Consider the following 72,089-nt stretch of genomic DNA (forward strand, 5'->3'; position numbering starts at 1 on the left):
TAACCATTACTTGGGAGTTAAAGTTCAAAGGCATTCCCTCTCCTCATTTGTCAACCGAGAAAAGAGAAGTTACTTCATTTACTTCTTGATTAAGAATGCCTATAATCACGGATATTGTTAATTTAGTCAATTTTTTTTTTTAATTTTTTATTAATTCTTTTGAACTGCTTTTGTTTTGCTGGTGCACTTTTTCTTGGTTGCCGTCGTGCATATTGGAGAATTATTTTCTATATCCGTAGGTGTTTCATAGTTTAAGCCATATATGTGTGTAAAATTCACATATTGTGAGATATCCACAATATAAAAATGATGCATAAGATATTTTCATTACATGTATATAAATTGAGATCAGTCTAATTCAATAATTTTCTCATAAATTTGATATATACATCTTGTCGTTAAGAAAGTGGGAAATCAAATTATATAGGATCATATATTCTGAGATGAGTGCATGATATCTATATCCAATGAATGAGATATATTTTTAATTAATACAATGTAATAAATATCTAAAAAAATTATGTTAAGACCTATAATTTTAAGTCATGGCTAGGTCATTTCTATCCTTGATCGCATAAAGCATCACAGCCATTTTGTGTGTTGTTTCTATTGGTTAACTCACCAGAAGTCAACTGAGCAGAATATTGACCTTTACAGCAATAAAAGCATAGTTAACATAGGCACATGGCCTCTTTACTATCGTGTGGTGTATGATATGGTAAACATCTTAATCAACCCCATTTTTAATATCCATTTCTTTCTTTCATTTTTTTTTTTTTTTAAGAAAATAAATTCCCAAGTTTTTCCCTGGTTAATTAGACAAATTTATTTCTCAAATATTCATCCAAAAATAAATAAATTCTTCTTGTACCATGCAATACAAGATAGGTTTGCGTATAATTTCAAATATTGGTATCTATGAAAGAAAAGGTTTGGGATCTATTTTTGTGAGTATAAAGAGAGACAAATGGTCGGTCCATTAAAGAAAGCAAAAAGAATTAATCCTTTTGTGTAAACGATTAGAGTTAAGACTAGTATTAACTAATGAGTCTAAATCCTAGGAAACACGACAACATATGGTAGTTGCCTATGTAATTGCGACGAAAGAGCACGACAATTGACTAAAGAATGTAACATGATATATAGTAATATGAACTTTATTCTTTTTTTTTTTGAGAAACAATATGAACTTTATTCTAGTCATGCATGTTTAGTAATCCAAATGGCAGTTTATCATTCAACGAAAAATGGCAGTTTTGATGATTTCATATTGTGATATCGATGGGACGTATAGAAAGTTCTCTTAGAATATTATTCGAATAACAAAGTATTGAAAGTGTACAAGCAACCTTAAGAAAAGATTCTCAATTATGTTGTACCACATTTCAAAGTTTTACAAAAATTAATTCCACTTTATTTTTGGCCAGACTCTATTCAGAAGGTAACAACAAAAAAATCAACATTAGTCTAATGTAAGGAATCTAATTAATTGAAAGGAAGTAAATTTGAACCATCACTATTTCTAACAATAAACAAATCAAACTCATAAAATAAAAGATTTGGCCTGTGTTCAGTGTTCTGATACATTAGATGCCACACGATATACATACATCTTTAAAATTGGTTATGTGTTTGCATCTTGTCTTAACCAATACACTCAAACATTGGACATTAATTTTTCCCTAAAATAAAACTTAAAAAAAAAAAAAACAAATAAACAAAGCTCATGAATAGAAGGAAGTTTGATCAAAGAAATTGAGCAAAATTTTATTTTCTGAAATTAACAATCTTAGCATGTTCATAAGGTATCAAGCCATGATAGTTATATTGTTACTATTTATAAAATATAGATTATTGTTAAAAACCTAAGGGTAAAAAGTTTAATTTGATAATTCAATAGTTACAACGAAAAGATATATTTGAACCATGAATGTTTCTGTTAGAAATATTAGGAGATGTCAATTAGTTAGGTTACAAGGCTCTCGACAATATTTTTCACAATTGTTGAGATAACACATTATGATCAGTGTACATTTTCAACAATAAGTGAAAAAATTGTATCACTAACATTGCTCTACCTAATTTTCCCACTAATCTATTCATTTAAAAAGTGTTTACATGAGAATCTTCACCTCCACCACAAGTCAACTCCAAAAACGCATCACATATTTCATCCCATCACCAACAATAACGTCCCAAACTACGCAATTAAGTTGTCCACCATTGGATTTGGATAGCCCATGTGCATGCACTATCTTAACTCTTAAGCGTTTTCATCGTTAATTAACAAATTGCAAAGTTTGTAACACATTTTATCTTTCAATTTTGTGGACGGTGGTGATAGCAAAAAGTCAATAAATTTTAGTTTTGTGTTTGTTGTATTCACTATTCAGTGCTAATTTGCTTTAACTGAAGCAGCGTTTTGAGCCACCCTAATACTTTTCTAACGGGAAGACTGGGATTTAGTAGTTGTGTGACACATAATAATGGTCAACAACAACGAGTAAATAAATAGTGATGCTATTTCTAAGAGGAAAAGAACAAGAATAGATAAGGTCAAGGGTTTTGCTACTTTTCCAAGTCCAATTTTGTTGCTTAGCACATTCTCAAAAAATTTTTTGTTGCTTAGCAGATAGCACCGTCCAATTCTCAGATGACTGCCACATGTCGATTTTTCACCCGATGATCTTATTATTTGTTTCATCCGAATATTCACAGTATATCTAACAAGGATTGTCTAATATTTACAATGATTTTCCCATTATCTTTATGTTTTGGTCTTATGTAAGTGATTCTCCCAGTGTCTAAAATTGCCAGCAAAGTTCAATAGAGATTGGATAATTTTGATGGGCTTTGGCTGGGGTCTAAACAAAGATATTGAGATGCCTCAACCTAGGGCCCAACCAGAATTTTCACATTGTGAACACAAGCATCTCTGCTACCTTATGTACTTAAATTATTTTGAGGGGAGGCAATGCTACTCATCAATTTCGTGGATTAAGAAAATACCCATGTAAAATTTGTGCCAGGTGAAGCAATGGTACTCATCAATTTCATGCATTGTTCATACAAGTTCTGAGTTTGTTTGAATTGCATTTAACATTATCACCATACCATCTATGAGGATCTACATATTAGGAAGTGCAATTTGTATGGGGTTAGATAACGATTGCATGAAACTACAGTATGGTGCGATGATACACTGATCATTTTCTACGTTTCCACTGATAATTCTTCACATCCAATTACCAAAATTTATAGAAAAAAGGCCTAAAGCTAATACAAATTTTATGATAAAAAGTTCACAAATGTACATGTCAATAAATATGATTAGTGTCACGACGACAACATAATAGATAAATTTCTTTCATTTTTGTAATGTGTTTAAAAATGGATGAATTAGTTTGTAAAACTGTTATAAAATTTATAGTATACTAAGCACCACTCAAATTCATATTTCATTATCTTAATTTTGGGTGAGCAGCTTTGTTCCCAGAATGATAAAATAATATTTTTGGGAAATCATAACTTGCTTCTATATATTAATGTCAGTAGGCACTAAGGAGCTTCATATGATTAAAGTGACCTGTAATGTGACACAAATAACTTTGGTTATGACTTATGAGAAAGCTGTTTGAGAGCTCCTTGTACAGGTTTTTCTGCGTTGTCCATTCAAGAAAAAAATAGAATCACTATAGCAAGCTTAAAGCAGAGATCAAAAGGAAAAATAAACAGTATTAAGCAATATGATGAACTCATTTTTATTGCACCAGCATAATTCATGATACAATGAATCACCAACAAAGAGCTAACTGCTTTAAATATAAAGGAATATACACCTCAAATGCTTTCCTATAATATAACTATTTCTGTTAATCACATCTATGAAATCACAACTTGACAAATTTCTCACGGTTTTGTATACATCCCTTGCATTAATGATGACAAATCATATTCTTTTCCTGATTGTGTTGGAGTGACTGAAGGTACTGGTGATGCTGCAGGAGTCCCATTCACTCTCATGCTTGTCAAACCATAGGTTGGAGCTACTGGCCCTACCATATACATGCTGCAACATAAATGACAAAGACTATGTTAGGTACACCCTGAGATTCTTAGACTCCTGTAACAATAATGGTAGTTGTTATTTTGAGTTTAGATGAACTAGATAAACAAGCAACCCATAGGTAACCCAAGACATTAATTTCTGCATTGATTTTTCTCACGTAAAACAACTCATGGCTGTTTATGTCTGTGTGTGTTTATGAAACCCAGTCATTTTCTAAATGATCGCGCTGAACAAATTAGCCATACCTCCTTGAAAAGGGAACTGAATTCCCTGTCTGATACATGTGTTGGAGGTTTCCTATCTGGTACAAGAAAGCCACACGTTAAATGTTGTAGTTATAATCTAAAAGTAATGGGATGTAAGCTTTATTTATATGAACCAAGCATCTAAACCTGCGTATATTTTTGTGGCTCAGCTACAGGCATCATCATTCTGGGAACTTGATGGCCCATACTTCCCCAATTCTGATTGGGTATGAGAACAGCATTGGAGTGAGGTTGATGTACAATGGCAGGAAGTGTTTGGGAGCCATTCGCTGAAGCAGCCATAAGGAATGATTGTTGTTGGCCTAGCATTGTCAGTTGTTGTTGATGGATAGAGAATGGTGATGCCATAGTGGACTGCATGAAATCCAGATCTGAAAAGGTTAGAGGGACATGACCATCTTTAAGTATAGAAACAACAAAAAAGTATAAACAAATAATAATCAGAACATCATAAAAAAATAATAATAATAATTCAGTCAAATTCTCCTTGGTTTACGCCAAATATTACCATATTAATTTTAGATGCCAAAATTTCACATTCAAGCGACCCAGAACAGAATGTAAACTCGATATTTAACCCTTAACCCACTTATTTCACTATAAACAATTATACAAAAAGAGAATATATATGCTCCAAAATAAAACTTCAAAGGAGTGTTTTGATCTTCTGCCAAGTCAGTTTCATGCTAAGACTGAATTTTTTACAGTCATCAGTCTTCAGAAGCAGCATGTTCTGCCCTAATTGCCCCATAATATCTACGGCAGCTTCTGAAGAACTTGTAAACAAATACCTTCTCGAAGAGGTTCATAACATCATTCTTCACATCTTTCCGGGGTTCCGCTGATAAGGAATTTGTAACCAGGGGTGAATCTTTAAAAAGATCTTCAATTCCGTTCTTGGATTGTATCTTGCTTTCAACTGACTGTGATGGATCATTTTTCTCTGCTGTCAACTTTGCTTTGGGAGCTGCCAAGTTGAGGGGGTTCAAGGTCAAGGATTACTATGGAAGAAAATTACCATAATCTAACAATTATAAGGAAGAAATTATTAAAGTGGAAACTGCAAGCTGGAAAAAACAATATTAGTGGCAAAAATTACTCCAACAATAACATAATTTCAAGAAACTTACAATGGAAACTGACCCATGCATTATCATCAACAGCAGATGTCTCAGAGCCCTTTTGTCCAGAATCGCCCATGGAGAGTAAATTGAAAAGTTCAGTTGCATAATCCACTTTGGGTGGTGGGACAGCAGGGGTAGCAGTAACTGCCTGTTTTGCCAATTCAGCCTTTGTGACTACTGGTTCTGATTTCTGCAATCTTTCTTGTGGTTTTGGATCAGAAATGACCTGTACATTAGCATCAAAACTTTACTGGTGTTTCAAATATATATTAATTACAGTGAATGAGTTCTAGCTTAAATGACACTTCCTTCTCCCATAAGACTGGGTGGAGAGAAAAGTTGTAGATTCAAAACCCACTAGGTGCGCGTGTAATATATCAATCTAAAAGAATTAGATACTAATTGTGATACAAAATTCCATTTTCCATTATATTTTTATCTTCAAATTTAATAGCTCATTGAGATGTTAAGATGTGACCCCATATTACAGGTCATATACCTGATGGAGAGGAACCATATAAAAATTTCAAATCTTTGGAATAATTTTTTGAATGTGTGCATCCTTCAATGTTTTGAGTTAGTTTTGCCAAGAAAGGGAAAACCATTAGCTGGAGTAGGTCCCATAAAATTATGGTCCTTGGAGGGGAGATAAGGATACAATTCTATCCTTCAACATTATAGCATCATTTTTCACCAAAGCAAGTTCCAGTTCAGAAATAAGCCAAAGAATCCCCACTAATTTGTTCTAATGTGATAGGCCTTTAAACAATCCATTCACCATAAACCTTGTCCTTGCATATTAATCTTTTACATTAATGTTTCCAAGAGTGTGAATGTGTTCTGAAATTTTCACACTTTTGTGTGTGTGTGTGTGTGTGTGTGTGTGTGTGTGTGTTTGTATTTCCTGAATAGCTCCCAACTGTCCATGCTTCCCGGCTAGCTGAAACAATATACTCTACCATGACAAAATTTAATGCCACTCATATAAGATAACATTAATACAATTCTACGCTTTAGGATAAAGAAATCATAATATTACAGTCTAGCACCAAAAAAATATAACAAAGTAAAACTAAATGCAATAACTTTCCCCTTGATGTAATATGATTTTCTTCTATTCAAATGGAGAAAATAAAATGAACAATGACCTACCTGTTGGGATACTTCAACAGCCACAGGAATGCTAATTTTTGAAGTAGTTACCCTATTACTTGTTATGGGTGAACTAACAGCTTTCCTCTCAGAAGAATGTTCAATATTTTCTGTAAAAGCATGCCAACCGTCACTTCCAGGTCCTGGTCTATTAATTGAACCCTTCTCTTCACTCACCCTTGACGAAGATATTGCTTTTGCATCCCTTCGAACCCATCTTTTTTCTTGATACCTAGCATATATCAGTGCCCTAAATCGTAAGCCCAGAACAAACAAGAGCGTAACAATAGGACTGTTCTGTACCAATCGAAACAATAATACTCAACAGCTTGTCAAGTCATACTTTGTACGGATGAAATTTTCAATTGCAACTCTGTCATAATTAGGGGGCAATTCTGCTTCCCAATAGCTATTTGATTTCTCATTCCCCATAGCTGTTAGCAATGAAAAAGAAAACAAAAACAAAATGACTTTCAGCACCTTGTATCTTGACTTAGAAGTGACTTGACTTCAATTAAAAAAGACTCCTCAGCCAAAAAATAGGTGGTGCTTACATTGGATAAATGCAATCTGCTCGGGAAGCCATGTGTCTAGAGTTGCAGATCTCACCTGCATCAAAATAATTCAGAATAATTATAATCAGGTCACAGAGATGTACCTATCACTGCAAATGATTAAAGCTTAATTTTAAAATGAGAAATAGAATGGGGTATTGATAATTAAAGAAAAAAGTTGTACTACCTTTGATATATGTACTCCAAGAGATCTGTGGATCCCTGAACATTGCATGCATATGAAAATTCCAAGATTCACACTAGCCCATCGTGGAGCTCTGTACTAGCAAGCAAGATATGGTTACAAACTAAAACTGCACAAACCATACAAGTAATAAATTACAAATAGCTAATTCTACATGAGTTCCATGTTCTTTTTTTTTTCACCCTTCTCTTTGATAGGTTGGAATTCAAGTGAATAGTAAAAAGTATCAACATTGTCAACTCCTCTACTTTTCTCATACAACACGTGTTGTTTCGAACTCATAAAACAACAACTTAGGAAGGTAATATATCATTAACTCTCCTGGATACCTACTTGCTTTTGCAGTCAGCACATTCTCTGTTTTCTGGTAATTTAAGAAGACCCTCCAATATCTGTAAACAAGGACACCAGATATGATGAAGTTCATTATAGATCATAAAGGTAAAGGAAAAGAGTGGTCACAGAAAGAAATTGGCCATATACAGAATTCAATATGTCGATAAGAAATCAAAACATAACATGCGGGGGCATGATGCAAGGAGAAGAATGATCACAGCAGGCCAAACTGGATTGAAAATCTCACATATATGTGCCCAAAAACAGAAATTTGAAGACTAAATGCAACCTGTACATGTTTCAAGCCATGCTTAAAGACTGCCACAAAATAGACAGCCTTCTATTATCCTTGCAACAACTACGTAGTAGTGCCGTAAATTGAGGCTATAGTTTATTTGAGTGGGCTTGATTATGTATTATAGGGAGAGATGGTGCATCACATAAATTCATCAAATACTTATTTATAGTCAAAAGGGGCCTATATGTTTTCACGTCTCTCACCATTTTGCTTGCAAAGCATTTTGTTACTATCAGGATACTAGTTTGAAATGTAAACCAATTGTAAGTGGCCATTACCACCAAATCTGAAAATTATAATATAAAAATGAAAACCCAGAGAATTCTTTGCAGATACAAAAAGAAAATATGACCTTTACTTTGTCAAACTACTAAGAAGGATGTATAGAGGCTAACAGACTCAAAGCAATATTCTCTAGAAATGGAAATGCCTAATAGCAAGATTGTGGATAAATGGGCAGATGTAAACTTCAATCATCCATCATTGGCCCTCTATTAAATTTGATTAGAATCTTTAATAATGAGATAAGCTTTAGACATAGCTTTTGAAATCAGCATATCACAGGCTAACCTTAAATAACATCCATGGCTGAACTAATGATCACCAACTAACCTTAGTAACCACATCCACATGTATAGTGTCCTACACGGCTGAAGTAACATGGGTTGTGAATCAACACAACAGACTGCTCTGTGTTATATATTGGTACTTGATTTTTGCTTTTCACTCACATGGTAACTTGTAAATTTTTCAATTAGAGACCACATCAGCAATTTTTTTTAATATATATTTTTTATTTCATTAAAATTTCATTTTCAACAAGAACTTAAAGCTGAAGAAAAAGGGTGCAAACAAGCTACTTCACCAGTCAGACCATACATTCAGTGCACTGCATCCTCTGCATGGGAACATAATTTTAGCATAATGCTGGGAAACTTGAATTATACATTGTGATCAGTCTTAAAATCCATCAAGTGCTTTTCTTGCTAATATAACTCCCTCAAACACAGAGGAACAATTATTTCATGTATACACCAAAGGTAAACTAAATGAAAAAAATTTGAACCACAAGTATAGAGTGAGGGCGCATGCATGACATAGAGAGGAACAATTATTTCATGTAAGACACCTATGGTATACCTAAATGAGAAAATTTTTGAACCACAATAATAGAGTGGGGGCAGAAAAAGAACTGAAAATACAAGAAAAAAGGGCATATGGCCTGTTCAACTTGCGCTCACAAATGATTTAATGCCACCAACCAAAAAACTCTGATAAAATATGTCTAAACAAATACATGAACCACTTATATTATCTACTACTCTCCTTCAAATTACTTAGCCAAAAACAAATGAAAGAAAGCTTTCAGGCTCCATGGGAAAAATATCACATTGCTAAGGAAAGTGTAAGTATGATGGATTATTAAGTACCTAAGCAAGGCTTGAGATTATGCTTAATGACCATAGTCCACTCCTCTCATTCTTCACAGGACTCAGCAAAGAAAAGAAAAATCTAACATGAGGCAATTTATTTGCTAACATAATTGAATTTATTGAAATCTATACATGTGGTCCACCACACAAAACCACAACTGAAATAGTGGGCCTTCATTCCAAACACCCTGACATCACCAAGACACCAATAACTTTCTCAGCTACAAATGAAGTAATGAACTAAATACAGACTTGTTTTATGTTTTTTGGGGTATATAAATGACCAGACATAAGACAGAACAATACTAGTATCATATAACCAATTCTGTTTTGAATAAAGATGGTCCAACCCGTTATGTTATCTTATCATTTTAAACGCCCATGAATTATAGGCCAGTTGATTTAAAGAACCTCTTAACTGTAAGAACAAGTTGAAAAAAACCCATAATTCTTGTTGCAGACCCAATTAGGATCTTGGCCAAAACCAGATGCAAATTAATCATGAAAGCATTTATATTTGCCATATTATTGAGTTTGAAGCCAAACCCATCATCAGAAAGATAGTTTTGAATCATGTTTAGCTTAAAATCCATTAGTCTTCAACCAACCAAAAAACAAAAATAACCATGTGAAACCAAACCCATCAGCACAAGAGACACTCAACTAAGCTTAAAATCCATACTTGTTCAAGTAACCCCATAAACAAATTCAACATAAAAATTCAAACTTTGTAAGAGATGAAGAGAAAGAGAGACCTTTCTGTGCTTGGCATTAAGCTCTTTAGAAACGCTAGCCTTCTGGTTCATGATGAGAGAGACTTAAAATTCTCTCTGTGTTTCTCTTCTTCAAAGTTGAAAAGGCACCCTCTTTTGTTTTTGCTTTTACAACATTAGAATCAGAGAAAGCGTAAAGAGAAGGTTTAAGAAGAAGAGGAGAGAAATGAATGACTAAGAGAGAGAGAGAGAGAAGAGTGGGTTTTCCTTTTCTTGCTTTGCTTGAATGCTTCACCTTCTAAATTGTCTTTACCTTGTTGCTCTGTTATGTTTTGTCATTTTTAACACATTTTTGATGGCCGTGTTGTGTTAATAATGTCAAGTGTTTGTTTAGACTTTTGGTGTACAGTAGACACGTAAGTGTTTGATGGGATTTTTCTTCCCTTTTTGGTGGGCAGACTCTAATGAGTAATGAGTAATGACAATGAGCTTTTTGTTCTTTGGTCATCAGTTCACGCGTGGCTGGCTGGCCTTGCTGTCTCAGGATTGCGAGTTTGCGACGGCGCCCTTCTGTTTGTTTATGTTTGCAACAAGGGAAAAACTAAACCAATGATATATTTTAAGAAATATTGTATGGTAAAAGAAAAAAAAAAACCAATTATTTTGACAATTTTTTTTTTATTTACAAAAGTGGTATAAAAATTTTCATAAAATAATTAATTAACAGACGTTCTAAAAGTACCATTTAACATGACTCTTGAAACAAAAATCCAAATAAGGCATTGATGACTAGGATATTAATGGGATGGGTTGGATCATGGGTGTTAGGATGAAAGCAGGGCATGTTAGAGATATTTTGTTAATCCTAATGAGAGTGATAAGATAAATAAGATATAAAAAGAAATGGCATTAGTTCAGTATTAAGAGAGAAAGAGAGACATGTATTTTGGAAATAGTTTTTTTTTTTTTTTGGCTAATACTTCAATAGTTGGGAAATGAGGAATTTGAATTTTGGATGTATCCATTGAAGATATGTAAAAATGCCAACCAATTGAGCTATGTTGCTCTTGGCTAAAATGGTAATGAATATGTATAAAATTAATAAGTTATAACTAGGATATGTATAGAAATAATATTTATATATACATTAGGTGGGGTGCGGCAAGTAAAACCCAACCCCATCTTGCATCTCTTTGGAACGGGAAAAATTTGTGTAAGGCAAAGCAGAGTAGGATGAGTCAAGCACAACAGGATGTTTTTGCCATCCCTAAATTGGCTCAATTGGTAATTTTTTTAGAATAATTTATTATGGAATCCATGTTTAAAATCTTATCTGCCCCATTTTTTTAGAATTTTTATTATGGGATTGATTTGATAAATTCAAATCTTATCCTATATATATTTTAAAATATATACATGTTTCGAGACTAATATAGTTAATAGAGGATGATTCTAAAAAAAAAGTTAATAAAGGATTATAGATACTTTCTTTTAGACACGATAGAATTTAAATATATAGCGTCTGCTATATGATGATTGTTCTTTATTATTAGGTCAAGACATCAATTGGTTTTTAGTGTAGGCAGAGTTTGAATTTGAAATTTCTTATATGATGTCAAAAGAGTTAATTAGAACCCACATAAATAAATACTTTGTTAAGAAAAGAAAAAAAAAAGCGTTGACATATTTTCAAGAAATGTATCAATTAACATGCATGATTTCTCATAGTTCATTGAGAGCCAAATCAGTTAATGAGTGGCGCAATAAAGGGCGATGCTGCACTAAATTCCCATGGAAAAATTTGCTAAATAGCACCTAATCAAACTTATTTAGTTATGTAGTACTTTTTTGGAACTCTAGTTTGACAAAATGGAGTTCTAAGTGAAACTTGAATCCTAAGCATTATGTTAGATTAGATTGCCATAATGCTCGGAACTCGAGTCTGACAAACTTGAGTTCCAAAAAATAAATGCTACATAATGAAATAAGTTTGACTCGGTACTTTTTTCCTAAATATTTTCAAAAATTATGCTATTTGGCTAAATATGCCAAATCCCCATCCAACCAAACATATCAGTCATGCCAAAATGTGACTCACTCAACCCAAGGGATTTGGTCATAGATGATATGATATGAGGTCTTGTATTCAATTCTTCCCGCCAATATCTTAGGTTACACTCTAGATATTATTTCTTGTAATTACCTAATGCTTGTGGAACTCGAGGATTATGATAAAATTTGGTTACAAATTTGATTATAGTCAATAACAGAAAGATGACATATGTTCCTACCACATGACTTAGTAAACTATACTTAAGTGATGATTGTATACAATTATGTTAAGTGATTCAAGTGTAAGGGACACTTGTCATATTTTTATTGTTGGTTGTAACCAAGTTTGTTACCAAACTGAGGGAGAGAGGGATTCAAATATTGGATGTCTCATTTGGAAATACTAAGAGGTACCAACCAAATGAGTTAGAAGGCTCTTGCTGACTCCCAAATTTTGGCAGCAACTATTGGGCCAATGTATAATAAAATGTTGTGTTTTCTTTACAAAAATATATCTGAAACTGAACATTATGATGTTTAAGTAAATTCAATATTCATCAACCGGAATCTCTCGACCTAATCGACTGCGCAACCCAATCAATCATACTAGGAAAGCTGTATATACATAGGGATATTGTCTGTGGAATTATTTTATATAAACAACAGATAAAAGAAACCTTTATTTGGTTTGGTTGGACATGTTATAATAGACTTTTCATATTAGTCAGCTCAGCATGACTCTGATGGAATAACAGCCATATTCATCTTTACAACTTGCAAACGACCATTGGTGCGAATGAATGATTAGTGTTAATCGTGCTAACTTTTGGTAATTGAGAAAGTGTTACGAGCAAAATATTAAAGCTTTGGACCACGATTATATAATTAGTTGATTAGTTAATCAGGAAAATATGAAAAGCTAGGAATGATTGAAGAGAAATGCATACCCCCAAAGTCAAATGTTACAGCTCAGGTACTCCATAATTCTATATCTATGTTGTCGGTATATTGGTGTCTATCAATGTGCAATATTTGGACTTATTTTGGCTCCAATTAACTCCTTCAATTGCAATGGAAAATGAATGAAATCATTCTATTTTCAAGGAACATCCACACAATGCTTATTGTGGTTTCATATTCAAACCATATTGGGATGGTCTAAAGAATATAGAAAAGAAAGATTTCCATTCCTCTTTTATAGTTTATTGCTAGAACATAAGGTTTTAAAAAATATATATATATATATATATATTTTAATTTAGAGAATTTCAATCTATGGCATCTGCTTATCATCAAATCAAGACACCAATCGGTGAAATTGGACCATTGCTACTACTAATCATAACTTCAGCTAAGATGTAATCTAACATTAAGCAATCTTTATACCAATTAACTAGAACAAGTTAAGAGGGCACATGGCAAAGCTGGAAGAAGCTTGGTTATATAATTGACCTAATAACTATATATAAAAGCTTATCACTGATGCTTGTTCAACCAAACCATTAAACCAAATTCATTACAAAAATCCCTTTGCATTAATTTATAGAGTTGGATAGGAAACAGTGAGTTTCTTCATGACAACACTGTTGTTGTGTAGTGTATACGCCATGCACAGGTTGTATATTGTGGGAATGTATGTATTACCGACCTAAACATTTGAGCAACCAAATCAATGGCATCATATGTGGAGGCTTTTAGCCAGCAACTCAGGTTGTATTTGAATTTTGCTGCTAGCCTTTTCCATTAAAAGTCAAAGGCTAAATTTTCAACCTTGAGGGTAGGGGTCTTTTTGTTTGGTGTTGACACGTGTCAAGAGGATGACACATGATTTTGACTTTTGGGCCCTGGTTCTTGATAGGGAACCTCAAGAACCAGATTCGAAACTTTTGCCGGGCCATAAACTGCCAACAAAGCGGATCCGTGGGCGTGCATAGTGCATACTGTTTTACTCACAAGATGAGAGGTTGGGGATATGATTACTTTCGGTGAGTCTTGGATGAACTTTTCCAAGAGCTCATGGAGATAGAATTGTTGGTATATACATGTGAGTAAGAAATACTATCTATAAAATAATATCTAAAAGTTAAAGGGTAATATTTATTGTTTTTATACTTATATTGAATCATATCAGTCCAATATTCGATTCATTTCAATTATAAGATGTATTAGCAAATAACTAAATGAGTTAATTTAATTATTTTGTCCAAATCTATTAGTACATGACTTCATTTAGGCATTTTTAAAATATTAATATTAATTAAAAAAAAGATATTTTAAATAATGCATCTTATGAATGTTTTCATTTAAAATTTTAATATAAAAAGAACATTTAAACTATATCATTTACTAATTACAAAGTGATATTATTTTTTAGTTTCACATCAACAACATAATAAACAAATTCTTAATTATTTTTTAATTTAGAATTAGTCAGCCGATTATGATATATATTTTAAAAAAATTAATAACATCTTCTCCATTTATATAAAACAATATTATAATTATGCAAAATTTATTATATGTTCAATTACGTAAAACTTATAAAAATATAAAATACTTTTAAATGAGATGCATTATTTAACATACAAATTTGACATTATATTCTTATAAAATAATTATATTTTCTTACTATCATGCGAGTTTGCAACTAGTATGAAATAATAACGAGAAGACTAAATGATTATATGAAGTTGGACCCAAACTCATTGACCCAAACTCATTGGCATAAGCATAAGTTGCAACCTAGTAATAATAAAACTACAGTAATGACCCAAACTCATTCTTTGTGTTAGAACCCCTTTCCCTCTCCCTTGTGTGTGTATGTGTTTGTTTCTCCAAAAAACGAGTAATTGTCCCACATTGTTTAAAAGAGTGTATTGTGTATAGTAGAGCTTACCCCATCCTCTCTTGAAAGTTACCATAACTTTTGAGTGGAATAGTGGTGTGCCTTGTATTAAAACTTCTTTCCCTCTAAAAATAAACCAGAGAAAATTCATAATCAATGGGTGATTAAGAGATGGGGAAAACTTAACTTTTTTACGCTTTGAGGGAAGTAAAACTTTTAGCTAAAATTATTAGCATTAAGAAGGGGTTTACTTGTGTTAGGTTATTTTTCAAGATAGAATCTTGATTATGAGTAATCATATTGTTTTGAAGAGTCGAGTGCTATTGAAACTAGTAAATGACCTTTTGATCAAAACTGTTAGTTTTAGCTTCTTCCCACCATTTGACATGAAAATTGTATTCCCAAAGAGGGACGATAGAGTGAAACATATATATAAAATCATCTACGAAAGAAAGTAACAAAAATAGCATGCATTATATTAAAACAAATCAAATCAATGAAAAAGATAATCAACAGAACAAATAAATATAACACCCTTTTCCAAATGTTGCAAAACCGACACTATTTGAAGCCACTATTAGTGCAGGTAAAATGAGGTGAGAGTGGAAAGGAATTAATAATAATTAAATTGCCTGGCTATAACCGAACCGCTAGACTAATTTTTTTTGGTTCTAGACAGGTTTTATCTGATTTAGGTTTAGAGTAACTAAATTTGGAAGAAAAAAAATTAATTAAAAAATATCAGGTGACCAAACACTCTTTCATGAATGTCCAATAATTGGTGTAAAGTGTCAACTCCTCATATTCTTTCTTACACACTCCCCACAAACCAGTTCAAGCGACGCACCTAAGCAGAGCAAGTGAGATTTGAAGTTTGTTGGGCTGATTGTTTTAAGTGAAATTTGAAGTAACTCTCGATGCGTGGAGTCTGGCTCTACCCAAGTCCCATTTGTGGGTCAGACCGGTAGTGGCTCAATTTAAACAGGCCCATGGGCCGGGCCCTTACCGCAGCAAGGACACAAACATCAAAAACAAACCGTACAACAAAATGAGCTGCATAAAAGTGATGTATAGAGAACACACTACTTACATGTGGGTGATTCTTACATGCATCACCAGCAATAATTTGCCCAAAACTCACACCTCACTCCTCAACGACCTCCTCTCTTCGATCAAGGCCCGCGACTATCTCCGCGCCTTATCCTCCGACGCTGCCAGACTCGTCCTTCAACAAACATTCAAACAGTTTTAAAGGAATCTTGTCCAACCTATTGAGTTATGTGGTCAATAAGATGACCATCTTTGGTGGTCAATTAAGTTATTCCAAAAAAAAAAAAGAAGTTATATGACTAGTGGAAAATAATTTTCTATTTTCTTTCCTCTAGATCAATTTGGAGGAAAATTCTGCCTTAGATTGTAGGGGATGTCTAAATTTCCATTTTGTCGTGGAAATATTTACTCTTTGTTACACCAATACTACCAAGCTACTGTGCTTTTTAACTTGAATTTCATACAACTGTTCGTAATTTTATGAATAACATCAAATTAATATATGGAAGGTGAAATTTGTTGATTGGATAATGGTAGCTTCTTTTTATTGGTAAATTGCACATGAAGATAGTGAGTCTTGAACCTATGATCTCATTCTCTACTTACAATTGTTAAAGGAGGAGGTATCATCTCAACTAGGACTCATTGGAAACTGGGTAGTAGTATTGCCATTAGCCTTGTAGCTTGATTGACATCTCCTAGTGTGTTTCTAATAGAGACTGTCTAGGATTCAAATCCACCCCCCTAGCTATTGAATTCTCAAACAAAGAAAATGAAAAAAAAGGTAGTAATATTTCATAAATCATAACTATTATTATTATTTTTGTTATTTTGAAATCTTAGACAAGTCTGTTTTTTTTTGTTGTAATATAGTATTTAGTTTTTGCTAAGATGTTGCTTATGAGGACAAGAGACTTGTTATTTGAAGGAAGTGTCTTCCGCGTATGGAATTTAGTAGCATCTCATGGTGGCTTGCTAGGTTCATATTTCTTCAACAGAGAATTTTGGATGACCGGTCGTCTTCCTTGTTTGATTTATTGCACGTCTATGCGGGCGAGACTCTACATCACTTTGACACTTAAGAAAAGTAACGCGCTATTTTGGTTCAAGTTTACACAATGAAGATGCTTTATCAATCATCTTGATGGATCATTTAGAAGCTGGAGTAATGGAATACACCTATGGAAGAATTGATTCTTGCAGGTAAATTTCAATAGGGGAAGCTATTTTCTTTGATGAACTAATTTGTGGTTTATTAAAAAGGCCCAAAAAAGTAAATGGAGTCATGTTTATTTTAACTTGAAATAATGTTTGCACGATAAGATATAATGTATTGGTAGATATTTAACTTGTGGGAACTTATTTCAATATTTATATTCTAAGATAATACAGAGGACTTTTTTAATCTTCTTGTTAAGGAACCCTTGTCTTTAAATTTAAACACTCTACTTATCTTGTGACTTGTATTATTAGCTGACAAATGGGAAATTTATTTGTATGCCACATAAGTTTGTATTGGAGACTGCATGCAATCCCCAATTTCCCTCTGCTTCCAGTTGTTAGAACATCATTATGAGTTTAATGTGGAGGGATTATTACCCTAGGTATACTTGGCTGTCTTGAGATGGGATTTGGGTTTTTGATTACTTCTGGCTTCTCTTTATTTACTGAGGTACCTATGTCATATCAGGCAACATTTTGAGTCAACTAAAGTGGCAGTTGGGCTTCAGCTTTCTGTTACTGGGATTCTTGGTTGACATGATGATTGCAAAATAAACTATACTTTTACTGTATTTTCAAAATGCATGCTATATCATTTCAAATTATTCCTTAACTGATTTGAAAGATAGTATTAATAAACCAGACAGACTTAGATTTTTAGAAAGGTCAAAAAAATGATTTTTGTCTTTGAACAGTTTGGGGAATGGAGACTGAACTGCCTTTGGGTTCTCCTAAAAATGGCTTTCAATTTTTGAACACATTTAAAAAAAAAAGTTTTCTAGTTAATAGGAGTTTTAGAATTAAAAGAAAGAAGAAGACATTGTTAGCACCTCCAACCGGAAATATGTCATCTTATTTTACCATTTCAAAAAACTACTTTACCAATTATACCATATCATTTTACAACACATCCAACAACCCAAAATTCTTTTTTTTTTTCCCATTTTATTTAAATATTCTATTTTATTTTTTTATTTTTATTTTTTACTATTTCTCTTTTTCTATTTCTTTTCCTTTCTTTCTCCCTCAACCTTTAGCACCGGTTTCAACGCACAGAGCCACACACACAGAGACCCATGATACATCGATCTACCTATCCAAACCCATCACCACACAAACTGAGCCACACACACAAACTATCAAAACAATTGGAGCCAGCAATAGCCACCACTTGGAGTAGAACTGGACGATCTTGGAATCGTCATGGATGAGAGCGACCGGACCATCGAATGGGGCGCAGGCGAGTTTGTTGCAGTTGAGATCGATGTGCCTCCACTGCATCGGGTGGTAGAGTTCCGGTTTCCGGAAATAACGGTCGCCGAGAAGTTGCCACTCGGAGAGGTTTGGTTCATGAGAGTTTTGTTTTGATCGGAGAGGGTTGGTTCATGAGATTGGGCGTTTGATTGGAGAGGTTTGGTTCATGAGAATTTCGTTTTGTTGGTACTATTTTGTTCTTTTGATTTGTTGCTTTGGATCTAATAAAAGAAGAAGGCAATAGTGAGCTGATATTTTCTATTAAAATATTATTATAATTTTTACAATCTTGCTCTTGGATGGTACTGTAGCAACATTGTAAAATTTTTTACAAGTTGGCTACGGATGCTTAGTAGTTCACTTGTCCATTAGTATCTTATAATTCAGTTGTTAAATACTGTTCCTTTTTCGTTTCCCCCCAACTATGAAAAGCATCCATCCATCCATTGACATATATAAGCATCCATATATATGTTAGGACGTTGTGGTACGGGGCACACAATTACAACTGAAGTAGAAATGAGAAAAATGAAAAATAATGAACACCAAAATTTTACGTGGAAAACTCCCAAACAAATTAGGAGAAAAACCACGGGCAAATTGTAGAAGGATTAATTTCACTATTGCAAAAGGATTACAACAATTTCTCTCTAAAAAAGGAGAGCACAAATGACAATACTCTCTCTTATAATAGGAGAAAATACACTCTCTCTAATAAAGGAAAAACAATATTTAGGAGAAACCTCACTTTTGTTCTCTCTAAAGTCTCTCTCTCTTTTTCACCCAAAATAGGATTTTACCTTCAAAAATTGGGATTGATATTATGAAGACAAAAGACATGTATATATAGAAGAGAGAGGCGGTGAAGATGGCGGTGAAGTTAATGTGAATACAAGCTGTTTTACAGCTTGATATACAACACAATTCTCCACCGTCTTTGACTATTCAAAGACTTAATATAGAAGCTTAATTGCTTCTTGTCCTTTTGGTCAACAAAAGTGGCTTTACCGCCACAATATATATATATAGAGAGAGAGAGAGAGAGAATTTTAAGTTGAAAATGAACAATGAAAGCCTGCAGCAAATAAATAGATCTGAAATTACATTGAAACATGATCCATCACGCCTTTCCTGCTTAGAGATCTACTTCAAAGCTGTTCACCACTGGGTTCAAGCAGTTAAGGTTCTATCTGCCACTATAATGTTCAAACCAATCAGCAAAACAGTTTCTACTTCTACCATGGTCCTGACATACTTGTTTATTATCTTAAATTTTTTTTTTTTAAGCATTTTTGTTTCTTATCTATAAGGCAAATTTTCAAGGATCTCCTTTAATCTATGTTGCACGGACACATAGACACGGACAAGAATACAGGGATATAGAAATTTTTGAAAAATAAGAATATGGTACGGCGGGGACACATCGGTTAAATAATTAATTATATTTTATATTTAGACATATTTTTTAATATTTTTAGACATAAAACACGTTTATGGCTAAAATTTAAATTATGTAAGAATTACAAATAAGTAAACTAATACAAAAAAATAGTACAATAATACACAATATTTAACTTTAACTATAGCAGGACGCACAAAAACTAATGGCTTGTTTGGAAGTTTAGAGAGGGAGGAGAGTAGAGGGGAGTAGAGGGGAGGGGAGTAGTGGGGAGGAGAGTAGAGGAAAATGATTTTCCTCCACCTTGTTTGGATGTTTTTAAAATTAGTAAGGGGAAAGGGAGTAATTAGCTCTTCCCCTTGTGTAATTTTGTTAATATAATAAGGGTAAATTAGGTAATTTACTTGGTCAATAGTTTATGTACTATACTCTCCCTCTAAATCTCTCCAATTTGGGGGAATTAAAAATGGGGGGCTAGAGGGAGTTGAAACCCCTCCAAACCCCTCCAAACCCCTCCCCCTCCTTCCTTAAAAAACTTCCAAATAAGGTAATTAGATTACTCTCCCTCCCTCTACTCTACTCCCCCTCATTTTTTAAACATCTAAACAGGCCATAAAATCACTAAACTCATAATAAAGATAAACTAAACTCCATGCCACTAGAAGTTGACACTTGCCCATCTAAGCAATTGACTAAATAAAAAATAAAAAGTAATTGAAAGAGCAAAATAAGCCAGAGATAAGAACCAAGGAGAGTCACGTGGCTTTGGGAAAGCAAATAAAATAAGAGATTTTATGCTTTTGGCGGAGAAACCAAGAGAAATAGGTACAGCAGTACAGCTTATAGTCTTATACTAGTCCAACATTAATGTAAAATTTAAAACATTCAAGCAGATAAAGCTTCTCAAAAAAGTAGAGAAAGAATTTCAACAAACAGAGCAAACGAAGCAGGGGAGAGCAGACGAAGAAGGGAACGATTACAATGGCTAAAAAGAAGATCTAAGTGGCTAAAACGAAGAAGAAGATGATGTTGTTGATGATCTAGCAAGTTGATGCTTCAATGATGGTCAGTAGTTGCTGTAAGTATTAAGTTTTTTCAAAAAACCCCAGTTATATTTGTGCCGGTCCGAAACGAAAATACCGCCGAAAAGCTCCGAAATTCGCCGAAATAGCCGAAACAAGCCGGTACACCCCGGTATTTTGGACGGTACAATTCACCTCTTTTTCTGTACCGGTTCAGGCGCTGAAACAAAATATTCTGGCAGTACCGGCCGGTACGGTACGAAATCATCTTCCTTGATTTGTTCTCACCCAGCATCTAAGATTTGTTTTGAAAAAAAAAAAAAAATTATTGTTTTCATTTAGTTGTCTTTTCATCTGCCAAACAACTACAACAACAACAACAAGTCTTTTTTTTTTTTTTTTAGATAATCAACAACAAGAAGTCAACAACAACAAAAGAAATAACCAAATAAAAAAAAAAAAAAAAAAAAAAAGAAAAGAAAAGAAAAGAAAAGAAAAAGTATTCTTTCAAAACAAATGGAGTCTCATCTTTTTAAATGTCTCTTGGATTATATTACTCATTTCATTTTTAACGTTTCACTTTCTCATGTTAACCAAAATCAATATTAAGGAAACTATTATAATATATTGGATTAAATAAATTATCTTCTTGAATAAATCAACCGGACTAAGATTCATACAAACTTTTCAATACCGAGGTGCTGAGTTACTGAATCACCACGGAGAGGAGAAGATGGAATAACTCTAAAATTGATATTTAAGACGTAGCTTATGCAGTGTAGATCACCGCTTCTGTTACATATAAATGGAATCAAACACATCGAAATGACGTTATAGAAAGCTTTAACAAATAGTATATGCATGAATTCGCAAATCTCAATATATAGTTTGCATAATAATAGAGATTGCCCAAAATGAAAATCTTTAGGCTGGCATTCAGGTGTTAGGATCCTTGAACCAAGAGTGGCAGTAAGAGCGTTGATAGGCTGGGTGCACATTTAAATTTCTTAGCAAACAATTTTAGTTATTTTATTTTTATTCTTGTATATTCCCTGCCAATTTGCCAAATACATCAATGTCAGTGCATTGATTGCTTCTGCACGCCTGATTAAATTTTACAAGAAAATGAGGGTGTTAAAATACTTACTATTTAAAAAAAAATTGAGTTAATTTTATATTAAAAAATAAGTGTGAGTTATAGAAATTTAAAGTTTATGTTGTTTATTTAAGAATTCATTTTCAATTTCTCTGAAACCTTCTTTCCTCTCCCATTGTGTGTGTGTGTCAAAATACTTAATATTCTTTAAAAAGAAATTGCAAGAAAAAATATAGAATATAGTATTTTACTAACATGAGCCCTTAGGGCATATATTAGAAATTTTTTTATAGAAAAATGAAAAAGTGATTAATTGTTTTGATAGTTTTTTCAATTCTTTATAAATTTTTTTTCAAAATAAATGGTTAATGGATGTCCTATATTGTATTGCCCAAATCTTAGGTTAGTTGCAAACGTGGACCGTCAATTACTAAACATTACTTATTCCAAATTCAACAATGTGATACAGAAGAAATTCCATTTATTGGTTGCCTTCATGGTTGATGTTATTGGAAAGTAGCATTTTCAAAGAAGGGCCGGCCTTTTTCTTTCACTTTTGGTCTAATATAGATAGATTAACAAAAAAGTAGTCATATTTCCTCTTATTAATTAATTAATTCATGTAGGTCAAGGTTCACTTGTGCGGCAATGATATCATGTCGTTTGTCAATATCCATTGTTTTTTATATACCATGTTCTGTCTTAGTTATTTATGATATCAATGCATTAAGAAAAATACATACTGTAGAATAATGTAGCTCACACCAAAATTGACTGAAAAATTGTGAAAATAATACAATTATTGTGGTCAAGGAAATGCGTTATTACGGATTGTATTTGTATATGTAGTCAAGAGTACACAATACTATTTTTCCTATATAAACTCCCATATTGCATTTGCAAAAGCGTGCCTCTAAAAGCTATTGCCTAAGCACAAACTAGCTTCATCAACTATGGAGCTTTTCTTCCTTAGTGGTGTCATCCTCTTTGCTTTCATTGCTTCTCTTTCTGTTGTATTCCTTCTCTACCACAAGTCCTATGCTTCACATCCTAACCTTCCAAGGGGGAAGATGGGCTTACCTTTCATTGGTGAGAGCCTTGAGTATCTCTCCACTGGAAGAAAGGGTCACCCAGAAAAGTTCTTCTATGATAGAATGGCTAAATTCTCTCCGAAGTCTTCAAGACTTCGATCTTTGGAGAGCCAGTGGTTGTTATGTGTAATACGGCCGGAAACAAGTTCTTATATTCCAATGAAAACAAACTTGTCACAGTTTGGTGGCCAAGTTCTGTGAACAAAATCTTTCCCTCCTCTCTACAAACATCTTCCAATAAGAATCCAAGAAGATGAGAAAGATGTTGCCAAATTCATGAAGCCAGGGCCTTGCAAAGATATATAGGCATCATGGACACTATTGCACGAAGACACTTTGAGGCTGGTTGGGAAGGGAAGCAAGAAGTACTGTGTTTCCACTTGCCAAGAATTACACCTTTTGGTTGGCCTGTAGGTTGTTCTTGAGCATTGAAGACCCAAAGCATGTTGCCAAGTTTGCTGATCCTTTCGCTGTTTTGGCTTCTGGGATCCTTTCTATTCCCATAGATTTGTCAGGGACGCCCTTTAACCGTGCCATTAAGGCTTCAAAGGTGATAAAGAAGGAGTTGAAGGCTATCATTAAGCAGAGGAAGATTGATTTGGCTGAGAAGAAAGCATCTCCCACACAGGATATATTGTCACATATGTTGCTCGCCTCCGATGAGAATGGACAGTTCATGACTGAGATGGACATAGCTGACAAGATTCTTGGTTTGCTAATTGGCGGCCATGACACAGCAAGTGCTGCTGTTACTTTTGTTGTCAAGTATCTTGCCGAGCTTCCCGAAATCTACAATGAGGTCCTAAAAGGTGAACTTTCAATCACTTACTTTCTTAATTCTATGATCTTTATTTATTATTTATTTTTAAGCTCGGTAATGATATTTTTTTTTAAAAAATGAGTAATTTTCTAAAAACACTTTTTAAAAATTATATCATTTTTTTTTTTTTTTTTTATGTTTGGTAGAAACTTTAAATAAATTGAAAGATAATTTCCTAACTTTCCTTATTTAAGTTAGAGATAGAGTTGTTTTCCAAAAAAAAAAAAAAGTAGAAAACAATCTCTAAAAATAAGTCATATTTTTTTTATGTTAACTAGAGTTTGTTTAGGATTCGCTTATTTTAGTGAAACTAAAAACTTTTTACTGAAAGTCCTGTAAATAAAGATAAAAATTAGCTGAAATAATACAGTGAGATCCATAAATAATACCAAAAAATGCAGTAGGGCCCATGGATAGTAACAAAAATAAGCTAAAAAGTAAAATAAGCTAGATTTTTAATTTATTTAGAGCTGAACGCATACTAAAGATAACTTTCATTTGACTCATTTTTTCAGATGCTACTAAATACAGGAAAATACGGAAAATAATCTTTACACAAGGTTTTTTTATTGAAACAAACGGAGAAAATTGAGATGATTATTTTCACATAATATTAGAATTTTAAACAATATTTACACAAGGTTTTCCATCTAATTTCATAAAATTTTTAACAAATTTTAGAAATCTATAACAATGCTATAAACAAAGAAAAATTCATTAATTTTTTTTTTCTTTACAATTCATTGAGATGATTATTTTCATGTAAAGTCACTATAAATATTACTTTTATTGCACCCAAATCATAACTTTTTTTTTTTGTTTTTTTATGGTACAAATCATAACTTTTTACCTTATTACCTTAACTATTGTGAAATTTGTTCTGTCATTAATCTTAATATTCTAAAAAGTAAGTAATATAATATTATTGATAGGAAAAAAAAAAAAAAAAAAGAAAGGGGCAGAGACTATGGCCCCATTTGATACGCAAGTTCAAACATATGTTTTTAGTTTTTAAACAATATTACATGTATTTCTACACACCTTTTCACCCACATATATTTTCAAAAAAATTGAAAACAGTTGTTTAAACACACATACTAAACAGGCCCTATAAATTGTTTTGTTTGTAAAAAGGTTTACAGTTTAACAGTGTACGTGCCTTATAGTTTTGTTGCTGAAGTGGGTTCTTCGTTGGATCCCATATTTGAAAATAAATTTAATAGATGTTGTGTGTTAGATCATATACCAGGAATATAAATTTTCTGTCATACTTTTTACATTATACGTTATACTTCATCAATCATAATATATCATATGCTATAGTTCATTGATGAAAATTTCTTGTGGATTCCATACATCATCACTAACGCAATTAACCACCAAAATTTCTAGCGGACTTTGTTAGTAGTACAACCACTGAGGCTCCCATTCAATTTTAACAATTTCTCACGAGTGAACTATAATTCAAAGAAAATGATATTTTTCCTACCTTTATGGCTGGTTTTCTAATAAATTAAAAATAAAAAAGTAATTAAATGTTTAAATTGTTAATCATTGTTAACAATATATATTTACGTTTTTTATATTAAATAGAGCAAATGGAGATTGCGAAGTCAAAAAAACCAGGGGAGTTACTTAACTGGGATGACATTCAGAAGATGAGGTATTCGTGGAATGTTGCATGTGAAGTGATGAGACTTGCCCCACCTCTTCAGGGTGCCTTTAGGGAGGCCATTAATGACTTTGTCTTCGCTGGTTTCTCTATTCCAAAGGGTTGGAAGGTTAGTATGTATATGCAATTTTTTTTACAGCATGCATATGCACGTGTTTATGTAACTTGGCATATATGTCCTTAACAAATTAAATAATAAGCCTGTGAACATATCATTTTTCAAAACGGTAATAGCATGATGTGATTAGTGCATAAAAAAATGGTTTAATAATGAACCTAAGTGAAAGTGACTTTGCTTAAATAATAACATGTCATGTTCCTGGTTGTGGAAAATGTCGGTATCCCTAACATTACTCTTTCAAGTCTTAACAAAATTTGGATATCTATATTTATAATAGCTTAACGTGTGAAATTTTTCTTAAATTTGCAGTTGTATTGGAGTGCAAATTCAACACATAGGAACCCAGAATACTTCCCAGAACCTGAAAAGTTTGACCCCTCAAGATTTGAAGGGAGTGGACCACTACCTTATAGTTACGTACCATTTGGAGGAGGGCCTAGGATGTGTCCTGGAAAAGAGTATGCACGGTTGGAAATTCTAGTTTTCATGCATAATGTTGTGAAGAGGTTCAACTGGGAGAAGTTGCTTCCTGATGAGAAGATCATTGTGAATCCAATGCCCATACCAGCCCAAGGGCTTCCTGTCCGCCTTTTTCCTCACATTGCTTAGGCCGTTGTTGCCTGAACCCTAATTCCACCATCTTACTGAATGTATGCAGATAACGGAGGGTAAAATAGATACTCAAATGCTACAGTAAAGAAGGGGGGTAGGGGATTATCAGTAATAATAAGGCATGCTACTGCTGCTGCTATAAAACATTCTCAAAAACACAACCACAAAAATTTGCATTGATTTACTTGCAGCTTCTCCTTCTTTCTTTCTTTATTATTATTATAGATTTGTAGTATGTATGCAATGAGAATTGCTAGGTTTCCACCTGCCTATTGTGAAAGTTGTGTGTGTGATGACTACTGAATGATGTGTGGATCATGAAAGAGAGAACACACATAAAAGAAAGAGAGAACACACATAAAAGTTTATGTGGTTCCGTATAATGGCCTACATCCGTAGTGAGTAAGCACTTCACAGCTACATATTATACTAATCGCTAACCCGTGCGATATATAGGATAGTTAAATAAAAAAATATAAATATCTATTTTGCTTAAAGATACTATAGCTTAGCTTTAAAAAAAATGCTATGGTGATGACTTCACACAATGCTCAACTCCAATAAAATGTAGTATTCACCACCAATATAATCTATATTATCTTGCACATTTTTTGGGATAACAAACGGGTTGATAAAACAATCTATGGTAGAGGAAAGAGATAAACTCTTCCATTGACGGATGCATGATTAATGTCAACTTTCCGAACTTGTTTAGTGTAGAATGATATTTTCTTTCCTCTTCTTTTGCACTGCACTACATTTGGGCGGTGTCCATCACAAAGGATTGCGCAGAACATCTCCAAATCATAGCTGTTTTGGTAGTCAGCCTATTCACATATCAAAATGAGTAAATCCTACTTTGGATAGATATATTATACAATTATTCAAATGGTTAAATTAAGAAGGAAATAAAGAAGAAAAGTTGCACCAGCCACAAACTCAGTTAGATTTCTCTTGAATAGAAATGGCATAATAAAGTGTTATTAAAATTAGTAGTACAACCACTGAGGCTCCCATTCAATTTTAACAATTTCTCACGAGTGAACTATAATTCAAAGAAAATGATATTTTTCCTACCTTTATGGCTGGTTTTCTAATAAATTAAAAATAAAAAAGTAATTAAATGTTTAAATTGTTAATCATTGTTAACAATATATATTTACGTTTTTTATATTAAATAGAGCAAATGGAGATTGCGAAGTCAAAAAAACCAGGGGAGTTACTTAACTGGGATGACATTCAGAAGATGAGGTATTCGTGGAATGTTGCATGTGAAGTGATGAGACTTGCCCCACCTCTTCAGGGTGCCTTTAGGGAGGCCATTAATGACTTTGTCTTCGCTGGTTTCTCTATTCCAAAGGGTTGGAAGGTTAGTATGTATATGCAATTTTTTTACAGCATGCATATGCACGTGTTTATGTAACTTGGCATATATGTCCTTAACAAATTAAATAATAAGCCTGTGAACATATCATTTTTCAACACAGTAATAGCATGATGTGATTAGTGCATAAAAAAATGGTTTAATAATGAACCTAAGTGAAAGTGACTTTGCTTAAATAATAACATGTCATGTTCCTGGTTGTGGAAAATGTCGGAATCCCTAACATTACTCTTTCAAGTCTTAACAAAATTTGGATATCTATATTTATAATTAGCTTAACGTGTTAAATTTTTTTTAAATTTGCAGTTGTATTGGAGTGCAAATTCAACACATAGGAACCCAGAATACTTCCCAGAACCTGAAAAGTTTGACCCCTCAAGATTTGAAGGGAGTGGACCACTACCTTATAGTTACGTACCATTTGGAGGAGGGCCTAGGATGTGTCCTGGAAAAGAGTATGCACGGTTGGAAATTCTAGTTTTCATGCATAATGTTGTGAAGAGGTTCAACTGGGAGAAGTTGCTTCCTGATGAGAAGATCATTGTGAATCCAATGCCCATACCAGCCAAGGGGCTTCCTGTCCGCCTTTTTCCTCACATTGCTTAGGCCGTTGTTGCCTGAACCCTAATTCCACCATCTTACTGAATGTATGCAGATAACGGAGGGTAAAATAGATACTCAAATGCTACAGTAAAGAAGGGGGGGAGGGGATTATCTGTAATAATAAGGCATGCTGCTGCTGCTGCTGCTGCTATGTAACATTCTCAAAAACACAACCACAAAAATTTGCATTGATTTACTTGCAGCTTCTCTTTCTTTCTTTCTTTATTATTATTATAGATTTGTAGTATGTATGCAATGAGAATTGCAGGTTTTCACCTCCTATTGTGAAAGTTGTTGCGTGTGATGACTACTGAATGATGTGTGGATCATGAAAGAGAGAACACACATAGAAGTTTATGTGGTTCCGCATAATGGCCTACGTCCATAGTGAGTAAGCATTTCACAGCTACATATTATACTAATCGCTAACCCATGCGATATATAGGATAGTTAAATAAAAAATATAAATATCTATTTTGCTTAAAGATACTATAGCTTAGCTTAAAAAAAAAATGCTATGGTGATGACTTCACACAATGCTCAACTCCAATAAAACGTAGTATTCACCACCAATATAATCTATATTATCTTGCACATTTTTTTGGATAACAAACGGGTTGATAAAACAATCTATGGTAGAGGAAAGAGATAAACTCTTCCATTGACGGATGCATGATTAATGCCAACTTTCCCAACTTGTTTAGTGTATAATGATATTTTCTTTCCTCTTCTTTTGCACTGCACTACATTTGGGCGGTGTCCATCACAAAGGATTGCGCAGAACATCTCCAAATCATACCTGTTTTGGTAGTCAGCCTATTCACATATCAAAATGAGTAAATCCTACTTTGGATAGATATATTATGCAATTATTCAAATGGTTAAATTAAGAAGGAAATAAAGAAGAAAAGTTGCACCAGCCACAAACTCAGTTAGATTTCTCTTGAATAGAAATGGCGTAATAAAGTGTTATAAAAAATGAAAAAAAAAAAAAAAAACTAAGAAAGGGGAAAGAATACTTGTACTTGAAAAAAGAAAAATTGAATTTCTTAAGAGTTTACATTAGCACCCCTTGATTTTTCTACAAATCTAATGCTTGATAATAGATCTACAAATTACATTTTCATATCCTCCATCTTTTGCAAGATAACTGGATATAATTAAAAAAATTTCCAAACAAATTGCTCTTTCCTTTCCATTACGTTTTGCATATTTTCATCCTTATAAAGTTTAAAAAGTGCTTTGTAGTCACTGCATAAAAAATGCGTGCATAAGTTTAAAATCAGTAATAGAATCAAGGTTAATCATAAATAAATTTAAAAGAAAAAAAAAAAAACTGCAAATGCCATAAAAAGGATAAGTATGGATCAACTTAATGATCAACCTGCACGAATCACCAGCAAAGGATCTTCCTGCAAGAATAACTAGCAAAGGATCTTCTTCATCAGCTTCCTCTTTCCAATTATTGGTAGCACAAATGGGTAACTATGTGCAAGAAAATCTGCAATTGTTAAGGTTGGATTGAAGCATTAAAAGATAGACCCTATAGGAAGCATATTTCCGATATATGGGTCCCAATGGTACAGGGCAAAGATGGTGACCTTTTACTCAAAATGTTTTTATTTTATTTATTATATATATATATATATATAATTATACAAAAACTTGTATCCAATGGTATATACCAAGTGGGGTAAGCGTCTCTATATCATTTAAAGCCCAATTTTTTTAAAGAAGTGTTAGGGTCTAAAAATTTAGAACAATTTACAAATCGTGAGCATAAACTTGTCTAGATATAGATTTTAAATTTTATAGGGTATATTAGATAATGTTCAAGGTACTTCAAGCCAGAATACAAGAACAAGGAAGCTATAGGTTCAAGGAATTCGAAATATGCCAAGCTCGATCGATCGAGAGAAAGACTCGACTAATTGAGACATGGATCTACAAAATTTAATTAAAGCCCAACAGTCCATTAAGCCCATCAATTGATTAGGGTTTCAAATCTAATTCACATAGTATTTAAAGGAAACCCTAAGGCACATTTTGTAGAGACTTTGGAGCTTCTCTTTTGAGATCTAAAAGGTTTTATGTCTTCTCAATTCAAAGTCACTACTGAAAATCTTTCTACACATAATTTGAACCGATAGATCTAAAGTTGCTACTTTCTAGTCATTAAAGGTGCTAGATCTAAACCTTAAAGGGCGGTCTTAGAGATATAGACTGGAGGTCTATGTGAGAGATTTATAGGCATGAACTGGAGTTTCATGTGAAAGCAAGTCCATATTAAAGAAGCCCGAGAGATTCAGAGCTTAGTTTAGTAACTGTAGTTAGATTTACTATGAATTGGTATTCTTGAACTGTAAATCTCAATTTGATATAGTGGATTGTTCTCTTGGGATGGTTCCCTCCCACCCCACCCCCAGAAAAAAAAAAAAAAAAAAAAAATTTTTTTTAAATGTTGAAAATAGTTTGCTTCATTGATTTTCTTAGGTCATCAAATCTTGTGTTATTTAAATTACTACTGTGAATGTTATTTGTGATTAATGTTTAACCAAGATTTGAATAATTAACCTAAATAAGAACATGGCAAATAAATTAGGTTAAACACTGTGTTTTTGTAGGGTCTAAAAACTTTACAAGAATTTCAATTACATTTTGAATCGCAAGAGCATCTGGAGGCTAAAGTGCTTTTGCCAAAAATGATCCAATAGTTTGAAGCAGCAAACTTTTAATATGCAATCATAGTTCTTGTAAATCAAGAATCTTAGGTAACTGAAAATGAATCAATGCATCATGGATCATCTTTGCATACAATCTACAATAAATAAATGAAAATGAAGGAAGAAAGAAAAGGGTTTTAAATTAATCAACAAAAAAATTAGGCTAACTAAGTTGGAGAAACAAGTTTCACAAAAAGAGAATCTAGTATTTGCTATTAACCTTTCATGGTGCTACCTCAATACACAACAAAGATAAAAAATTTCTATTGATTTGAATGGTCAAAGAATTAGAGAGAGTTGAGAACTATTATATCATTTAATTATGTGTCTCAAATTACTTCTATAAGCCACTAAATTGCTAAGCATGAAAAGCCATTAAATTTTGAATTCAAAAAGAATTATATGCTTATATAACGGTGGTTGTGAACATTAGAAAGAGCTAACCATTATAATATTGCATTCTTCTGCTTCCTTCTACTTCTCTAGTTCCATCAATAGACTCAATCTCTATTTCCAGCAATTCAACCTCAACATTGCAAGTGAAGGTTGTGGCCCACCCTCAAAAGATATTTTTGTTGGGAGTAAGGGAATCAATTAAGATAGACAGTTCAATTGCACAAAGCCACACACACTAATCTCTGTAATGTGATTTGTAAACATATAAATATTCAAATTGTAGTATATTTAAATCTGTTCTTTCTCTTTGACCCTTTCTGACGGTCTCAATAATAATGTAATACTGAAATGGTTACTTTAATTTAACTAAAAAATTTCTCAACTTTGAATCATATACAAAATTCAAAATTCAATAATACATATAATTATACCACCATATTTCTAACAATTCATGTTAAAAACCTATAAAAAGAAGTTATACTATGTCTTAGAATAAATATAAAAAAATGGTGTCATATTGAAGTATATGCTTTATGCAAAATAAATGCAGGTAAAAGTATTTTTTAGTAACTTTTTCAATTATGGGTCACATTGTTTGTCCTACAAACTGACAAGCCAGACTCTTATATATCCATCCCATACGTACGAAAAATATAAGGTAAATTTTCAATTTTTCATGAAAGGTATTTTCTAGTAATTTCTGTCAACTTAGTAAATTTGTGGTACATTATGAGATGTATAAGTTATAAGATTGTTCTTGAGGGCATCTCTGCCTTCTCCGCTTCTTCTCTAAGTGGGGTTGTAAATGATTTCGATTTTGCCCTTTTATTCATTTTTTGTCATCTTTCAACCTTAATCAAAACCAATAACCCAAATACCTAAATTAAAGACAATCAAACCAATAATCCATACACACAGAGTAGGAGACTGACAAACTCTCCAGTGGTGGGATTAAATACATGAAAATCATGGCCACCTCTCAGGCAGATCAAACCATCCAAAGAATATACTCTTGGGAACCAATATGGGACGATGTTAGATCTGGATATCTCTTTTGTAATCAAAGTCTTAAATCCACCTCCTACTTGTAAAGAACGTATTACAAAGGAAATTGTGCAATCAGAAATACCATGGTACCATTTAAGAATACGACTCAATAAAGTCATGAAATACACAGGATTCATTATAAAAAAGAAGCATCTTTAGTCTTTATAGATTTTGCATAAGTACCAAGACACGATGACACATACTCACACACAAACCTTTAAAGAAAGAATCAAAGAACATACGCAACATGTACATACGCTATGAAAGTAAAATAAGAAAAACAAAAGATACATAAACACGGACAATTAAAGAAAAAATATAGAAAAAAAGAAAAAAGTGAAGAATAGAAATATAAGATAATAAAGATGGGTTACCCTTAAAAGTAACAATCCATGGATATTCATTGAAATCTTCTAGACAATTTCAGATAATGGAAAAAATAAACCCAAAAGTTAAGATGTTAAAACTTCCAAAAGGCCAAAAATAATAATAATAATCAGAAGATTCAAAGCTTCAAAAATATTGAAATAAAACAATATATATATATATATATATATAATTACGCAATAGAAAAATACAATAGAAAGAAGGGTTACTCTCAAAAGATGATTATAGCTTTTCTACTATTGAAATTGGCCAGACAATTAAATGCATTGCAAAAAATGAACTGAAAAATTCATATGTAAATCAAACAATTAGAAGATTTTGAGCCTATAATTTATTGGAATAAAACAAAAATTAAGTGACTACACAATGGAAAAATATAATAAAATGATGAGATAGCCTTTAAAAATAAATCTATGTCTATAGGTGTTGAGTTTTGAAATCTACCAGACAGTTTTAGATATAGCAAAAATTGAACAAAAAAATGTTAAACCTTCTGAAAGGAAAAAAAGAAAAAAAAAATGAGGAATCAACAACAACAAAAAAAAAATGTCTACACAACATAGAAATATTAGAGAAATATGAGTTACCTTTTAAATGTTAAAATTCAAAATATTAAAACTTTTAAAAGGTAAAAAAAGAATTAAAGATTTAATTAAAAGATTCAGGCCTAGCAATTAAATAAACAAAACAAACAATTGACAAACTTATAAGAAAAAGCAACAAAATTATAATTTTTATTGAACAAATCAAAAACCCTAACCTTGATGCATTGACCGAAGAAGGAGAGGAGGAGTCCAATACATAAGTGGAATATGTGAATTGTGAAGCATGAGCCACCCTCAAAAAAAATCTTGAAGAAAAAGAAGTTTTAAGGAGAAAATTGTGTTGTAGCAAAAGAAGATAATAGCAGATCTGATCATAGAGTACTTTATGCATACAAGCACGTGAGAATTAACAAAGTGAGACTTTGTGTTAAGAAAAAAAAAATTAAAATTAAAAACTTAAATTCATAGAAAGGATAAAGAGAAAAAGAAGCGTTATTATAAGTTTGGTAGTTTCACTAGACCAAAGCAATTGGATTTTCTAGATCTTCATTGGAGATAGAGATTGGAGTGAAAGAGAAGGAAGGAGGCAATTGAAGATTAATTCACCTTGTGTTTCTTTAGGTTTTTTTTAGAAACTTGGAGTCAGGTCTTAAAACTAAATAATAAGGAGAGAGATTTATCCCCAAAAAAATAATAATAAGGAGAGAGAGAGAGAGAGAGAGAGAGAGAGAGAGAGAGAGGTATTTGTTTGTTAATCGGTAACTACCACCAAACCCAAGAGACAAAATATTTTGAAAATATCACTAAAACGTTTCTTTTATTCCACCAAATGAAAAGACACAATGTTTTGGTGTTGGATATACAAACAGGTGCCTATTGACCGAAAAAGTGCATATTGGCCGAAAACGTACCTATTGAATGAAAATGTGCCTATTGAATGAAAAAGTGTTTATTGATCGAAAAGCATTCTATTGAATAAAAATGTGTCTATTGACCGAAAATGTGCCTATTGAAAAATGAAAAGTCACAACTATTTGGAAATTTTAAATGTATACGTGGCATTAATTTATGTAGTCATGTGGCGCAATGAGGTGTAGTCAACAAAAAGTTAAATATTTCAGTTATTAGTTATTATATAGATATAGATTAAGCACTTGTGTTACAATTAACCCAATATAGAGTTTATATACTAGAGAATACTGTACTTAACCTAGGCTACCCATAAACTAACAAAGGTTAATATGCTTGTTCTACAAGTACATAGGCTTGCAATTAGTTTAGGTCACTTGAGCCATACTATATCTAACACTAACACCTAAAAAGAAGAAGAAGAAGAAGAAGTAAAAATTTCATTTCAAATTACAGGAAACAATTAGAATATATTGATATGCCTATGGAGCCTTGCCTTCGATCCCTCACCCTCATATAAAGGTATAAGCCTCCAAGGTCTTATTAGAAAAATAATAATTATTTTGAAAATTTGGTTCAAGAACAATTCTCCAATAAATAATTCAATAATAAATACTATCACAACAAAATCACAAACTTTCAACTAGATCAATAATCAGACTAAAAATAAACATTTAAAAAGGTTCTAATATTAAGCTTCTCACATTAAAAAAAAAAAAAAACTTTCCAATGAAAAGTCATGTGAGCTAGTTACTCTTTCCAAAGAAAATGGTAGCTTAGCAGCTCAAGTAATAACAAATGGTCTTAACTAGTTGGATCAAACATATAGATAATACAACCAAATAATTCTTCATGGTAAATAGATTTCGTAGTAAAAACAAAATTTAATTTTATATAGAACTACTAATTATAATGTAAAAAATAATAAAAATAGTATCAAATATGCTGGACTTGCCAAGAACATTATACTTAGTGACATTATTAGTAACATTAAGATGCGAAGCAAAGTGTTGATTCCTCTCTGACTTTGAAAGTAAAAAGAGAAGAAGGCACATGATGATCCAAAGAAATAAGCAAAATAAAAGTGATTTCTATCACGAATCATGCTGCACTGATGTCTCACAAATGCTGAAAGCTTGAAACTATAGTTGTCAAGTTTTTACCTAACACAAACAAAGAAAATTAGAAATCATCTAGTTTTTTTTTTTTTTTTTTAATATAATATTGTATGTATGGACTTTTTTTAAATGCATCAATTTAAATTATTTTAACCCTTTTTTATGCTTGAGATTTAGCCTTCATTCGGGAGTTCTTAAGGGAATGGAATGGAATGGAACGGAACATAATGATTAGTAAAAGAATGGAATGGAATTTATAAGCAATGGAAATGAATGTAATAGAATTAAGTAATATTGTTTAGTTGTTTAAAAAAAAAAAGAATGAAATGTAAATAACATATTTGAAAGTAACATTAGAGGGGATGGAATGAAAATATTTTATAATACGATTACTATTGTATCCTTCATTTTATAGAACATAAAAATGATTCTAGTTTAGACTCCATGTGAACAATGCTTTCGAGTGGTGCAATTGTGGGGCACACGGATTGTCTTTGTGTTCAAACCGTAGACATGTCTTCTTAAATCCATCAATATTCATTGACTAAAAATCAAACGTAGATTTCTAAGTATGTCGTAAAGCAATTCAAGAAATTCCAAGAAATTAAAGCAAACCTAAAGTTGGTCAAGAAATTTCACACTTTTTAATTTTTAGACCTAGACATCAATGTCAATAGGACATCTTTGTGCTTATTATCTGGGCAACCAAAGAAAATCTCCTTAGACAATGGATTTTCCATCAAAAATATTGTCGATGCCCGGCCTCGATCAGAACGGGGAGGAAAAACCACCGCCGCTATCGTTGCGGGCCCTCGTTCAACCACTCACAGTGGCAACAGCTCTCGTGCACGTGGGGCGTCGTTGGAAGGCCCCTCTCAATATGATGGTGTGGTTCGCGCGGGGCTTCGGGTGCTTTCTCTCTCTCGGTGGGGGAGGGTATTTTTCTACCTTTGGCGTTATGGTAGGAATTTGGGCCAAATTTTAAGAGATTACCAAAGGTGAGTGGAGTTGCCACCAATCATTAGGTTTTTCTAAGGCATGATTGGTCACCTGTTTCTAGTTGATTTTATTACCGATCCTAGATTAAGAAAAATGGCATTTTTCCTAATCTAATCTGGATGACAAAAAATCTTGATTCTTAGGTCTAGAAGTGTGGTTACATGTGGAGAAAGTGTTAGGCACACTAAAACGTATGTCTAAGGATAGTCCTTTATTTTAATAAAACCTTAATTTTCAAAAATTGGCAGTAAAAACATGATTTTGGCATTGGCTAACGGGGCTTTGCATGCATGGGGGCTTTGAGGTTTGGCTTTTGAATGGGTGTGGTCCCAATCTGTACTTTCCCGAGGCGTTCGAGCAAAGTGCCAGATTTCTATAGTGAAAATCTGGCGACAAGTCACCTTACTTTTGCGCGAAAATTAGACATTGCTTTGCCTTAGGTGACATGGACTATGACAATCATACCCAAAGGGGCGAGTAGGTATATATGTACATATATCATGCACAATGCAAGCACACAGAGCAGGAAAGTAAATGCCTACATCCCTAGAGCATGGCCTAAAATAAAGATGTAGGAAAGTAAATAGGAGTCGCCATACTCTAGAGATGAGGACGAATGGTACACAACATGATATACCTAATACAAACCATCTAGGAGAGAAAGGGAGGAGGCAGGAAAGGGGTTTAAAAGAGTACATAACCAAAGGGAATGGATAAACTCCTAAATCTACAGAACACTGCCTCTTGGCTTAACCACATGCTTGCATCCATGCCCTTTTTGCCTGTGTTTAGGAGACTGTGCCTTAGTTCCAAGCATACTCACTCCATATGTGTACATGCAAAGGCAAAGGCAAAGACAAGAAACCAGCAGACAAGCCATGGAAGGAAAATATGCAAAGAGCATATGAAAAGGCATAAAGCGGATAATCATGATGAGCATGGCAAGCATAGAAACAAGGATGCAAGCAAACAAGCGGTAAGACAAACAAGCAAGAAAGCAAACAAAAGGTGGTGTCTGCGAGAAACAAATGTAGGTTTGGATCGGATGTCCATAGCTTTATTGTGTTGAAGCATGGACGACACACCAGCAAGCAAGACTCATGCATGGAAATGTAAGCAAGCGTGTGAAAATGCATATAGAGCTAATGGGTGGCATAAACAAGCATGGTAAGCATATCATCGCACGGAGCGAAAAAGGGGAAAGGTATGCATAAGGCAACCAGTATCATGGCGATGCATTCCAAATGGTCACATCCAAACAAGGCCTCATGGGCATTGGACGTAACCACATAACCACAAACCTGCTAAGGGTGTCAAGCATGGCAAAGCCATGTTCTAGAAAGGCTAACACAAGCATTAAGCATTGAAGTGAGCAAGCATAGACATGCAAATAGGGGTGATTTAAACCCTTTGATATGGGCCAAGGTGTATGGGTGATGACAAAGACCATAGGGTCTAGATCGGGTCCCGACCATTAGGCCAAAACACAAGAAAGAAAGATAAAGTGATAAAAGGGCTACAATAGCACATGGCATGACAAACATAGCCTAGGTCTAGGCATGCGAACATGGCATAAAGCGCATAAGCACATGGAATATAGCATAAGGCATGTAGAGAACATAGATCCAAGCACATAGACATATGAAAACATAGATCTAGACATATAGACATAGAAACATGCATGTAAACATATATAAATTTAGCACATAGACATGTAAGGACATGAATCCAAGCATATAAGCATGTGAAGACTCGGATCTAACCATATAGCATGGAAATAAACACAGACACATAGATCCAAACAAGGCATAGCCTAACAACATCATACAAGCATGTGAGCATGTAACCCTAACATCAACATAAAATAAAAAGAGGCACAAAACATAAAAAAAAACATGGCATAAAACCCTAAGCATGTAGATCTAAACATATGAACATGTGGGAACATAGATCTAAGCACGAAACATGGCATAAGACATAACAACAAAGAGATTTAAGCTAGAAACACAAATAAAGCAAAAAAAAAAAAAAAAGCTAAAGAAAGCAATAAATCATGTTATTCAAGCAAAAAGAGCAAGATAAATACTAGGAAAAGATTTAAAAGGTTAGGGGTGTGGATGTAGCTTTTTCTCTCTTCACCAACAACACAAGGTATTGTTCTTATACCCAATCTTCATTTCCTTGATTCTACACTTTGGATTTAGGGTTTAGGGGTGTAGCTAACCTAAACCCCAAATCCAATGTGTAGAATCAAGGAAAGGAAGATTGGGTATAAGAACAATACCTTTGTGTTGTTGGTGAAGAGAGAAGAATCAAGAGCCTTTAATGTGTTTTTTGGGTGTTTTGTGTCTTTTTTGGTGTTTGGAAGAGAGAAAAACATGTAGAGAAACCAGGTAGAGAGCAAAAAATTAAAAATAAAAAAAAAAGTCTTCCTCTTTTGTCTGAAGGGTGCGTGGGGCTATTTATAGCCCCAACACACGTTTTAAGGCGGCAACCCTTCAAGGACCGCCGACATGTAGAGAAACCAGGTAGAGAGCAAAAAATTAAAAAAAAAAAAAAAATGTCTTCCTCTTTTGTCTGAAGGGTGCGTGGGGCTATTTATAGCCCCAACACACGTTTTAAGGCGGCAACCCTTCAAGGACCGCCGGCCTCAAAAGGCCTAAGATAGGGCTGATATTGACACCCTTGGAAAGATCCTGACTTCTTGTTTCTGAAAGGTATGGATCTTAGAAATCAAACAGTTGGATCAAAAGTTATGGCTCTCGGAAGTTAGTGGTGCATCGATCGATGCGTCATCTCAGTTTGCGTGGTATCCCAACCATTCTAACTTCGATATCGACCTATGAATAGTCGTTGGAATGAAAATCTGATAATCTTCGCAATGGAAATTAGGGTTTTTTGTTAAAAATATCTGAGAAGCTCGGGTTTGATGTAAAACTATGAAAAATGTTGTTTTGTGAGGGTTTTGACCTCGTTTGTCCTTCGAACAAACCTAGGGTGGACCAGGGGCATTTTGGACATTTTAGTCGAAAAAGGCACTTTGGGTTCTTTAGTGCCTGAACGGATTACGCAATGTTGTTTTGGATGTTCTCGTGGCCCCATGGAGAAAAAAAAATGAGATTTTTGAATTTTTCGGTGTTTAGCATGCAAATCGAGGGTGGACAAAATATGGTAACAACAAATATGTAGGCTTTAGTCTTCAAAATTGGATCCAAGTCTAGTAACCCCAAAGCTATATGAAATTCTGCTTCATATGACTTTGAGAAGCACTTTGCCATAACCTCAATCACTCTATCAATTGACATGGGTACATTATCAAATGATTGAGAAATTACATTCCCAATTTCATCATCTTCTACCACTCTTCTTTTTTTTGTTTTTAGAAGACTTTGCATCACTTGGTGACACTTGAATACGTATAACATTAATTTTTGGAGACCTTGCTTGATCACCTTCTTCGACTTCAAAGTTCTCTAAAAAAAAATTGATTTTGCGTTATCTTCAGTCTAAAGTTGTGCCATCTTAGGGTCGTTGGGCATAGTAGTTGTCATTCACTTCTTGGTGGTAGGTTTATTGGTACAAACCAAGAAAAATGGTAATACAACAAATATATATTTATGTAATACAAAATAAAACTCAAGTGATTGAATAGTAATTTACCACTATGAATACATCTTAAACTTCTGGTTCAGTTGTCCATATATGTAAAGAATCATTCTATCTAAAACCACTCAATCCTTCTTTAAATATGTCATGAAATTTGTGAATTTTTTTCTCCAGTGTCTTTTGCAGAGTTTTCACCTTATCCTTGTTAATCTCCATGTGAAATTTGTCAACTAACTCTTTCACTATGTCATTATATGCCTTAGAGGTAAAAGTTCCATTAAGTCTTCCACCTATGTTCACTTGTTGTAAATTTTTTTTTTTTTTTTTTTTTTTCCACAAAAGCATCATCCATAATACTAGTCCATTGTACTTATTTGCTTGAATCTCCACCATTTTTCTTTGATATATTTCCCATGCTTTAATTAATAGGAGAAATAAACAAATATATAAAACAATGCTATAGAATCTCTTATAATATCCCCTTGCTAGCATCCTCATCATCTTCTCTTGGAGTAGGGGCCACACGTTTAAGATGAGATTGTAAAACCTGTTCATCAACTTCAACAATAAGGCTTTCATTAGGATTGACACCCATTAAATAACTATGAAGGATACAACACACTAAAACAATTTCAGTTTGTGTATCCTCCAAATAAGTAGGCTCCGTAGTACTTGCTATAATAGGAAATCTCTTTTTCAATACACCAAATGCCCTTTCAACAGCATTGTGCAGTGACATATCTTGCAAATTAAACAATTCTTTAGCATTGTAATGATAGCACACTCTCCTATAAGGTGCAATCAAACGACTTCTATTCATGGTTTTAAAACCCGGACTGTTCATCAAACCATAAAAGGAAGAGATTCAAGGTTTTTGAGATCGGACGAGGTCGAACTATGATGATGTCATAATTAATTTAATAATTATTTAAATTTTGACTAAAATAGACCAAATAAATATAAATACCATATTTCAAATGTATTTTTCATATCACAACTTTCATTATAGTGTTTCAAAAATTAACACAATATTATCAATTGTTAAAAAAAAAAAAAAAACAATAATAATAAGAAGAAAAATTATTTATTTACATTATAATATCAAGGTAAGATTTATATTGTATACTAATTAAATAAATGCGTATAACATTAGACACTTTTATACAAATGTTTATAATAGTGTACACTTTTTATACAATATTTTATTCATTTTTTAAATCAAAAATTACAATGATAGTACAAAAGTAATAAATAAATTTAATATACAAATTGGTGGGAATTGGTGGGTTTGACGTATGCTGCATAAGAAAGGAACGAATCACATGCTGAAAGCTCGGATTTATGCTGAAAGCTCAGATTTGTGCTAAAACACAAGAGCTTGTTCAGACCCCCAATTAAAAATTATGGCTAGATTGCTTTTACTCCAACTTAGACTAAGTGCGGAACAAGAATATATAAGCGCAATGAACCGATAACACTACCCTAAGCCATATTCATCCATCATCAAGAATAAAATGAAAGCTTAAAGAGTAGGGAAGAGATATGTAAACACAAAATAACATCGAGATGTTTTATCAAAGAAGAAACCGAAGAATTTGGCAAAAAATCTCTCCGCGACCCTTCAAGTCGAAATTGATTCACTAGAGAATAAAGTTGGAGTACACGAATAAAAAAGGACCCTCCAAGCCTAGTTTACCCCGTGTACTTGAATCCTCCAAGCTCCTGCTACCAACTGACTTCTCGGAGTCTTGTCTTCTCTAGCTTTCTAGATCTCACAATTCAACTCAATTGCATCTGCCAATAAATGGCTCCTTCTAATGCTTCCTAGTAGCACCAAATTCTCACTTTACACTCAGAATGAGTGTGGGAAGTGTTTGGGCTAGCAACCTCTCAAGGATATAGAGATGGAGAGGTAGGAGTTGAGGAAAACCACAAGAAAATGTGTAGATGATTGTGGGTATGACAATCTTTAACTCTCAAGTGTATTTTCTAGCTAGGGTTTTCTCTCTAAAAAACACTCCTTACAATTTGTAGGTAATGAGGTTATATATAGTGTGTGTAAAGACATGGTAAAGCAAAACATAACTTTTTGTCAAACAAAATGTTTCGCGGATCTTTTACGGGTTAGCCTTACCTGCGAGACACTCACAAAAAGTACAGTTTGGCGCAACTCTTTATCTTCCAGTCATGTGCTCTACATGTGGCTCTTTTCACGGATAAGCTTCTCGTGAGACAATTGCAAGCCAGTCACGAAATCCACTTGTACATTCTTTGAAGCTTAAATCCTCACCGATCTCTCACACTCATCCCTTACAATTAATCCCACATACATACAGGGAAAATGATAGAAGAAATTACAATCAAATTTGGCGCGAAATTAAAGCCAACACAACATAGTTAGAAATCACAACTTTACACATGCCAATAGTTGACTACCAATAATTGAAGCAATCAAACCAGAAAAAAAAAATTAAAAAATTAAAAAATAACAAACCAAATGAAAGGTGGAGACATAGAGCCATATGTCCAACTTTTCACATTAGGTGGAGACTGAATATTTGTCAAAGAGATACAAGGAAAATGCAAAAGAGAAGTAAGAGGGAAAACAAAGTCGAGGAATAAGAAGAAAAGGTTCATGTTTTTCATTTCATTTTATGGGTATTTACTGATTTAATGTGTTTAGGGACTGCAATTTCAAATTTGGAGTTGAGAAGGAGAGATTAATTAAAAGATAGAGAAAATCGCATATAGTGGCGAAGAAACTTAATTTTATCGGAGATGAATTGATGAAGTCAATTTTTTTAAAGCTTTGGCCTGAATTATGAGACCCAGTTATAGTTCTCAAACCCGAGCGATTTGACTGTGGTTTGCACGGTTCACTATATTTTTTTGTGTAAGGCAGGTTTTGAGATTAAAAGGACTGTCCTAATGAGTGGCTCCTGGTTAACCAGGTCGGACTATACAGTTCGGTCCAGGTTTCAAAACCATGATTCTATTCATATATCTCGCATCAACAAGATAAAATTCACCTAATAAACAATAATAATTATTAATTATATACTATAAAATTAGGGATAAAAGATGAACTTTTTTTTTTTTTTTTCCATTCCTAAACTTTAAAAAGTTCATTTTTCATCCCTAAACTATTGAAAAGTTCATCTTTATCCCTAAACTATTGAAAAAAGTTCTCTTTTTATCCCTATTTTTGTCTCTAAACTATTGAAAAAACTCTTTACAAAGTTTAGGGATGAAGAAGTTTTTAAAGTTTAAGAACGAAAAACAAACTTTTGTTAAAGTTTAGGGACAAAAATAGTATTTTACCTAATTTTAAATTATATAAAATACATCCTAATATGTATTTGAATTAAATTTACCTTGTGGGATTTTCAAGTTATTGTTCCGAGTTAAAGCATTCTTTATTATTCTCGAATTTGAAGCAGTTCCTCCCAACCTGGTAATACGTACATAAATTTCAAATCAAACAAGTATGTAGCCAACACATTGTGTTGGGTAATCCTTCCTACTCTAATATCTTAGTGCATCCTTGCTAAACACTTTGACACAAACATGTGTTCCATCAAGTGCCCCAATATACCCAATATAATCCCGAGATTAACATTATATCTCAAAAAATTTTACCTGAAAAATATTATACCAACAACTATCAAAAAGAAATTATATGCATGATATGTTTATCTTAAAATTTGGGTTGAACCAACTACTTTCTAGCATTTCAGATGGCACTTGGATTCTATCAAGTTGTTGAAAGAATTGATCTTTTAACATAATTATTGATCTTAAAACTTTATGAAAATGGCAATTAATGATCTCCTCAAAACAATGAAAATAGAATGTGAAGAAATTTGGCATCTTGCTTTTTAGCTGTGGTACGTTGTGTGTCTTGAAGATCACCAAATTTTCGCAGAATATTACACAAACCTTGAAAAGCTTGTGGACTCATGCATTCTACATCATAGCATTTTTCACTAGTTTGAAGTCGATGTATTATTTCTCTGACAGACTCTGTCTTTATGTGGTTGATTGCGTAGGAATACAGTGAACATGTCTTTTCAGTTGTTGTCTTCAATGAATAATGTAGCACAAATAGCGATGTGTAGCATAAACCAAGGCTAGTTGCCACAAAAATCCGAAGGAATTATGGACTTAGCTACCTCCTCATTCAAATCCATCTAATTACACTATTAGTCAATAGTTATAAATTATAGGCACATATTTTATGCATTATAAAATTTGGATACTTCACAATACAGATTCTGTTAGTTCATCTATTACTAACGTGAGATAGGATGCAAATCCTACTAACACGTGCGTCTAACCATCATCAGAAAAAAGCATGCATGTGTCTTCCCATAACTTGCACGATATAAATGAGCATCCTAATTCCTATCCGTAGGTAAACTCTAATGAAGTGATCATATTGAATGACAGATCAATATGTAGCATGTTAAATGATAGAAATATGCTAAAGACAAATAGACGAACATAATTAGCAATATGATTTTTTTTTTTTTTTGATAGTATTGTTAGAAAAGTAGCTGACAAATAGACAAACAAAAATACCAATAATGAATTATTGAAATACACAAAGTGGCGTGGATCGGAATTCGAAGACTAGCAAACAAATATACTAGCATCTACTTTTCAGAAGTAACTGAATTGATGGAATTAAAATCAACAAAAAGATAGCAGCTCCGGCAGCAACGTGAGCGATAGAGTGCAAGAATGATAGCTATGTTTCAGCAACGTGAACAATAGACTGTAAGAATGATAGTTATGTTTTTATGGCTGGTTGAGAAAAAAAAAGTGTTTTCTTTAATCCTTTATTGGTTAATATTACAAACCAATTGAAGGGTGTAAAGAAGAAATTTAAAATTATGTAAGTAATGGGAAATTAATCATTTCAACCAGGTTTTGAAGATGATCAAGTATTTTAAGTATTTTTTTTTTTTTTTTATAAATTTTGAGAGCAAGATTTCAATTCTCAAATGAAAACCCAAGACTGAGTTTCATTCAAATAAAGGCGGTCTATATAGGACTAGATATGGGTTTAATTTTTATTGTTTATTAATTTTTATTTTTGATGTAATTTTCATTATTTAGCTTTAAAGGTTTTATTTCCTTGATTTTTGGTATTTTAAGGGTTTTCTAGTCAAACTAGAGTCCTATAATGATAGGGTATCAAGGATTAGTTTTGACTTGCAAAATAAGTTTTTTTTTTTTTTTTTTTTTTTTTTTTTTTTTTTTTTTTAAGAGCTTAAATAGGCATGTAATATATAAAACGAAAATTCAATTAAGACACTTCAGAATATCAATAATATTTTTCAAAGAGGTTTTCTCTTTTATGGATGGATTTCCCGTTATGGCTATGGTAGAACAAGATCCAACCCTTATTGCGTTTCACAAAAGAACTACAAAACACTAAGGTCCTTTAATAAAGCAACAAGATATCAAGAACATCAAAGGCAAAGGAGGACCCATGAGGTACAACAAAATCAAGCACATAATCCCAATCAACAAAAATAACACACACACATATGGTAGGTCCATTGGGCCAAAGCCCGACCTGCTTGGTTAGTTGGATTTTTGGGCTTTCTCTGGCTTTCAAATGTGCTTGGATATTTGGGCTTTCTAATTAATTTTTTTTTAAAGAGCTTGGACCAAAACCTCTTTTTAGTTTTATTTTTAAGCTTCACGTATAAAATGTAACTGTCTAAGATATGATGAGGGGTACCCAATAATATTGTATTGTGTGGCCTCCAAAAATAAAAAATAAAAATAAAAATAAATAGAAGAAAGTTTGAATCGGTAAACTTATTTTTTTGATTGTTTTTATCTAGATGTAAACTAATAAAAATTAGCTACTTTAATAATTTGTAAAAATATTGTAAAAAAGTTTTGTTATTTCATGTAGCATTACTTTCAAGTGAATTAAAGATATTGTTAACAAGGGCAAAACTATAATTTTATAAGAAAAAGGGGTTTGTGTGGCCCTCTTTTCTTATAAAATTTTATCCATAATGATGGTTTTTTTTTTTAATTCTTCTTTGATAATACTGTTTTTTATTTGTCATCAGGGCCGGTTTTTATTGACTCGGTTTTCTAATTTTAAATAATTCCTTTTTGGTAATACTTTTTTTTTTATTCGTCATCTGGGCCGGTTTTTATTGACCTGGTTTTCTTATTTTTATTTTTAATTAATTCTTTTTTGGTAATACTGTTTTTTATTTTTCATCAGATCCGGTTTTTATTGACATTTTCTTTTTTGAGAAGATGGTTTTTATTGACCTAGAATTGCTGGGAAAGTCCTAACATTTTCTTAGATGTATGGAGCTAGGTAATCTTTTTTTTTTTTTTTTTTTGGAGAAAATACTAAGTATTAACACACACACGGAGAGAGAGGAGAAGGTTATATGTGTATACCATTTTTAAATAAGCTAGTCTTTTTAAGTAGTATATGTGTACACAATTTTTTTTTTTTTTCATTTATAATATATGATCTAAAATATATATGTGGTTCAAAGAATAAACAAAGAAGTATGGTCGTATGGGACATAACATAACAAATTTCAATCCCTCCTATACCTAGGGCTATAAACAAATCAAGCCGTTCATAAACAACTCGGGCTCGGCTCAATAAAAAGCTTGTTCATGTTCATTTGTTTACAAATAAGCTAAACTTGAGCCTTAGTTTTAGGCTTGTTTAATAAACAAGCTAAGCTTAAGCAAAAAAAAAATTGTTTGTAAACAAGCTTGTGAACAATAGGGCTCGGTACAAAACAGAGGTTAAGCTCGTTTATATCTTGATATATGTTTACTAAATAAACTTATTATTATGACATTAGACATATGTTTTGAAATGTTAATTTATAGCTTGATTATTCATATATATATATATATATGTTTTGTAATGTTAATTTATTTAGATTTGTGAAGATTATAGTTGTACGAATAACAAATGTGGATGTAAAAATTGTATTTTGAACAATTACTCAAGCTATAGACAATAAATGATGATGGATGGATTTAATTATGTAAAGTTGTAATTTAAACAAATTCTAATCACTGGTGTTAGAAGCATTATAAAATGAGTATATTATATGTGTGTGTATATATATATATTTGTTACTTGATTTTTGGTGATATAAGCATTTAATGATGCAATTTTTTTTGGATCCCAAGATAAAAGCTTGACTTGAGCTCGAGTTTGAGCTTGGTTTAACTAATTAATCAAGCCATGCCAAGCTGAGCTCAAACTTTTTGGTATTCTTACAAGCTCGAGTTCAAACATTGTTTTTAGGTTTGTCTTAAGCTCAAACCAAGCTTAAGCATTTGTTTTTTATTGACAAGCCAAACTCAAACACACACTACTCAGCAAAAGCTGAGCTTATTTACCGCCCTACCCATACCACATGATATCCTTGGGGAAAAATTGTATTAAAAGCATGCATGGTGGAGCCCTGTTGGGCCAAGGGGGGCCATTGCCCCCATTAGCTTTTTGAATTCTCTATTACAGCTAGTCATAAAAATTTAAATTACTTGTAAATTTATTCACCGCCCCCCGCCACCACCCCCCCCGCGGAAATTTTAGAATTGATTCTCTCAAAATTTAAAATTGGCATGTTAAATTTTCAAATTAGTCCAATAAATGTAAAACCCAACCAAATTAAATTGGTAAGAAATAAATGGTAAATTCATAACATTTTCGCAACACTTATACAACAAATCCTAAATACAGGTTGTTATTGACTGTTTTTAGTATGTAAAAAAGTAATTTAAGTTGTAAGTTTGAATTAAAACCAATAACAACTTACTATCAAAGATTTGTTGTAAAATTGTTATGAAAATAACGTAGATGTAATACCTCTAAAATTTTTAAAAGAAAACCCCAAAAAAAAAAAAAAAAAATCATTGGCCCATTCCTGCCCATGGCTATCCAAAATATTAGCAAAACCTCATATTTCTTTAGGTCCGATTAATGTATATATTAAGGACATATATTAACAATTTATTTAAGAAAATTTTTATCAAAAGCTGAAAAAACTGTCAAAAAAAGTTTGACAACTTTTTCAATTCTCAATAAAAATTTTCCTAAAATGATTTACTAAGATATGCGTTAAGACATTCATCAGTAAATTCCTATCTCTTTTTAACATATTCCAAATCTTGTTATCAAAAAATCTGTCATAGTACTTTGTGTACCCTCGTAGAGACACTAGTTACACCGCTGTAAGAACTGAGTACAGCATGTTGTCCTCTCGGGCTCCAGGCAGTAGTTGAAGCCGTTGGCAACCACTAGTCTCTCTCCCTCTCTCTAACTCTCTGTTTTTGCTACTCTGTACTTTTATTCTGTCTCTCTGTGTTTTGCTACTCTGTACTGTTATTCTTTTATATTGCAAGTAATGTTTTGGTGGAATATAGTAAAGCTACTGAATGTTCCTAAAAAGAAAGTTACTGTTTTAGTGCTATACAACACTTGAAAAATGCGTCGGAATTTTTCTATTTATGAATGGTAAATTGTACAGTAACACTAAGTTTATGGTTTCACTAGTTAGCTACCGACACACACACACACACACACACACACACAAACCCCCTTTAGGTCCAACCCGCAAGTCCTTTCGCTAGTTTGCTACCGCATGCCCATCCTCCTTCTCATCCAAAGTGGGCAAACTATCCAAAGCATATCTCTCATCTAACCCAATCAACTTCGGTGAAAAAGTCATAGCTTTAAAGTAGCTAACATCTTGGTACACGTTTTAACCCATTTCACCATTGTTTTGTTTTACTTTTACTTTTCTTTTTCTTTTTTCACTATTTATATCACTTTTCTTGTTGAGAAACGTTACGAATAATACAAATTTTACTATATTAGTCTTATAAGATGATGTATAATCATCACAAAAAAAATCAAATCATATAATTTTTTATTATTTTGTCTAGTAACACTAATCACATTCCTACCATATCAATTTTGTTATTATTATCAATTAATATTTTTTAGATTAATTTCGTTTTTAATATTGACTTTGAATCTTACCTCCCTAGACTGAAAAATTGACTTCACAACTGAGTGGACTTCACTATAAATATAAGAGGAATGAACACAATTCTCTAAACATAAAAAGTACCTAAGAATTACTTTTGATTTAATGGGATTGAATATTGTGTAATACATCATGACTTTGACAAATTCAAAGCCATGCCCAACCACAATTGCACAATGATAGACCCTCACTCATGTCTATAAGTCAAGAGTTTATACGAAACCTGAAAGTATGAAAAAACGTAGTTCATACGATACCTAAAAGTATTAAAATAAGTAAGACTTAGACGGTGATAAGACTTGGACGGTGAGGATTCGATTAACCCTTTTCTCAGCTCACTATCTAATGGCTGTAACAAAGCTAAGAGTTGTTTAGTGAAGTTCTATTATTTATCAAAGTCCAATTGGCTATAAATTTGTATTTTCACACATTTGACTTTGCATTAAATACAAATCCGGACCCTTTGGTTCACACTACCTAATTTATATTTTAATTTTACTTGCTCAGAGAGTGAAACAAAGAGAGATCTAATTAATATGTAGATTTTTAAGCAGAGAGAGAGAGAGAGAGACAACCCGGTGCAACCTTTTTTCTATATAAGGAGAAGTTTCAACATGTCCAAGACCACAAAACTACACATGCCAGTTCTACGTTTTCCTGAAGTTCTAGCTAGACACAGAACACCTGTTTTGAGTGCTGCATATATGTCACAAAGGGTTCTTCGATTTCATCAATAAGAAGTGCATGACCACAAAATCTCATAGCTAGCCTCATATCAAAGCATTGAGGAGCCTAAGGGGACAACTTTAGGTAAAGTCTTTTGTAATATTTAAATATTAATTTAGAAAAATAAATCTAACTTTTGACATCAATTTTTTCTTTTTCCATTAAAGAAAACATTTAAGATCTCTAACTCTCACATTTTATAGCATGTATCCTTTGGGGAGACGAAACAAACACATGTTTCATTTTGTTTTTGGATAAAAGTTTACAAGTCATGTAAATAGTTATTTTCATTATCATTTTTGGCATAAGAGGGTTACGATTACTTTGTAGAATTAAACCCTCTAACACAACTTTGATCTTAAAATAATATTGGTCATAAGCCATAACTATATATATATATACATGATTTACTATCACTGATACTCATTGTTATATGAAAACGAAAAAGAAAATAGATATTGGTATCGTTGAAGTTAAAAGAGGATGTGGAAGCTGAAGATAGGAGAGGGCAAAAATGACCCTTACCTTTTTAGTACAAATAACTTCGCCGGAAGACAGACATGGGAGTTTGACCCGGAGGCTGGTACACCAGAAGAGCGAGCTGAGGTTGAAGAGGCTCGACAAAATTTCCACAAAAATCGACGTATATTCCCGGCTTGCGGTGATCTTCTCTGGCGAATGCAGGTACCTTAATTAAACTAATGATTTTTCAGTCAAAACATTAATTTCACGTGTTCACAAGAATTTCTTTTGTACTTCTAAATGAGGGAAATGGTAACTGATGTACTATGACATTTTTTAGTAAACCATTTTAAAAAAGCTTATGTGGAAAAAAAAAATTATTATTTTGCTAACTTTTTCTATTATTTTTTATATAAATAATGTCAAAACCTTTCTAAAATAGTTTGTTAACAATTTAACAATTGCCTTAAGTCAAGACTTCGAGCTAAAGGGACTATAATATAAAAAGAAAATTATTATGAAACTCCAATTAGTATTAAAAAATTAAGGGAATCAATATAATACTAGATGACTCCCTTAATATATATATATATATATATAATCCCAATATATTAACGTATCACAAGTAATATAAAATTATATTATACACTCATTCCTTATCTTCCAGATCTTTATTTTTCTATTTGTTTTTTCTCCACCTTTTTTACATCCATGCGTTACTCGTTTTTATTTCTTCCTTCTTGGTAGATTGGGCTAGATTTTGACAAAATCACCAACAGCAAAGTTGCAAATTACACTTAGCCCCTTTAAAAATAGCAAACTCCAAAGCAAACTCCAAACAAACAAATAGACAAACAAAAAAGCCTAACAACGTTGTTAGGCGCCTTCTTTATTTATTTATTTATTTATTATTATTTTTTTTTTGGAGTTTGCTATTTTTAAGGAGACTAAAGATCCGTTTGGATAGAACTTATTTTGCTAAAATTGAAAACTAAAAACACTGTAGAAAAATAATTTTTAAATGTGTAAATAATACTGTGTGACTCATTTTTAATAAAAAAAAGTTGTTGAAAAGTGAAGTTTGTGAGTCCTGTGAACAGTGCACAGGACCCACTGATGTGGCTGAAAATTGGTTGAAAAGTCAAATAGTGCGACTGAAAAAAAAAAAAAAAAAATTTGAAAACACAAACTTCAGTCGTGAATGTGGATCCAAACCCCACCTAAGTGTAATTTTATTGAACGAACAAATTGCTAAAATTAGTACCTATATGTTTAAACTTTTTTTTTTCCAAATTTTAGGAGAGGTCATTACCCCCTAAAGCCAAAGCCAAAGAATGACTCTATCCCTGCTCTAAGAGCATCTATTAACATGACCATTTGAATAATGATATGACCTATCTTTATTTCATTTAATAACAGTCTTACATGTCACAACAATTATAACAAATTCTTTAAGTATCTTGCTTCAACCCATGATGTAGTAATTAAAAAGGTCATCCATTATAGTTTTAGTAACGTAGCATTTTTATTAAGTCACATGACTTGTTTAAATAATACAGATAGATATGGATAATCTTATAAATTGTCACGTAATTAATTGAAAAAAAATAGCTCTAATCATGTTTGATTTGGTATTGTCTGTTACTTACTTGATCAAGTATTTTGATATTAATGGGTTTTTGAAGTGTACTATAATTTTTGTAGTTTTTTCTTAGATAAATGCCATATCATCAAAAAAAAAAAAAATGCCAGGTCACTATTTCTTCAACCACGTAAACAATACCACTAACATCAATTAACAAACTAACTTATTTTAAAACTTAAAGGACTAATATCACTTGTTTAAAATTTGTTTTTTTTTTAAGGGGCTCGTTTAAAATTTGAGAGATTAATTACGTTTGGGAGTAAATTTTAAAGACTTGTACTATAATTTCATCTTAATTCTTTTTTTTACTTCTTTCACAATATCTAAGATGACAAATCATAGTTAATGCAATATTATTTTCACATAAAACTACTATTCGGTTCAAAAAAAAAAAAAAAAACTGTGAAATTGGTTGCGTGTCATTTTCTTTTTCTTTTTTGTTTATTTGGAACAATCGAAACTGAATTTTTGTTTCAAAAGCAAATGAAGAAAGTCTTACCTAACCTTTAATATTTTATTGGTGCTTTATTTTTTTATTTTTTTGAGGAAACAATATTTTATTGGTGTTGATTGTTGACTCATTCTACTTTTCAAGGATGCCATTAATGCAACAGTTGTTTTCTGTTTCGAATAGAATCCAATAGTTTAACTCAAACTTTTATATAATTTAATGTTATTAATGGCTGTTTTGATTTGTATAATAGAATATTTTGATACTGACTTATTTTGGCGTATTGTTTTAGGGTATTTTGATTTTTCTAAATATATTATTATTATTATTATTATATAAAATAATAAATTTAATTTAATATTATTAAAAAATATAAAATAAAGTGAGATTAAAAAAATATTTATTTATAATTTTTCTAGAAATAAAATTCACATTTTGGATAATTATAAACAAATACAATAAATGTGAAAGTAAAAAATCACTTATTGCATAATGTTACACAATATTATCGTATACAATGATGTTACACAATATTATAAATAATCAACAACAAACAATGTTATTGCTTAAAGCATTCATAATGAGAATTGTAAATATCATATGTTAACAATATTTAACATCAACCCTTAAAAGTATTCAACAAGTGGCCAACTAAACTTGTAAATTTGTAAATTTTTTTGACATTATGCTACAGGACCATCATAAATGTACGATGAAACTGGAACACTATGTCAAAATATTATATTAATATTTTATTCTTATATATTATGCTATTCTCTCTCATTTGTTAATATTTTATTTCTAAATATTAAACTTTTCTCTCTCATTTGTCAGAAATAAATAATAAGAAAAATTAAAAAAAATAATATTTTAACCACATGTTCACTTCACAGCTGCCCACGTGGTAAATGACCTTTCACAAATCACATTTATTGAGTTTTATCTCCTCTCTCCTCATCATTTAAGACTTTTAGACATCGCAATCTTCTCAAATTTCTCACCTTTCTCTCTTGAAAGTTGAAACGTGAAACTTGAAACACCCAAAGTCAGGCTGGTTCAAAATTTCAAACCTCACATTTTTCAGATTTTTACCGTTCGATTGTTGCTATCAACAACCAGCAAGGGATCTCCTCTACCGCAACAACAGTGCTCTTCTCCTCTAATCCTTGTTCTCATCGTCATCTCCTCTTCTTCTTTGTCTTTTTCTTGATTTTTTTTTTTTAATATATTTTTTTTTTCACCGAGGCTCAGCTCTGTACCGGCCGAATCTTTGATTTCTGCCGGAATTCACTGAAACGAACCGGAACGCCCGGATCACACCGAAATAGGCCGAAATTTCATCCTAGTCCGGCGTACCGAGAGCGTTTCAGCTGTACCGGCGGAAAAACCAGATTTCGGCCGGAAAATAGATACCGGCCCGAAACGAAAACACAGATAATCTATCTAATTTTTCACTCGCCTAAGATAATTTCTCAACAAATCTCACGATCTGATGCATCTTTCTCTCGTATCTTTTTTTGTTTTGAAAGGTCTCCCTCGTATCTTGGTCTCAACAAATTTCACGTCTGTGTTCCTCTAATCTTCTTCGCTTTTTTATGTCTACTGTTTTTCAAAAGAGATTTACTTTGGGTGCCCACGTGATAACCGACTAAAAGGTAAGGAGAAAAGGAGAAAAGACTTGCTTTTTTTAATTTGAAATGAGATGAGACTCAGTGGAGGTAAACACGTGGAGGATAGAAAATTAAGATAAAAATAGAGAAAGATAAATTGTAAAAGTAAAAGGGAATGAGTGGAGGTAAAAACAAATAGTGAGTTATTAAAAATTATTTGTTGGCATATGGTAATTGAAAATTGAGATTCATGTATCAAAACAAAAATAAATAGTCACTTATGGTTTGTTGTAAAAGTGTTGAGAAAATATTGTGAACGTAGTATATTTAAAAAAAATTGATGTTAAAAATATGAGAAATGCTAACGAGTGCCCTTAAGGTATTAGTTAACAATCCATTTTAAAAAAATTTTTATATCACTTTTATGAAAAATGAAAAAAGTTGCTAAAATATTAATTGTTTTTTTTTTCTTTTCCCATAAAAACCTTTTTAAATTAGATTGTTAATCAATATCCTAAAGGCACTTGTTAGTGTGACCTTAAAAATATTACAAATTTTTTTGTATAACTATTAAAATTAAAGTATTACTAATAAAATATATGGTTTTAATTTTATTATGTTTTACTATGTTTTTAATTCACATTTACCAATCACATCAATTATCATATCAATTTGTATATGTATTGTAATAAAATTTATAATGTTTTTATTATTTTCCAAAAAATATTTAGTTTATATATATATATATTGGTAACTCCAAGACGGTATATCGGTATTGACTAGTATCGAAATATATAGTTCATTTGATTAAATCGAAACGCCTCTGGTATGAAATTGACGAATTCACAACAACAATATAATAAATAAAATTTTTAATTATTTTATTTTTAAAATTTAAAAAATAGACACATCAGGTCGTAAAAATATATAATATTGCTAGAATCACTCATTCACCAATAACCAAATGACCGACGTTATCTTTGCATTGCGTGGGCATTTAAATGTATAATTGGTACATGTGCATTTCGTTGATCTGTTTAATTTTTGAATCTTAATAAAAGTATAATTTTTGAAATTTTATTTGCTAATGACTGAGGAATTGTTGAAATGATTGCAGTTTTTGAGGGAGAAAAACTTCAAACATACAATTCCTCCTGTTAAGATTGAGGATGGAGAGGAAATCACATATGAAAAGGCCACAATTACATTGAGGAGGGCTGTCCATTTCTATGCGGCCTTGCAGTCTTGTGATGGCCATTGGCCTGCTGAAAATGCTGGCCCGTTGTTTTTCCTTCCTCCTTTTGTAAACTTAATAAAAGTATAATTTTTGAAATTTTATTTGCTAATGACTGAGGAATTGTTGAAATGATTGCAGTTTTTGAGGGAGAAAAACTTCAAACATACAATTCCTCCTGTTAAGATTGAGGATGGAGAGGAAATCACATATGAAAAGGCCACAATTACATTGAGGAGGGCTGTCCATTTCTATGCGGCCTTGCAGTCTTGTGATGGCCATTGGCCTGCTGAAAATGCTGGCCCGTTGTTTTTCCTTCCTCCTTTTGTAAGTTGCACCATTATTATTATTAAGCTTTCAATATTGTTATTAATTTATTATCATTATAATTTGTCAAGTAAATATACACCTCTAGAATATCTTCTAATTAAGTTTGAGTTGACCGTGAACAATGAAATTGTTCCAAATAACATCCTTTTAGTGAACTATTTTGGCTTTCAGCTCGATATAACTACTATTTTTCTTGTATTTGATCCAAAAAAATGCAGGTATTATGTTTTTACATTACAGGACATCTTAATACTGTCTTCCCTGCTGAGTATAAAAAAGAAATTCTTCGTTACATTTACAATCATCAGGTATATATTCTTGAAAGTTTAAAATGTTTATTGAATCAATAAGAATAGAGATTTTGCAAAATTTTTCACTTTCATTTTCTGTTTTTTGTTTTTAGAATGAAGATGGTGGATGGGGATTTTACATAGGAGGCCACAGCATCATGTTTTGCACAATTCTCAGCTACATTTGTATGCGAATACTTGGGGAAGGACCTGATGGTGGTCAAGACAATGCTTGTGCAAGAGCAAGAAAATGGATCCTTGATCGTGGTGGTGCAACACACATATCTTCTTGGGGAAAGTCCTGGCTTTCGGTATGACTATTTATTTGTGAAGATTCACATCAAATTAGAGTTAAATACTCAAAATAATTTATATTTTTAATTAAAATATAATCATATTTATTTCACAATTTGAGAAATGAACATATTTGGTTTCAAGTACTCACCATGCATGATGACTTTCTGTTGATAATTAACACTAGCATGCGATGTCCTGTAAACTGTAGATACTTGGTGTGTTTGAATGGGCTGGAGCCAACCCAATGCCTCCGGAATTTTGGCTTCTTCCTCCATATGTTCCCATGTATCCAGGTTTATACAATATATGATTACATCTTCATTAAGCATTTTAAATCATTATTGCATGTGGAACCTGTCTAAAATCAGTTAAGTCAATGTTTAATAGAGTTAGTTCATTTCTTTGATGCCTTTGTCACTACAGAGGTTTAACATTCTTTTTAATGCACCAAATTCTAATAATAACATATCAATTTTGTGGTGCCCAAAATGCAGCCAAAATGTGGATCTATTGTCGGTTGGTGTACTTGCCTTTTTCATACTTATATGGGAGAAGGTTTGTTGGGCCAATCACACCTCTTATTATTCAATTAAGGGAGGAACTTTACACTCAACCTTACAGTGAAGTTAATTGGGCCAAAGCACGTCATCAATGTGCAAAGGTGAGTTTACCTTTGATGAGCAGATAACAGCATGAGAAGACTTCAATTGAAGAGTTAATATAACGTATAAGGACATAATATGACCCAAAAGTTAAGCCTTTAGGTTTGGACCCAGTTATATTATATTAATCACTCACTCTTGTCATTAGTATCCAATCTAGAAATTTAATACTTAGATAATCACAACACTCACTTGTTAATATTCCAACAATTTTCATGGTTGATAATTGTGGAATGACATTTACCATATATACTTTTAAATACATCTTTCATTGCATTGATTGAGGTTTTTTTTTTTTTTTTTTAGATGAAATCACTAGATACATTACCATTGGGGTTGTGGAAAAGGTAATGCGATTCTACAATGCTCTAGAAAACCCATAGACATGGTTAATTTGGGCTATATAATATTCTTCCTAATACTGTTTGCATTGAACAGTCAATGTGTATGCTTGCTTGTTGGGTTGAAGATCCAGATGGGGATGCTTATAAGAAGCATCTTGCTAGGGTGAAAGAATACATATGGGTCGCTGAAGATGGAATCAAGGCACATGTTAGTACACATTTTATGCAAAACGATTGCAGAACTTTTTACCTATCCATTTGCACGAATTGCTGACTTTGATATATGCAATTTGTGTGTAGAGTTTTGGTAGTCAATCGTGGGATGCGGGTTTTAGTATTCAAGCTCTTTTAGCTAGTGATCTCATTGATGAAATTGGACCGGTATTGGCGAAAGGGCATGAGTTCATAAAAAGATCCCAGGTTTGATTTTCAATTCTTAAATCATAAAATTCTACATTTTTGCTTAGGAAAGTCATTGTCAATATATCATTTGGAGTTATTGTGTTCCCCTTAAACAATGTAAAGGTTAGGAACAATCCTGTTGGAGACTTTAGAAAAATGCATCGTCACATTTCTAAAGGATCATGGACTTTCTCTGATCAAGATCATGGATTACAAGTTTCTGATTGCACTGCAGAATGTTTAAAGGTAAATAACTCTATTTAATGCTTCTTCAAATTCTACTGTTGCTACTTATCCATAATCACCGTGTGACCAAATTCTCCTATACTTCACAGTGCTGCTTGCTTTTTTCAATGATGCCACCTGAAATTGTTGGTGAGAAAATGGAACCTGAGTGCTTGTTTGATGCAGTAAATATCCTACTTTATTTACAGGTGAGGATTAACTTTTCCTAGAATGATAAATTACTACTTGTAGCAAAAACATATGCCCTTGGGAAGAGACGAATTTAATTGATTTTACCATTATAGCAAAAACTTTTAACTTGTTAAATTAATGGGAGTTATAGTCTAATTGCTATGATATCATTATAAATTATCACTCTTCCTAAAAGTTCAAACAATTTTGAATTGGTGAACAAATCATCTAACCATTAGTCTAACATAGTGTTGTATATCTGTGTTTACTTATTTTGCATGCATAGGCGTGAATAGGTAATACAAGCTACCATTGTTATAGGTGTATCTAAAAATGATAAAAATTACTTGTTCAAATCTAGAGTGATTTGTTAATCTAAGAATATTCTTCTTAAAAAACCAAAATTGTTTACAATTTTTTTTTTATATTTACTATATAGATTTTACTAACGTGTACCCTAAGGGCATACAATAGTATACCATTTTTGGAAAAAGTTTTATCGGGAATTGAAAAAGTTTTTATAGCTTTTTCAATTTCTGATTAAATTTTTCCAAAAATGGATTTGTTAATGTATTCCCTAAGGGCATACATTAACCAGACTCTTACTATATATATATATATATATATATGGGTTGGGTTCAATATTTACTATGTCTAAGCAATATTACACCACCCAATAATTTGTTATAGAATTCAAATTTTGAAAATCTCACCATTGAATTATATGTTCTATGTGTTCTTAGCATTCATACCATTTTTCATGTTAATAATGCAGAGTAAAAATGGAGGTTTATCAGCTTGGGAGCCTGCTGGAGCCCAAGAGTGGTTAGAAGTTAGTACCTTAAATATTTAACTATCATTGAAATATTCATTTGGAAATTTATGTTGATATATACACTCTTAATTATCATATATCAGGGGAAAATTAATTACCTTTTTTTTTCCCCTTCTAGTGGCTTAATCCCACAGAATTCTTCGAGGGTATTGTCGTTGAGCATGAGTATGTTGAGTGCACTGCATCATCAATCCAAGCTTTACTTTTGTTTAAGAAGTTGCACCCTGAGCACAGGAAAAAGGAGATTGAGAATTCAATTCGAAAAGCAGTCCAATACATTCTAGACATACAAATGCCCGATGGTTCTTGGTATGTTCATGTACTAGTTTACTAGATATCATTATTATTGTTATTATGGTTAGATTAATTACATGATGAATTTGAAACATTAGTTTCCAATTATTTTTATCATAGTTTTATATATAGATGTAATACAAATCAATTACAAGATGAGACTTTGTCGTAGGTATGGAAATTGGGGAATTTGTTTTTTGTATGGTACATGGTTTGCCCTTGGAGCATTATTTGCAGTGGGCAAGACTTACAACAATTGTTCTGCTATACGTAAAGCTGTTGATTTTTTACTAAGTACACAAAAAGATGATGGTGGTTGGTCGGAGAGTCATCTTTCATGCCCGGAAAAGGTAGTGTTTAAACATGGATTTTGCTTTAAGACTCTAAATTCTTTTTCTTTTCATATTTAATATATATCTTTCGTTACATCAATTTGGTTCAATGAAGTTTTTGTAGAACAATGATTCAATTTAAAGAAATTTATATTTATTCTTGTTTTAAATGAGATTTTGTAGATGCTGTATAGATTCTTCCATCAAAATTAAAATAACAAATTCTCTATTCTTGGTCATAGATATATATACCTCTCGAAGTAAATCGATCAAATTTGGTACAAACCTCATGGGCAATGATGGGTCTTATTATTGCCAAACAGGTTAGTTTATGGTTTAAAAACTTAGCATTACATTTATATCATGTTATCGTATGTTTTTCTTGAATAATTCTAAAAATAAAATTTTACTTGTAATAGGCTGAAAGAGACCCGACACCTATTCATCGCGCAGCGAAGCTGATAATCAACTCCCAATTGGAAAATGGCGATTTTCCTCAACAGGTGTCTTTGTTTAACATAACTTCAAATAACAAATAGAAATATGAAAATTGACAAGAGCATAGATATCATTCTTCCATTATGGAACGTAGTTTTTTCCCTTGACTAATAAACTTTATAGTAGTTAATTTGCAAGTTGTAACACAACTAATGAAGCTATCACTTTCTATTTTAATTAAAAAAAGGCAGACAATAATGTAAAATAACATGACGTACTATACTTTGCTTAAATTTTACTTCCAATAATTTCTAATTAATCATTAATTACTTTGTTGTGGCAGGAAACCACAGGAGTCTACTTGAAAAACTGCATGTTGCACTATTCAGCATATAGAAATGTTTTCCCATTGTGGGCTCTTGGAGAATACCGCAAGCATGTTCCATTGCCATCCAAAACTATGTAACTCAGAGTGACATAGCGAGTTTTTAATTCTTTTACAATTATGTACCATTTAGTTTTCTATCTTACCCACCACTACATTATATTTCTTCTATAACTAATAATGTCTGCATAGAAGTTTATAGTGGTCACCTAAATAAAATGGGAGTTAGACTTACAATATTTTATTGTACTACTACTAGCTAGCATCTGTCCCATGCATAACCAAAGAAACATTCAACAATTGTGAAGATGAGATATTCCTCTTGGTTTTTACACTGACCATTATGGATGGAGGTCACTTGGCATCAAAATAAAATTAAAAAAAAAATAAATAAATAATTGGACACATTCCAAAATTAGACTACAATTAGGAATTAATTTTCATTTGATTTGAATTTTTATCGATAAGTTGTAATCTGAGATGTTACTGTTTGTAAATTTAGACCCCTGTACACACAGAATGTTTAACGTAATTAATTAACCAAATTGATATTTAGGTTTATTTTTCAGATCTAGGTTAAACACAAACAATCATATCACTTAATGCGAAAAAAATAAAAAAGACAAACGATATAATGACTCAAGAAAACCAATGAAACTTTCCAATTTCAAGGTAAAAAACCTGTGAGAATTTAACCTAAATTATCCTCAAGACAACAAATTCACTATATAGAATGGAAGTTTTACAATAGACTTTTCCCTAAATCTAAAGCTACCTCTAGTAGTACTTACTCACATGATTACATGCAGCTCTGAAACCACGAACTCTTTTATCTGAATTTGTTGAACATAAATACCATTGTTTGTGACTCTGAGATCCCACTCAAAACTTTAGATCATCAACAGTTGTTGATCTTGTACGCAACAACTTAACTCCAATACCAGATCTTGGGTTTTTTCAAGAAATATTGCCGATAGAAGATTTTAGAGAGCTTTGGGTACAAAAACCCTAGATCTACAATAGGAGGTACAAGAAGCACTCTTCTCTCTCTAAAAATCCTTAAAACATGCCTTAGGATTTCCATTAAATACTAGGAGAATTTGATCTGAAACTTTAATCACTTAATGAGCTGATGGGCTTTAATTAAATTCTGCAAATCCGTGTCTCAATCGGTCAAGCCTTCTTCTCGATTGGTTGAACCTGGCATGTTTCGAATTCTAGAATCTGCAACTTCCTTTTTCTTATATTCTAACTTGTAGCACCTTGAGCATTGTTTAGTCATACCAATAGACTTAGGAATCTATATTTAGACAGGTTTGTGCTCATGGTTTACTAATTGTTCTAAACTTTTAGGACCTAACAATTACTATAAGCTACATTTTAGAGTATACACTATTTGCTGCCAAATGCAGTAGTAGCTGTAAAACTTACCTATAAGATTTATGTGTGGCTTGATTGTTGTTTGTATTTACCTCTTGCTCATCATAAGCACCACATCAACACAACCAATTGAAAAGGAATATGAGATGATAATATGTTAAAATTAAAATTAAAAATAGATAAAAACATAGATACCCGAAAGAAGAGGGAAAATAGGAGTGAATAAATATATACCACAATTGACACCTTGAATATATGATTTATGAAGTCAATGGTGTTTGTTTTTTAAGACCCCTTAAAGCAAATTGCTTAACCTAATATATTAATCAAGTAATTACTTAGGTTAATTATGAGATCCAAGTTAAATGGTGAAAGATAATATCATGCATACAGCGGAAAAGTAAATAACACAAATATGATCACCAAGGAAAACCAATGAAATGAACTGTTTCAAGGTAAAAACCTAGAGATGATTTAACCTAGCTATCCTTAAGGCAAACAAATCCACTAATAGAGAAGTGATGTTTCTACAAAAGATTTAACCCTAAATCTATTGCTACCTCAAGTAGTAACTTATTGACACGACCACGTGCAAGCTCCAAATACATAAACTCTTCTCTCTTGGATTTGCAGCACACAAACTCCCTCACTTATGACGTTGAGATCCCACTCAAAAAATTCATATTACAACTTGTTGATCTTCCAACAACTAGATTCCACTAGCACTTGATTGTAGATCTTGTTCTGGTAGATACTTGTAGAGTTAGAAGGTACAGAACCTCTCAAATCTCACATGAGTAACTCACAAGTCTTCCAAGACTCTTTAAAACGTAGTTAGAGTTTTCCTTTTTATACTTAGGAGTGTTGGATTGAAACCCTAAACATTTTCGCTGGCTTGGTCCTGAATTAAATTTTGCAGAATTTGTTTTTCTGCGATTTTCGATCGGTCGAGCCTATCCTTCAATCGATCAAGCTTCACTGAAATTTAAATTTTTTTTTTTTCCTACGGCTTGAATATTCTTGAGACTTGACTTGAAACACTTTGAGCAATGTCTAACACCTATTCTAGACATGTTTTTGTTCTCGGTTTGCCAACATAAACAAATTAGGACTCTAAACATTTAATCCTAAATCTTTAGAACCTAACAAATGGGCGTCTATAAAATCTAAGTAAAGAATATTCATAAAACTTTCTTGAGGAGTTGAAGGTATTATCAAGTTAATTGACTAAAGCAGTGGAGTTGAAGGTTTTAACCCAAAGAAGGATTAGAAGCAACATATTCCTTAACAACATTGCAAAAGGTGATTAACAGTGTAGAGATTAAGAATACAAAAAAGAAAAAAGGGATAGGATTAACTTGGACAACATTCTCAAATTTTTCATACATAAACATTAATGTTCAAAGAAAAGTTACAAAACCCATCAAAAGAACAAAAAAAAAAAAATATGACAAAGAAAAGAGAGAGGACTAACCTTTATGGTGTTCTTGAATTTACTATATACCTGATGAAACAAATTCATAGGTTAAAAGGGACAACATGAGAAATACATATAATATACCAAAAATTAAAAAAAAAAAAATTATAAACTAAACAATGTTGAATAGTTGATTTCAGAAGCACCAATGACTCATATAAACTTCATTCGTGAAGAATAGAATTCTATTGAGACCACATACTCCAATAGATAATCACAAATTCTTTATACATACATATGCATATATATATATATATATATGTAGAATTCTTTATGCATATATATGTGTGTGTGTGTGTGTGTGTTGGGGCTCGGGTCCGGGTAACCCAGAACAGCCTATGTGACCAAGGCCCAACACTGTAGGGTTAGGACCAGTCCATGGATGAATGCATGAAGGACCAAAAACTAGCATTCAAGGGAAACTTATATGTAGGGGCTTGATGTGATGGATGGTTATTAGTAAGTAAAAATGTGATGTTAGTGGTTGGCATGGAGTAAACCAATAAAACTTTGCCACATTAATAGTTTGTAAAAATGATGAAATAGTTTGTGCTTGTTAGCATTGCTCTTTCATTAGCATTGCCTTACATTGGCTTGGAATGCCTAATGAAATCCTAACGGCATCACTAGAATCTCTCTCTCTCTCTCTCTCTCTCTCTATTTTTATTTTTTCTTGCAACTCTACTTTATATTGATGAATCATTGTGATTTTTTAAAACTTTATTTTAGATTCATAAATTTTGGTGTTGTATCTTTTAGTTCCCCATTACAAGTAGTTTCTCTCTTTCTCTCTCTCTCTCTCTCTGAGTTTTGGTTTGATTTTTATTTGAGTTAATACTTGATTATTTTGGAAGTAAGAATTTGCGTTTATATCAAAACACAATCTTGGCTATGCAAATAATAGATCGATTCGGTCCACTTCATCTATTTGGTCCAGATCGGTTTACTTTAGTCCAATTAAGTCAATTCAGTCCAATTTGCTCTATTTGGTTAACTTCGATTTACTTTGGTCCATTCCTTCCAATTTGGTCCATTCGGTCGACTTAGGTCTATTCAGTCCAATTTGATCTATTTGGTCCATTTAGTCTATTTCAGATCAATTCGGTCCAATTTAATGTACCTACTTAAGAATGAGAAAATAAAAGTTTAGGTGAATAGTACGATCAATTATTTGAGTAATATCAATTTCAATTATAGGATAAGTTTTTGTTATCATAATAATCTCCTTTAAGGAATGAAAATTTGAATAATAACTTTGAAACTTAAAAATTTTAATTGTACCAAAAGAAACTAGGAAAATCTAATGCATAACAACAATAGTTAGAAGAATAGAAACGATTTCAAAAAAGAATAATAACAATGAAAGTTACTTTTTTAAATTGTTTAAATTTTAGGGAGAACAAAGTTTGTTATGAGTTTTGATTATCATAATAATCTCTTTTAAGATAATGGAGGATTTGAATAATTTATTTAAATAAAATTACACACACACAAATATATATATACATACATATATATATATATATATTATTTATTTTACTTGAAGGTATAATCAACCTCATGCAATTCATTTAAAAGTAATGAATTTAAAACAAATGAGTAATTACTCTAAAAATTAGATTTGTTTGTTCATAGCTTTCATGTTTAGAAAAACTTTCACTTAAATTTAACCGGACTGATGTGGTCTGATATGCTACGTTAATGTGGCTCAACAAAAGTGTAGTAATAATAAATGTTTTGCTTAAGTTTTAAGATATTACAAGTTTAATATATATATATATATATAAATGAATTTAGATTTAGAATAGGTGCTCACAACTTAAACATATCTTTTCCCTATATGTAAGTGCATAAAAATAGACAAAAATGGACCAAATTGGACTGAAGTGGACACAAATGGAAAGAAGTGGACCGAATGGGAACAAGGTGGATGGAACTGGACCGAATAGGACCAAAGTGGGCCGAATAGGACTGAAGTAGACCGAATAAGAATGAATGGACAGATTAGAATCAAAGTGAACGTAATGGACCGAATAGGAACAAATTGGACCAGAGTGGATAGAATGGACCGAATAGGACTAGTGTGGATTCAATAGAAACGGAGTGGACATAATGGGCCGAATAGGACCAAAGTGGGCCGAATGGACTAAGTAGGACTAAAGTGGACACAATGGACAGAATATGACTGAAGTGGATAGAATAGGACCAAGTGGACGGAATAGAACCAAATTGGACCAAATAGGACTTTCAAATATTTATCATTAATTTTTATTGCATTTTAGAGTTTATATTTCTAATTTTTAGTTTCTATTGTCTATTTTCTTTGTATTTTTAACTCAAAACTAAAGATTTAACACAAATATAATAAAATTTCACACTTTTCAATCAAAAAATTAAGGAAAAAAAATAAAAATTTTAGCTAAACTTGATTAGGAAACCTACAAAAAGAATCAATTTAAGACCTAATTAGTGTTTAATTTTTTAGAAAAAAATTATTTTCAACAAATTTTAGAGAACAAATTATATATTATATTACAATTACAAAATAATTATTTATTTTCACGCATTGCGTGAGTTTGCAAGTAGTTTAATTAAAAGAGGTGTTGAAAAGGTGTCAAAATCATAGAAATTTCATTTTCCTCGAGCTTATCTCAAGTCTCCATATTGGACTCAACAATACACCTTATTAGTCGAAAAAACTTACTTGTTATGGTTTGCCAACACTAAACCATTGAACCTAAAAGAAATTTATGAGAAGCAGTCAAAATGAGGTTACCATCGATCATTTGACGTGAGGTGTCAAACACCATCCCAATGCATAACCAAACCCTCAAAGTAATTTTATTTTTCTTGTTTGAGGCCAAAGTTACTCAAGCTTTGGCTAGGCAATGATAACTTCCATTTGAACTAGGTTTGAATATAAGATCCCAAAAAAAAAAAGAAAAAAAAAAAAAAGAAGAAGAGGTCATGGACCTAGAATTGCTTGAAGTCCAAATACTTTTCAATGCATACATCATTTTGTTTTGAGACAAATTTTAGCTACAAACTTGATTATAGTCGTAAGGTTGAATTTAATCAACCATCTAATTGGCTTTATTCCGTGACCAATTTGCTTGTAATTTAGCACTTAGTAACCCTGTATTTAGGTGGGAAAATGGTAAGGGTAGTGTGTGAGAAGATGTGAAGAAAAGCTCAAGAGTGTGCAAGAAAAACAGAGTCTCGCGACTAGAACTCGCGGGTGGTTCGCGACTGGCAAGCCGCGAAAGGTAGGCACGTGAGAGGCACACTGGGAAGCTGAAGGGTCGCGCCAGCTGTCACGCTACAGGACAAAAGTTCCAGTCTGGCCAGGCCGTTACATCGCGACTTGATTTCGCGACTTGGCCAAGCCGCGAGATCAAGTCCCCAACTTGCTCTGTTTGGCAAAAACTGACATTTTGCATTCCCTTTTTACCCTACTATATATACACCCTTATACCCATCATATTGAGAGAGCTTCCAGAGAGAATTTTTGTGAGAGAAACCCTAGAGAAAAACAAGATTGCCTCATCCCAATCTTTACATTAGAGTCTCTATAAATTCCTCTACTCTCTTCCTCTCCATTGATAAATCCTTGAGAGGTTATTGACCAAATCCTTTTCTCACCATACCCATATCTGTGAGAAGGTTTATTTGGTGCTTTGGGAAGCAATTAGGAAGGGACCAATTCATATTGGTTGATGCTATGGGCTATAGCGGAATCCGATAAGCTAGAGAAGAAAAAGGTTCGGCGCAACCTCGTTGGAGCAAGAAGTTTGGAGGGCCTAGGTACCTGGGTAGATTAGGCTTGGAGGGTCTATTGCTGTTCGTGTATCCCAACTACATTTTCTAGTGGATTATTGACCGCTTGGAGGGCGGCGGAGAGGTTTTACGCTGAGAACTTCGGTTTCCTCTTCGATAACACATCGTGTGTTGTCCGTGTGTTTGCATCTTCTTTCCCTTTACCTTTGCCTTATATTTACTGCTATGGATGTGTTTATATTTGGCTTAGATTGTTCTATCAATTCTGTTATAAGCTTGTTATCATATTCCGCACATTAATTGTTTGATATAAAGCTTGAATTGGTATTTTTGTAATTTGGGGTCTAAACGTTCAAAGGTGTTTTATACCCTTTTTGAACTTTCAATTGGTATCAGAGCGGGTACACTTGTTGTGGTTTAAATACCTAAGTGTGATCCTTAACCCCTTGCGTGTTTTGCCATGGATAATGCTTTGTATGCTTCTATGGATGTTGTTGATTGTAACATGCCATATGCTTGTGAAAATGCCTCTATGAGTGTTAATCCTCATAATTGTGATGAAATGTTACTTGAATCTATTGATGTTGTTGACAAACTCTTGAAGAAAGGAGCTAAGAAGTTTCAAAAGAATTTGAGCAAGTTCATTTGTGAAAAGGATGATTTGATTGCTAAGCTCAAAGAATCCAATAAATTGGTTTGAAAAATATAAGAAGCTTGCTGAAAATTCTCTTGAAAAGATGAAAGAGTTTGAATGTTTAAATATGGACTTGGATGCTAAACTTGTTTTATCTAACAAACTTGTTGATGATCTTAAATCTGAAAATGAATCTCTTAAGATGCATGTCAAGTGTTTGATTGCTGAACCTACTGTTAAAAATGGTGAAAATATTTGTTGCAATCATGTTGTGGTATCCGATTTTGTGCCTATTTTGTGTTCTACCTCAAAGGACAAATCGGTGTACATTCCTCCACATAAAAGTAACCAAAAGGTGGAGAGAAAGGCTGTTAAGTCAAAGCCTCCGTTTAGGTCTCAACCTAAGGTTTTGAAGGGATCTAAGTTTGTTCCAACTTGCCACCATTGCAGTGTGATCAGTCACATAAGACCTCAATGTTATAAGTTGAAGAGAGAACAACACCTTGTTGCTAGATCTCTTCCCAAAAAGCCTAGTGGACCTAAACACATTGTGTGTCATCATTGTGGTGCTTTTGGTCATCTAAGACCACATTGCTCAAAGTTTCATGCTCTCAAAAGAAAAGAGAAACTTGAGCCTCTTGGAAGTTATGCTAAAAAGAGTAAACCTGATTTGAGTGAAAATAGCATGTTGTTAAAGAAAGTGTTTAATGCTCTTAACTCCTTGACTATGTGCATCTCAAGTTCTCATTCTTCCAACCCTCGTCTCACTTCTCATGAGACACTCATTCCAAACAATCATTCCATTTGGATGAGGAAGGGTTCCTTTGGTTAAGTTTTTGCTCTTTTGGTCCTTGATCTAATTCTTTCGATCTTTGTGGGACCCCTCATGCATTGCATGTTATATCTTCATGCATTTTGTGCATCTTGTATTTATTCATATGCATTTTTTTTTTTTTGTTTTGATCTTACTTTTATGTCTTTGTTTTGTGTGAGTAAAAATCCAAAACCACATAAAAAGTGAAAAATTCAAAAAGTTTGATCGTATATGTTTGAGCACATATCACATGTGAGTTTTGCCTTGTACCTTCGTACAAATGCCCTTATGCATTTAAGAGCTTAGCTTGTTCTTTATGCACTAATATCTTTGTGGGAAAAATCTTGACATCTTTGTGTGATTGTTGTAAATCGATCTTTAAGCTTGTCATGAATGATTAGTCAATAGTCATGTTGGTTTTGATACATGCATAGACTTGTGCCTATATATCTTCCCACTCTTTTATTTTTTTTGCTTAAAGAGCTCAACAAATGTAAATCTCAAAATGAAAAGAGATAATGAGCTGCAAAAGCCGTCGCATATACTAGTATTTGATTAGGAAAAAGGGAAAGCGACTTTTATGAAATTGTATGATGCTCAAAAAGCCAAAGACTTGTTCATCAAATTGAAATATCAAAAATTTCAGGCATCTATCTCACAATCAGATTTTCTTTGCTCAAAAATGGCAAATGATATGTTGAATATGGAGCCAAATGAAAAGCTTCAAAGAATTGTTATCAAGTTCTTGTGGGAGGTCATATATGCATGTTTCTATAATTGAGATAGATCACTTGTCTTAGTACTAGTTGTGTATGACTTGATTGAATTGATCATTGAAACTTCATTCTAGACTAAGGACTATTCCACGCTTGATACACACACACAACACACATGCCTAATGTTCAATGAATGCCTTATTCATTTGTTCGACTGTACTTGTTTAAATGTGATGTGTGTGAGCTCAACTTTATATGGATCAATCCAAAAAGATTTTTGATCATTTTATATGTTTTTGGAAGTGATTTTTATCACTATTTGTGTTCTTGTTTAATGCTTACATTGTTTTACAGCGTTTAAACATGTTTTGTGTTGAAAAACAAGTGTCAGAATTTTTGGCGACTCATTTTGGCAACTTGACCAGTCGTGAGTTACAGTCACGAGTTTTGGCGACTCATTTTGGCAACTTGACCAGTCGCGAGTTACAGTCGCGAGTTTTGGCAACTCGTTTTGGCGACTTGCCCAGTCGCGAGCCCAGTCGCGAGTTCATTCAGAAGCTTTGGCGACTCACTCGCGACTCACTTCGCGACCCGCCCAGTCGCGAAATGCCCAGAAACAGCTTTTTAAAGGGCTTTTCGTCTGAAACTTGTTTTTAACCTCTCTCATCCTCTTTTAAACCCCTCTTTCAATATTTTTACATCAAAACCCAACCAATTTGAATGGTTTTTCATTCCTTTAACATCTCTAAGGTAATTTTAAAATCTTTTCATTGATTTGGATCCTTGGATTATGTTTTAGTGAGTTTTGTGCTCTTGGTTGGGATTTTCATCATAGGGGTTGGAAAAACTTAATTTTTTTCTCAAGATTTCTGTATGGGATTGGTTTCTTTTGATGATTTTCTTTGAATGTTGGCCCCTTGTGGCAAAAACAGCATGTATTAAGGATGGATTTCATGATGTTCATGCATTGTTTCATATTATTGTTCATAGTGTGCATGCTAGGTGTTTGATAAAATGTCTCTTAGGCATTTTCTCACTTGTTTGGACTCCGATGAGTACCAAACTTTGGGGTTTCTCATGTTTTCTCATTAGGAACATGTTTGGTTCATTAGTTGTGTATTTAACACACCTTACCCCAAATGTGCATTTTCCATGCATTGGTCATGTATTGCACTTGCCACCTCTTGCACACACCTTACTACCTTTGTTATGCATTGGTTCATATATTATTTCTTCATCCTAGCATGTCATGTCTTAAGATTGAGCTTCATTTTTTCATTCATCTCGCACCCCTCATGCATCATTACACCCTCATGCATTATTATCATTGTTCATTCTTTCATCTCTTGCCCTTTTTTTCTCCTTGACCCCTTTGTCTATTCGTGTCAAAAAGGGAGAGAGTATACTCTAGAGTAGTATACCGGAGAGTGTTGTCATTTTTATATGACTCTTGTGCACATTCTTAGGGAGAGAAATTCCATTTCTCGTGCACATTCGTAGAGGGAGAGATATTCTATAGGGGAGATGCATATACCAAGGGGAAGAAGACATTGTGTTAATAAGAAAACTTTGTCTTGGTGTTTGGTGTTTGTTTAAGTTGCTCACATGTTTCACATCATGTTCTTGATCGCATTTTTACTTGTTACATTATACTTGTCTGTTTATTACTTGCTTTACCTTGAGGGTCTAATGTGTTTTGTACAAGTGTTTCAGGTTACAGGTATTTATGTTCCAAGTTCATCACAGCTCCTATGATTCATGATAGGGGGAGTGATATGTTAAGGGAAGTATCTTATATTTTGTTTGTACCTGGTACCTTTGTAGGTTGTTAAGGTTTATGTTTAGTTCTGTACCTATTGTTGTTTTTGTAAGTTTTGAGGGTTGTTTCTTGTACTTATGCACGTTTGTAGGCTCTTATGATTTGTGCCATGTATTTGCAAAACTTTGCTTATGTAGCCTTTGTGCTTTATGCTTTGGTACTTGTTAATGCCTTGCATTATCTTAAGTACAACACTCTTGTGCCCTTGTAGGATTGTTCCTAAATGCATATATGTTTGTATGCATTGGTTGAGTGTTGGACTTGCAAATGATTCTCTTCAATTGAGTTTATCATTTTTGCATGTCCGGATGTTCATTCCTTGTGTGAATGAACATAGTAATCACTTTTGCTTAAGTGACTACTGGTGTTGATCTTGCCATGAATTATTGCTTTTATGCCTATGTTCATTTTTGCTTGATCATGCTTATTTTGCTCCATATGATTTGGTACTTGTTAATGCCTTGCATTATCTTAAGTACAACACTCTTGTGCCCTTGTAGGATTGTTCCTAAATGCATATATGTTTGTATGCATTGGTTGAGTGTTGGACTTGCAAATGATTCTCTTCAATTGAGTTTATCATTTTTGCATGTCCGGATGTTCATTCCTTGTGTGAATGAACATAGTAATCACTTTTGCTTAAGTGACTACTGGTGTTGATCTTGCCATGAATTATTGCTTTTATGCCTATGTTCATTTTTGCTTGATCATGCTTATTTTGCTCCATATGCATATTAAGTTTTTTGCGTACAATGATATTGCTATGTTGTTGTGTTTTAGGAGTTACTTATTCATATGTTCAAGAGCTTTTCAGAATCTAGAGTTAGGTGTGAGTGAGTTTTCCAACTGTTCCTAACTCACGTTTAAGTCTAGAGTCTGTTGGAGGGTTTTGTCACGGAATAGCCAAAGGGAGAGATTGTAAGGTTGAATTTAATCAACCATCTAATTGGCTTTATTCCGTGACCAATTTGCTTGTAATTTAGCACTTAGTAACCCTGTATTTAGGTGAAAAAATTGTAAGGATAGTGTGTGAGAAGATGTGAAGAAAAGCTTAAGAGTGTGCAAGAAAAAACAGAGTCTCGCGACTAAAACTCGCGGGTGGTTCGCGACTGGCAAGCCGTGAAAGGCAGG

The 72,089-nt window shown here is 32.7% G+C and overlaps 4 protein-coding genes across 5 annotated transcripts; 3 read left to right on the top strand and 1 right to left on the bottom strand.

The window, feature by feature from the left end:
- Positions 1-3,737: 3,737 nt before the first annotated feature.
- Positions 3,738-10,487, bottom strand: LOC112012458 (ADP-ribosylation factor GTPase-activating protein AGD5). Of its 2 annotated transcripts, XM_024044842.2 has the most exons (11): positions 10,193-10,487; positions 7,704-7,762; positions 7,353-7,443; positions 7,166-7,220; positions 6,955-7,045; positions 6,612-6,843; positions 5,466-5,685; positions 5,127-5,302; positions 4,462-4,689; positions 4,315-4,370; positions 3,738-4,069 (listed from the first exon to the last, which is right to left on the bottom strand). In XM_024044842.2, exons 1-11 carry the CDS (start codon positions 10,241-10,243, stop codon positions 3,910-3,912), a joined length of 1,419 nt encoding a protein of 472 aa, XP_023900610.2. In that variant the 5' UTR covers positions 10,244-10,487; the 3' UTR covers positions 3,738-3,909. The 2 variants fall into 2 exon arrangements, with proteins under 2 accessions (XP_023900610.2, XP_023900611.2); XM_024044843.2 differs by lacking the exon at positions 10,193-10,487 and having other exon boundaries at positions 7,353-7,448; positions 7,704-7,748.
- Positions 10,488-22,963: 12,476 nt separating this feature from the next.
- LOC112012433 (beta-amyrin 28-monooxygenase) lies at positions 22,964-26,685 on the top strand. The gene is given in 7 exon segments (XM_065764719.1): positions 22,964-23,253; positions 23,256-23,417; positions 23,420-23,453; positions 23,455-23,546; positions 23,549-23,989; positions 25,594-25,781; positions 26,103-26,685. Coding segments are annotated over 7 exon segments (1,428 nt in total). The 5' UTR covers positions 22,964-23,042; the 3' UTR covers positions 26,403-26,685.
- Positions 26,686-27,564: 879 nt separating this feature from the next.
- On the top strand, positions 27,565-28,608 carry LOC111984350 (beta-amyrin 28-monooxygenase). Its single transcript, XM_065764720.1, has 2 exons — positions 27,565-27,774; positions 28,096-28,608. The coding sequence occupies exons 1-2, from the start codon at positions 27,592-27,594 to the stop codon at positions 28,393-28,395; spliced, it is 483 nt and encodes a 160-aa protein (XP_065620792.1). The 5' UTR covers positions 27,565-27,591; the 3' UTR covers positions 28,396-28,608.
- A 21,107-nt stretch (positions 28,609-49,715) lies between these two features.
- On the top strand, positions 49,716-60,580 carry LOC111984352 (beta-amyrin synthase). Its single transcript, XM_065764711.1, has 18 exons — positions 49,716-49,997; positions 50,362-50,597; positions 55,199-55,384; positions 55,864-55,953; positions 56,049-56,246; positions 56,441-56,525; positions 56,727-56,897; positions 57,201-57,241; positions 57,333-57,446; positions 57,539-57,658; positions 57,764-57,886; positions 57,976-58,074; positions 58,833-58,889; positions 59,011-59,201; positions 59,359-59,536; positions 59,761-59,841; positions 59,938-60,021; positions 60,300-60,580. Exons 2-18 carry the CDS (start codon positions 50,397-50,399, stop codon positions 60,420-60,422), a joined length of 2,142 nt encoding a protein of 713 aa, XP_065620783.1. The 5' UTR covers positions 49,716-49,997; positions 50,362-50,396; the 3' UTR covers positions 60,423-60,580.
- Positions 60,581-72,089: the final 11,509 nt, after the last annotated feature.

The sequence above is a fragment of the Quercus suber genome, unplaced genomic scaffold (genome assembly GCF_002906115.3).
Source record: "Quercus suber isolate HL8 unplaced genomic scaffold, Cork oak 2.0 scaffold_579, whole genome shotgun sequence".
Taxonomy (NCBI): Eukaryota; Viridiplantae; Streptophyta; class Magnoliopsida; order Fagales; family Fagaceae; genus Quercus; species Quercus suber.

Bases quoted from the DNA above. Each gene is read 5' to 3' on its own strand.
- LOC112012458 (XM_024044842.2), bottom strand. From the start codon at position 10,243: ATGAACCAGAAGGCTAGCGTTTCTAAAGAGCTTAATGCCAAGCACAGA. The intron at 5,686-6,611 runs GTAGGTCATTGT...GCTAATGTACAG, and splicing joins CTGTTGAAGTATCCCAACAG to GTCATTTCTGATCCAAAACC. The intron at 4,371-4,461 runs GTTTAGATGCTT...TTCTTGTACCAG, and splicing joins AGCCACAAAAATATACGCAG to ATAGGAAACCTCCAACACAT.
- LOC111984350 (XM_065764720.1), top strand. From the start codon at position 27,592: ATGGAGATTGCGAAGTCAAAAAAACCAGGGGAGTTACTTAACTGGGAT. The intron at 27,775-28,095 runs GTTAGTATGTAT...TTAAATTTGCAG, and splicing joins CTATTCCAAAGGGTTGGAAG to TTGTATTGGAGTGCAAATTC.
- LOC111984352 (XM_065764711.1), top strand. From the start codon at position 50,397: ATGTGGAAGCTGAAGATAGGAGAGGGCAAAAATGACCCTTACCTTTTT. The intron at 50,598-55,198 runs GTACCTTAATTA...AAATGATTGCAG, and splicing joins ATCTTCTCTGGCGAATGCAG to TTTTTGAGGGAGAAAAACTT. The intron at 57,242-57,332 runs GTAATGCGATTC...TGCATTGAACAG, and splicing joins CCATTGGGGTTGTGGAAAAG to TCAATGTGTATGCTTGCTTG.